Genomic DNA, 72,089 nt, shown 5'->3' on the forward strand with positions numbered 1-72,089 from the left:
TTATGTACTCTTCCCACCCATTTTTCCCCATAGATCCATGATGCTGAGTGCCTGTCCAGCAGACCAATACTGCTCTTGAGTAAACCTCCTTTTATTCTGTCTTCTACAGGCTGTCAAGGGAATATCTATGCCTGACATAAAAGGCATTGTCAGACCCCACTCTGATGGTCCTCCTTCATATCCACAAAACAAACAGCAGAGTTACCCTTTCTAAAGACTTAAACTTTTCCTGTGATATAAATAGGACCTGCTGGACAGACAAGTATGTATCCAAGAGACTAGCCCTTCTTGGGAACAGGCTCCCCATCCATGTGAAGCAGAGTTCCTCCCTAACTCAATTCAAGTGTAACTTGTACAATTGGATGGGGAACAAGAAATGCATCCCTGGTTTGACACTTATGTCTCTAATGGACACATGCAACTTGTAAATGGTTCAACTTCCAGGCCCCTGCTTATAAATGTTACACCTCCCAAGGCCCTTTTTACACTTATCACAGGTACCAGAATTTGTCAGAGATTTGGGATGCATGGCTAGGCTTAAAAAGGACCTTGTGGTCATTAGCCTTGTAAACACCTATGAACCTTTGAACAGAAATGCTTGGATGAAAACATGTAATACTGAGCATTATTATTTGGGAAATAAGTAATGCATGTGAGCAATCAATGACATACTTAACATTTACATCTTGTCAGACTCAAACACATGCTTGGACAAATATCAGAAAGCTGTGCATTAACCTTTGCCTCCACAGAAACAGGCATACTGTCTGAGTCATGAAGAATGTGCTTGAAGGGATTACAACACTTTCCTATTGAAATAGGTAAAGCTCCCCTACCCTGGAGGGTGATGCCTTAAAAATGTGACCTTCTGAATATGCCATAAATACTTTCTTTGCCTAAAATACTCCTGTCTGGCACACTTATCTGACAGACAGATGTTACCAGATTCAAACTCCTGCCCATCATACTACACATTCTACAGAGTTGTGTATTGGCAGCATCTGCCACACAACATAGCAATGGAGCTTATCACAAATAACTGAAATCAATATGTGAAGTAAGAGAAGACATTTGATGGCACAATATTAAGTTGTCTGAATGATGCAAAGGAGGTAATTGTGTTAATGTTCACATAACTGTGAACAGTGCAGTGTCAATGTTTCTTGGAAAATAAGCTGCTTCTGTTGTTTTATATACATACTGTCCCAGAATTAAACTACACTATCTGTGTAGACATGCCAAAAAAGTCATTACTCAAAGTATATACCACAGAAGCACTCATACCATAACATTTGCAGAGCAACTGTTTCACTACCAGGAAATTACAAAATTGGTTTATCTTTCTTTGTCCAAAGTAAAAACTGAAAATAATAGCTTGGTGCATTGTTGGCTGTGTATTATTGGTACATTCATATAATGCTGACCTTTGCTGGAACTGAACAGCAAGCTATGTAAGTGCACCAACTAACAATATGTTCATGAATCACATGTGACACAACGGATGTCTTAATATAGCTGTAAGACTCCTCCTATGTGATGTCATTTATTCATATGATTGTGTTGCAAACATTTTGTATGAGATAAAATGGAGGAGGCATTTCTCGCTGTAATTGTACACATTATAACAGTGGTGGATGTTATTCATGCATAAAAGCATAAGAATACACAATGCCTATAGGCAGTCAATGTGGGTTTTTAACACCTGACTATGTGATGACAGAAAATACTTCATATTGTGAAGAATGAATGTACCATAGTGCAATTGTTGCTAAAATTCTGAGATATTTTTGATATCTGAAGACATGACATCATGTTATTGCTGCAAGAAGTATGTCTGCCTGTAATTTCCTTAAAAGATGAATGCTATATATATCTGTTTGTCACACAACTTTGCCTGATGCTAGATATACCCAAACATGCATGATGTGTAATACAGTTGTCATTGTGATGGCAGAATGGCAGTCATGTACAATGTGTGGATACATGCCTTACTAAGGCTACAATGCACAGAACATTGTCTCATTTCTTCGTGCCATAGGTAGAACCTTAGTAGTTCTCTTAAGAAAGTCAAATGTCATCAAATGATATTATCAGTATCAAATAAAGCATTTCTCTGTGAAAAATTAGAAGAAATTCTTGTAATAGGAATTCCCAACTATACATGTCACAGCAGATAGCTGGGTGACAACATTGTGACCTACATGCACATTCACAGACATACTGACACAAATGAATCAAAGTAAGTAATGACTGGATTAGAACTGACTACCTAAGATCACAAGGTCCAGAACATTGCCCGAATTCCAAGCACCACATGAAATGTTGGTTTTCAAATGTGACAGTGAACCTTTGAAAGGGTGGCATCACCATTATTTAATAAGGTGCTGTTTCTGCTAAAAAGTAAAGAAGTCGGTTGAAGAGCACAGTAAAATTGCACAGCTACACACATCCTGCATGCATTAGAAGCCTTCTCTAAAAAGCTCAACAGACAAATACATAATCACAGTACTCAGCCATTGCTGGATTCAAACCATCTGTCTATTTAGTTCCGTAGTCTAGAGACCATACGTAATATCAACAGCCAGCGCCACAAGATAAGTCATACTACAACTCATAATATCAACAGCCAGCACCACAAGATAAGTCATACTACAACTGTAATGCAATTAATTTTTGAAGGCATGATGCAATCATTGTCTTTCCAAAACTAGATATTGCGTGAGGATAATAGAAATTTATAGGGTAGCCTCTGCCAGTGAAAATACATCTCCTAAATCAAAGTTTACATCAGGGGTGTTGTCACAGAACCAATTGCACATGACAGTACATGCAGTCTCACACTACTTAAGCAATGATGTTAAGTTGTCAATCTCACCTTCATTTTTGCTGGATGGGTTCAGAGCCGAACCTCGGCTCCGACTCGGCCGAATACTAAAGCTAGAGAGCTATTTTTACCGGCTCAAGGCTATCCTATATCCCATAATGCTAGGCGAAATATACCCAGATCTCATTTGCCGCTTCAGCTACGAGGTTGCGTTTTCAGCGGCTCCAGGTCGTATATTATTATTAATAACTTTTGAGATAGTTTTTTAGTCAGTTTTTTTCCCTCTTTTGTCCCTTTCGTATTAGTGAAGTTAGCGACTAGTCTTTCCTCCCCTTTTTAGTTGTTAATCTCCCTTTTTCTCCACCCTTAAGGTGGTTGGGCCTCTGACCCTCCCCTTAGTAGTACAGATTTCCTGTAGTTGTTCTGTGTGTGTGTGGAATTCTGTCCCTCTGTTTAGCGGTAGTTCCCCCTCTTTTCTGCTTATTGTAATTGTTTTTACAAATTAGTGTATTGTGTATTTTTTTTTTTTTTACATTAGTATGTCTAAGGATACTAAGGTATCGGGTTTCAAGAAGTGTGACTCGTGCTGTCAGAAGATGTCTCTGACAGACGGTCACACTTCTTGTGTGTATTGTTTGGGCTCTCTGCACCTGCAGGACTCTTGTTCCATCTGCCATGCTTTTAGCCCTAGAGTCCTGCAGGAGCGCAGAAACAAACTCATTCTTAGAGGCTTGTTAAAGCCTGAAGGTTCCCCGGCTAAGACCATGACTGGGAAACCTTCAAAGCCTGCCAAATCGTTGGCTCCATGTTTGGAGCCGGCGCTGAGTGGTGCTCTTGCTGCCTCGTCGGGTCTGGCCGGAACCGAGGCATCTAGACCTCAGTCGGCTCCGACTTTAGTGTCGGAGCCATCCCCGAGCAGAAAGCGCTCCAGGTCTCTGTCTCTCGAGTCGGTTAGATCGGCTCCAAAGTCTCCACTCTTGTTGGAGCGGAGCCATAGATCTCATTCCTCTAGGTCTTCCAGGCTTTCGGACATGACCTCGAGAGGATAGTCAGCCGGCTTTTGAAGTCACAGGCATTGGCCCAGTTGCTACATAGCCCATCTCAACAGACAGGGGCTACCCCTACACCCGCTCAAGTTCCTCCTCCAACTACTCTGCTGAGTTTGGAGCTGGAGGTCTTCGAGGTAAGTACTGTGGGGGCATCGGAACTGATCCCCCTGTTGTCGGTTCCTTCGTCGGCTCCGATCCCATCCTTGACTCCGTCCTTGGAGGGATCTGGGCACCGAGACTCCCTCGTCAGCTCCGAGGGGGCGAGTGGCATCGGACCCTTGTCTGACCGCGCTCTCCCTCTCGGAGCCTCGGTGCGGGTGAGTTCGGCCCCGACATCAGCCTCGGAGCCATCCCTCTTGGTGCCGGGGGGAGCTCTCATCTCCTCGGAGTTGGGTCCTTCTTCCCCTGCCTGACAGGGGCACCTTTGAGGTGATGAGGAATGTGCTGGCTCCAATACCGGCACCACGGTCGGCCTCCTCGGCCCCTCCCTCTACGGTGCCTGCTTCGGCCCCTGCCTAACCTCCCGACCCCAAGCGAGGAGAACCGACACTCCAGGCTGCCCCATTGGGCCTTTCTTCCTCTTCCAAGGCTTCCCCTGACCCTGCGGTAGAGCCCCCTCGGAAGTGGACATGTAAGAGGAAACATGTTGACTCTCCTGAGTCAGTGACATCTGACACCAACCTGAATGATTCGGAGGGGTCCCCAAGGTCCCCCTCTGAGGATGTCTCCTTTTCTGGCATCTTAGAGATCCTCAAACAGAGGGGGAAACTGGTCTGCCCTTAACCTATCCGAGGATGAGTCGGTGTACCTGGATGCCTTCGGTTCTCACCCTTTCACCTCTTGGATGCCCCCGCCTTTCGACCCACTTATGGAGGTGGTGGCTCGGAAGGCGTGGACGGCTCCAGTACTATGGAACCAACTCCCTGGAGGCCCACTAAATTTATTACTGCTCCCACAGATAAGCAGTTTCTCTCCAAGGGTGTCCCCGTGGATGCCATGGTAGTGGCGGCAGCCACTAAGAAGGAGTTGGCTGACCCTTCAGCACCTATCCATCCTCCTAATAAGGAATCTAGGACTATGGATAGGTACGGCAAGCAGATGTTTTCCTCAGCGACCTTTGCTATGCGGTTGCTGAATTATTTATGCCATTTCACCCGACTTCAGAGGGACCTTCTCAAGGAACTGGGTGAAACATTGCAGGACTCAGCAGCTGTGGGGTCTCAGGAAAAGATCAACTCCCAGCTAGGGACCCTGAACTCCATCGTTAACTCTTCCATGTGGCTCATCTCTTATGCAGCCGATGGAGTGAGTCGAGCCGCAGGTAAGGGTGTTGCTCTAAGGATACATGCCTGGATGCGGCTCTGCAATTTTGCTGGCCCCTTCAAGGCATCATTCACTAACACCCCTTTTGATGGTTCTGCTCTTTTTGGACCTCAAGTGAAGGATACCTTAACCAGGTGTGAACAAGAAGGCAAGACTCTCTCTGCCGTGGGAGTCAATTTTTCTGCCCCTTCTAGACCGTATCCTAAGGGTCAAAAGGGCGGGAAAATGTGGTTCCGCAAACCTCAGGGAGTTCTGCCAGACGCACGTGGTGAGCTTCCCTCTAGAGGCAGAGGAGGGAACAACAGACGCCGCCCTAGGGGCAGGGGGGGTCCGCAGAATCAGGGTAGCAGAGAATCTTTCTCTGACAAACCCTTTCAGCACCCCTGAGGAGCTGCCCGACTGTCCACCTTCGGAGGCAGTCGGGGGAAGACTTTCGCTGTACCCAGAAGCCTGGTGTTCTCTTACGCAGGACAGATGGGTACGGTCAATCATATCCGAGGGCTACAAAATCCCCTTTATCCACACCCCACATCAACCAAAAGGGCCTCTTCCAGACGTTCCACCCAGTCAGAGACCAAGCAGCACTAGAAATTTCAAAGCTGCTTTTAAAATGAGCCATCCAACCAGTCCCGGCAGACCAACAAGTTTTGGAATCTACTCCGAATTCTTTTTGGTACCAAAAAAGACTGGAGACCTATTTTGGATCTCAGCAGACTGAACAAATCGGTTCAAAGAGCAAAATTCCAGATGGTCACCCTACAGTCCATTCTTCCCTTTTTGGATCAGGACAATAGGATGTGCTCTATAGACCTTCAGGATGCGTACTACCATATAAAAATGAACAGGCACTACAGGAGGTTTCTCCGCGCTTCCGGCTGGGAGCTAGTCACTACCAATTCAGAGCCCTGTCCTTTGGCCTCACCACAGCCCCCAGGGTGTTTACCAAATGCATGGCAATGGTTGCGGCTCACTTAAGACGTCGAGGATTCCAGGTGTTTCCATATTTGGATGACTGGCTCCTTACTGCCACCACCAGGCACCAGGTACTTCAAGCCAGGGATTACACTGTACAAACCTGCAAAGCACTAGGCATCTCTATAAATTTTGAAAAATCTGCCTTGTCAGCATATTACCTTCATAGGCGCCATGTTAAACACGGTAGATTTGTCAGCAAAACTACCTACGCAAAGAGTATATGACATCCGCAGTCATGTTCAGGTCCTGCTACAGGAGGACAGGGTCCAAGCCAGGCTTGTACTGAAAACACTTGCTCCCCCTAGCTCGTTTTCATATGCAGATACTACAGTGGATGCTTTTTTCCCAATGGTCCTTTCAGCAGCTTCCCATGTCACACAATATTCTCATCACTCAGTCTTGCAAACGACACCTATCTTGGTGGATGAGATCACCTCAGGTGCCTCAAGGCAGACCGGTTGTTCTCCCCTCCGGTTGCCATCATGACAACGGACGCCTCCCTGATCGGGTGGGGGGGGGCATTTTCAGGGCAGGACAGTCCAGGGCACATGGCAACCCTTCGAGTACCACTTGCACATCAATGTCCTGGAGATGAGAGCGGTACTGTTGGCATTGCAGGCTCTCCAGAACTCTCTTCCCACTGGGACGATTGCAATACAGACAGACAATATGTCTGTAGTATGGTACATCAACAAACAGGGCGGAACCAGGACCTACCCTCTTTGTCGGGAAGTGCTCAGACTCTGGCAATGGGCGATCTCTTCTCAGCAGTTTCTGGTAGCAAAACACATTCCCGGGAAATCCAGTGTCATAGCAGACAGGCTGAGCAGGGACATTCTCATGCCCTACGAGTGGTCTCTCAACCAACTAGTAGTGGACCAAATCTTCAGAAGGTGGAGTCAGCCTTGCTGTGACCTTTTCGCAACCCCTCAAAACAGCAAGTGTCAAGACATCTTCACCCTCTTCCCTCTTCCGGGCCTCTCTCCCAGAGATGCTCTAGTCCACGATTGGCCCAGGGGTCTCCTTCATGCTTTCCCCCCCTTTCTCTTAATCACTCAGTTAGTCCAGAAAGCAACTGCCTTGAGATCCAGGATGATCCTCATTGCCCCTTACTGGTCCCAACAAGTCTGGTTCCTGTTCCTACAATGTCATCTACTGGAACAGCCCTGGCATCTGGACCCTGTGCCAGACCTTCTGACCCATCAATCAGGCAGACTGCACCAATCCCTTTCATCTCTCAACCTCACAGCTTGGTTGCTCCACTTCCAACCCTAGCCAGACTTCCCTTAATTTCTCCGTCAGTACGTCAGATTATCCTTGCCTCTCACAAGTCTAACACCAGAAGGACGTACGCAAGTAAATGGAAACATTTCTCTATTTGGGCAGAAAAGAACCAAGTTGATCCCTTTACTGCTCCTGTCCAAACAGTTCTAGATTTCTTGGCGGAACTCTTTCAAAAAGGTTCTTCTTCAGCCACTATCAAAGTCCATTGGCGGCTATTGCAAATTTCCATGTTGGCTTGTCAGAGTCTAGTATTATGTCCCACAAGCACTGCAAAGCCTTTCTGAAGGGTACCGTATTACTTAGGCCCCCAGTCAAAGAACCTCCTCCACCATGGGATCTAAATTTGGTACTGTCATCATTAATTTTGCCTCCTTTTGAGCCTGCTGCCTCCAGCTCGTTAAAACTGCTCTCGTGGAAAATACTTTTCTTAGTAGCTATTACCTCAGCGAGAAAGGTTTCGGAAATACAAGCGCTATCTGTGCGCCCCCCTTATCTTGTTTTTTCACAAAGATAGAGTGGCTCTCAGGACAAATCCATCCTTTTTACCTAATGTACTCTCTGAAAAAAAATCTCAATCAGACCATTGATCTCCCAGTTTTCTTTCCAAATTACACTGATAGAGCTGAGAGAAGATTACACTGTTTGGATGTTCATAGGCAACTATGTTTCTATCTGGATAGAACCAAGCTAACGAGAAAATCGGAGCAACTCTTATCTTACGCCGAAGGGAAGCAGGGCCTTCCAGTTTCTAAAGTGACCTTGTCCAGATGGTTGACCTCTCATCTCTTTAACCTATCAATTGAGGCATAAGGAGCTCCCTACCAAGCCTAGAGCTCATTCAACTAGAGCATTAGCTTCCTCAGTTGCTTTTCAAGCGAGATTACCTATGGATTCTATTTCAGCCACATGGGCCTCTCCTCATCCCTTCATCTGCCATTACAAACTGGATATTGCCTCCAGAAATAGGGCTGATTTTGGTTCCATGGTACTCAAGAGTCTGTTCCACTGAGCCACCCAGGACTAAGGTGCTAGGGACACGGTCCCATCTAGCAAGAATGAAGGCGAGATTGGCAACTTAACATTAAGAAGTTATGTACTTACCATAACGTTCCATGTTAGTTGTCTTCTTCTCGCCTTCTTTCTTGCGTCCCACCCTCCATCCCCCTAGCCTGGAAAGACCTAGAGTATTGGGTGATACCTTCCTTGTCACCAGGATTATACCTTAAACTAGAACTCTTGTTCCCCTTTGGTAGCCCTGGTGAAAGACAGGCTGTAGGGTTTATAGTTCTACATAGCTCATAGTTTTATCTTTTATAGTGGTGGGACATGTCTGTCCATAGTGTTAGCTATCAAACGAGATCTGGGTATATTTCGCCTAGCATTATGAGACACAGGATAGCCTCGCGCCGGTAAAAATAGCTCTAGAGCTTTAGTATTCGGCCGAGTCGGAGCAGAGGTTCGGCTCCGAACCCATCCAGCAAGAAAGAAGGCGAAAAGAATACAACTAACATGGAACATTATGGCAAGTACATAATTTCTTATTGTATTAAATCCCCCTACCTATCCAGTTACATAATCTAGAAAACACAATATTAACCACAAGAAGTCTGACTTTTATAGTGAAGAGACTGTACTTATGAAAAGACATCCGTCAGTGTGTTGCAGAGAATGTGTCTGTGGAAAAAGTGGGATAAATAGATGGGGGAGTCATCTCCTAATTTAAATTCTTCCCGAATGTAATTAGATATAGTACATCCGTTGAGGAAGCTATATGTATCTGACATTTAACTCATTCACTCCAGAGCAGCTCAGACAATGCTGCCTGCTTACTTCCACCATAGAAACAACAGTGCAGCCTGAGCTCATTTTCAGATAATCCATTTGTAATAAAATGTTCATAACTCTTTAACCTTAAGAGCTAGACTAAAAATCTAAATGTGAAAGTTGCTCAGCAGATGCTGACCTTTCCAACAGTGTAAATGTTGATAGTTTGTGTTCAAGTCATTATTAAATATTTTCCAAGGAATGCTGATATTATGCATATGTTTTACCTTTTTAGTAAATCAAATCACAATATCTTGGTGAAAGTACCATGAAGACCCATACAATTTGTAATTAACTTGTTTGTACAAATGTCGGCTTTAAAATGGTACCTTAACCATTACTGTGTGATGCTTCTTTACGGAGATATTCACAGAAATACGATTAATATGATATTTTTCAGAATTGAAAAATAAACAAAGCATAATATTTCATCACCTGTAACAGACAGAGACTACATATCAGTATACAAGTTGTGTGGCTCAATGTCAGCTTCAAAATGATGCATCATGTGTGTCGTCACCATGCTCCCTTGCAAAGATATGGGCATAATAAAGAATATGGCAAATGTATAATTTTCATGTTCCTATTCCTACAAGACTAAAACTGTGATATCTGTAGATCTGTACAGCCTACAGATGCAGTTCTTGTACCATGGTGTAAGGAGTAATACGGTCTTCAAAATGAGGTATTACTTAGCACATCGAGATGTTCCCTCACATATTTACCAAAATATGAAAAAGTCATAATTCCATAACCTAAGCCCTAAACAAACTGTGATATCTGTACATGTGCACAGCACACTGGCACAGTTATTTTACTATGTTGTAAGTAGTAATACTGTCTTCAAAATGAGGTATTAATTAGCATATTGACATGCTCCCTCACAAAGTTATTTACCAAAATATGAAAAAAGTTCATAATTTCCAAAACCTAAGTCCTAAACAAACTGATATCCATACATGCATACAGCATACAGGCATTGTTCTTTTACCATGTTGTAGCTATTAATATTGTCTTCAAAATGAGGCATTACTTGGCACAATGACATGCTCGCTCACAAAGTTATTTTCCAAAATATGAAAAAAATCATAATTTCCATAACCTACACCCTAAACAAACTGTGATATCTGTACATGTGTACAGCCCATGGGCACAGTTCTTTCACCATGTTGTAAGTAGTAATACTTTCTTCATAATGAGGTATTACTTAGCACATTGACATGCTCCCTCACAAAATTATTCACCAAAATATGAAAACATCATAATTTCCATAATGTACGCCCAAAACAAACTGTATTATATGTACATGTGTATAACACAGGAGCACAGTTCTTTTACCATGTTGTAAATAGTAATACTGTCTTCAAAATGAGGTATTACTTAATACATTGACATCTTTCCTTAGCAAAATCATTTACTAAAATATGAAAAAGTATAATGTTCTTAACCTTAGTCCTAAAAGAATTGTGATATCAGTACATATGTACAGCATACAGACAGTTCTTTTACCATGTTGTAGCTATTAATATTGTCTTCAAAATGAGGCATTACTTGGCACATTGACATGCTCGCTCACAAAGTTATTTTCCAAAATATGAAAAGAATCATAATTTCCATAACCTACACCCTAAACAAACTGTGATATCTGTACATGTGTACAGCCCATGGGCACAGTTCTTTCACCATGTTGTAAGTAGTAATACTTTCTTCATAATGAGGTATTACTTAGCACATTGACATGCTCCCTCACAAAATTATTCACCAAAATATGAAAACATCATAATTTCCATAATGTACGCCCAAAACAAACTGTATTATATGTACATGTGTATAACACAGGAGCACAGTTCTTTTACCATGTTGTAAATAGTAATACTGTCTTCAAAATGAGGTATTACTTAATACATTGACATCTTTCCTTAGCAAAATCATTTACTAAAATATGAAAAAGTATAATGTTCTTAACCTTAGTCCTAAAAGAATTGTGATATCAGTACATATGTACAGCATACAGACAGTTCTTTTACCATGTTGTAAGGACTACTATCGTCTTCAAATTGAGGACTTGCTTAGCATGCTGACATCTTCCCTAGCAAAGTTATTTAGCAAAATATGAAAATATCTTAATGTTCTTAGCCTAAGTCCTAAACAAACTGTGATATATGTGCATTTGTAGAGTGTATTGATAAGTTATTTTACCATGTTGTAAGTACTAATACTTTTTTCAAGATGAGGTATTACTTAGTATGTTAACATGTTTCCTAGCAAAGTTATTTTCTAAAATATAGAAAACAATCATAAATTTCAGAACCCAAGTCCTAAGCAAAATGTGATATCTGTACATATGTACACCATGCAGATAGCTCCATTTACTCATTTAAAATGAGGTTTTACTAAGGATTTTGACAAGTTCCCTAACAGACTTATACAAGATATGAAAATTATCTCTGTACATATGAGTATTTGAAATCACAGCAGTATAGAACAATATGATGTTATTTACCTGCACAGAGGCAGTGAAAAGCAACACTGCAGAACACTATATATTGAGTGTAATACAGTAAACTATTATGTGATACGATATTCAGTTGCAGTATTTCACAAAAATATGAACCATATAGCTACAATGGATATCTTCATCTGTATCTTACAATAGAACCAATGATAAAAATGATAGAAAGAAAAGGGGGGACTTCAGCATGACTCCACCACATTGACAGAAACCAAAATTTGGCATGTGCATTCATCCATGTGATAACAACTCTTAGTAATGTGAATAACATTGGGAGCTGCTGAGAGTTTTACCTGTCAAGTGATGACTAGGTGTTCTACTGTAACTACACACATTGCAAATTAATAATGCGATAATGAGTTGCATTTCATTACTGCAAGGTTCTGCATGCTCACACACAGGTGTTAATGTCTACTCAACAGGTTATGTCAACAATTATTTACATTCTTGGTGCAGGTGTAATGTAAGACTGAGTCATTATCATCTGTTAGGAAAACACCAGAGTAAGTCAGTATACTATAACACATTTATATTACTGAGCCCTTCCTCACAGCTAAATTCCACACAACTGACAAACAGACTTTTGATACCTGAACACCCAAACAAAAGATGTTCTGCAGTCTCACCAATCTCTTCCCTAGCACAACCTCTCATCTGTGCATTTGTATTTATGACTTCTTTCCCCTAATTTGTCATGGTCAAAAGTCTGCAGTATATACTACAAACATGCACTTATTCTCATAAGTAAACCCAGACATACAAGAGATAAGTATACTGAGATGCACCATATAGAATGCAAAATTGTCCAAGATCAAACCAGAAAAGATTACGTGCAGGCATTGTTGCACCCCCCACACCAAGCGTCCACTTGCAGGTTTACAGAACAAATGTACTGAGATGTACCAGGTGCTTTATACAGTTGTCCAAGCACCAGATAATAAACTTGGTAGTCCATCAATGGTACACCGATGGATGCATGACCAGAGTTCAGTGGACTTGAGAAAGGTCAAACAGACAGCTGGTATAACAAAGCAGGCAGCAGAACACATCTGTAAGATGTACACAGCTGGAACACTAGCATGTAAACCTAGGTCAGATGTAAAATGATCAAACATATACATCACTGCCACAACAAATGATGGCTGCACAGATACAGCAGTATAGCACAGAGCACAAGGTAGCAACAGGTTCCAACAGCAAGAAACTCAAGCTAGGTATTAGCAAGCACTCCTTTCATAGTAGGCATCAAAGATATACCTGTTTACATTATGAATGTAGTTAGTTAGCCAATTATGAAATTAGAGATAAATATCTCTTAAACAGATAGGCTAAAAGCCCTATCCCTCTCCCTCTACTCAGTTTCATACAGACCCCTCATGGGTGACCTCTGTTTGGCATAAAAAGTAATCTCAGACCCCATCTTGATGGGACTACTGCATATCCACAAGCCAAGCTCCACTCGAGCAACCCATATGTGTGACACCAACCTGGTCTGTGATATCAAAAGGACTGGTTGGAGGGACAGAGTTGTGCCCCAGAGACTACCCCATGTGTGAAACAGACTCCCTCTCCACATCCAGCAGAGTACTTCATTATCACTTTTTAAGTGCAACCTGGATAACTGGATGGAAAACAGAAAATACACCCCTGGGATTCCAAGTGTGCCCCTGCTGGACAGGGGCTGTGGGTGCTGACTTGTCTAAACATGGGCTAAACTCTTGGCTAGGTTTATAAGGGCCTCAGGGCCAATAGTCTAGTAATCTCCTATGAACCTCCTATGATCCTATGAAGATGTGTCACTATTAGGAGAGAGACATTACACAGGCAAGGACATAATGCTCTCCAGATGCACTTGTCTGTGACTGCCATAAACACAAATGCTGAAAGCAGCAAAGAAAAGAAAAGTAATATGCATAGTAGGAAGTGCACCACATTTAAAAATGTTAACTAAGCCACACACTAAAGTCCCAACATAGTACATGCTTGTGGCTAATCCATTAGGAATCATTTTCATTCTCCATGAAGGAAATCCCAGATAGTAAAAATATAAATCTTCTTCACAAATGTGTAGGGTTATTGTGTTATATGCTGCCTTCATAAAAATACAATAATAAAGCTGTTATGGTTGCCAGGGCAAAAGGATGCATTACATATAAAAAAATGGAGAGAACACATGGGTCTACATCCCTGCACTGAGAACAGCAACAAAAAAAGAATAGGAAGCAAATCACACAAAGCATGAAGACATGACATGTTCATAATCGGAACACAAGCATCATTTAAAGGTATTGCTGATTTGTGAGTTTTGATCATAGGTAGTTACTAAGCATTAGTTCTACAAAACCACTGAGGAGACTAGTCGAACTTCCTAAATGCCCCATAGCACTATCTGGGACTTGCTTAGGAGTAACACAGTAGCTGAGGGAACTGAACCCCAAAATATAGGAAGTAGCTTGTTAGGAGCTCACCATCTTAACCCACTGTGCTAACTGACATCCCAAAGAAATCAACTTTAATTTTTATGCTATCAGGAAGTGAACTCAGAAAACTAAGCAGAACCACTAAACCACATGAGCAGCAGTTAATACTGATTATATTGCAGGTATGCTAATATACTTACTTCATCTGGCAATTAGTTCTCAGGACTGAGGTTCGGAGTTCTTCGGAGATGCTTTTCCATGGCAAAGGAGCAAGTTTTTACTCCTTCAACATCCATTTGCCTGTGTGATTCTAAGAAAGTTAGTTAACTAGACAGTGCCTATGAGTCATCCCTGAAGAGGGACAGTCATGCCCAATTTTTTTCTCATATCTACTAACTGAATATTGCTTTTTCAGTGCCTCCATTTACACAACTATAACTGCATCCATTATCACATTTGCTTAATGGAGGAGCTGCCTCATTGTCTAGGGCTATACCTCTGTTATGCTTGCTGTTAATGTGTGCAGACTCCACACCTGTATGTTGGTTGTTTGATCTGTATACAATATTAATGCTAATTATACAATGACTCCCCCATTAATATTCCAAAACATGCACGCTGATTGGCCAGCATGCCCATTGCAAATCCCACAATATACCAACGGAAAAAGGTCCAGTTGTCCAGACTTTTTCCATTGGTATAAAGTCCTCAAAACATTTTTTTTAAACAAATAAAAAGAAAAAAGAAAAAACAGAGCAACGGAGACTATCTTTTCTCTGTTGCTTCCGTTTCAAAGCATTGATGTACTGGGTATGCATGGGACACAAGTCCCATAAGCATGCTCAGTACATCAAAATAAGGAATCAGTGTACCACAACCAGTGGAAGAATAGTAATGCACCATTATACAAAGCCATTATTTAAGAAAAGTACTTTTGTACTGTATAATAGCAATAACCGACTCTGTGGTTGTGATATATTGAAATTTACCTATGGTTGGCTTTATTTAATCACTTAGGCTTCACCCTCATGATTAAACACACCAACCATGGGTAAATCTTTAATATACCACACCATGTCATCAGTTATTGCTTTATTAATCTGCTAGTGTTCACTTCTCAATCAATAAATGTGAAGATCTTAAGTTTCTGATTATGGCAATATTTTTCTGATCATTTAACTGCTGAGTCTCTGTACCTCAGATGTTTACATTATCTAAAATTGTGAAAAGCTGCTTCCTACTAATCTACAAAGTATTTACTGTAGTTAAATTACTAGGCACATTAGCGCTTCAACCATGACCACATATATCGGCATTCATTTATGAAACCGTTTCTACACTGCCACACCATCACACATTTTCTTTAGCAATGAGTAGTATTAAAAAAGATAGATAATGTAGTGAATTACACTTAATGCTTAGTATCATAATTTATTTACTTATTTTACTTCCAAAAATCTGTGTTAACTCACATTCTCTCTTATTTTGTCTGCAAATTGAGTTAACAGTTCTAATATTTTAAAAAAGGTGCCTGGTAATCTGTATCTGGTTTCAGAGATAAGAGATTGCAAGTTTGCACCTGATGTCAGAGACAAACTAGCACCCCTGCAATACCAGGCTACAATTCTTACCACACTTTTCGGCCACAAAACCAAGACCGAAACACTAAAGGTGGAGGAGTGTCCATATTCACCAAGGATATTCACACCTCCAGGCTAGTTGCCCAACACAATGCATCTGAAACTCTCCAGGTGCACCTAACACTAGGTAAGACTGCAATCCAAATTGTAGCTTGCTACAGATCCCCCACCATACCCCAAGATTCTCACTACACCTTTCTAAACATACTGGAAAATATTAAGATACAACCAAACACCCTAATACTGGGTGATTTCAACTACCCTGCCATTAATTGGGAAAACTACTCTGGTACCAACTCCCTTTCCCAACGGTTATTGGAATTTATAAATTCCAATGCACTGGATCAACTAATCCATTGTCCCACAAGAGGAGCCAATATCCTAGACCTGGTCATTACCAACATGGGAAATAGATGATCCACACCAGTGGTCACCCCCTCACTGGTCAGGTCTGACCATAAGCAAATCACCTTTGTCATCCGCATCCCACCCCCAAGTAAGGAAACCTCCTTAAAAAACTTCTCCAAAACCAACTTCATGCTACTGAAGTCAGAAGTGACAAACTTCACAACACCCACGCAGACGGGATCTGGAAGTTCAACTGCAGAATCCTACACTAAGGCACTGTATGAGCACATCCACTCGTGCATGAATCGTGCCATCCCAAATAGAAGCAAGATGCTCTTCTCCAAAAAAAAGGAAGCCAATCTGGTGGTCCCCTGCTGTAAACAAACTATACAACAGAAGGAAGAAACTGTTGCAGAAAAGAGGAAAATCCCAGAATGCAGAAAACTCCCTTACCAGCCTCAGTAAGAAGCTGAGATCTCTCATAAAATCCTCAAAAGCTAGTTACGAAAATAAAATTGCCAAAGATTCCAAAGGCAACCACAAGGCATTCTATAGTTATGTCAAGAATCTAAATGGCAATGCTCAAATATGCTCTGAGCTACAACAGAATGGCATTAAATATACTGATCCCAAGAATATTGCCAATATCCTGGCAGATCGATTTAGTGCCAACTTCACCCCCCCTCACCCTCTAAAAGGCCCATCTCAATACCAAAAGATTGCCAAATTCAGAAAATCACGGCCACACAGGTAGAAACCGTACTCTCCAAAGCTAAGAATACAGCATCCATGGGACTAGATGACATCCCAGGCCGTGTACTACATGAACTACAAAATGAACTGGCACCTCACCTAAGTGTCATGTTTAATCATAGCCTCACCTCAGACTTCATGCCCACTGAGTGGCACACAGCTACAGTTATCCCGCTCCACAAGGGAGGATCCACCTTGGATCCCAGGAATTAATGTCCCATCAGTCTGACAAGCCTGATCTGCAAGGGAATGGAACGCATTATCATGGAAATTATAAACAAAGACATTGGCAACCTTCAGACACTGGATCCCACCCAGTTTGGGTTTGTGAAGGGCCGATCTTGTCTCCTAAATCTGATTGACTTCTTCGAATCAGTCTTCAGAGCTGTGGATGAGGGTAAAGTGGTCCACACAGCCTATCTGGAACTTGCCAAGGCCTTTGACACCATCCCCCACTCTGGAATCATAGATAAACCTACTAAGCTGGGCATAAATCACTACATCACTCGATGGGTTGCCAACTGGCTTACTGACAGAACCCAGACTGTAAAAGTAGCCGACTCCAAATCCAGCTCCAGACAAGTGACAAGTGGAGTACCTCAGGGTTCAGTCCTAGGACCACTCTTGTTTGGCATCTACTTCTCTGAAGTACAGGCCAACACTAAAGGACTCTGGCTAACAAAGTTTGCAGATGACTGCAAACTGGGAGCCATTATTGAATCCCCAAATGATGTGGATATTCTACAAAAAGGCCTTACAGAAACAGATGTCTGGTGCCTGAGCCATGGGCTCAAGCTTAATGCCAAGAAATGTATAGTTATCCCTTTTGGAAAAAAACATGTACCCATGAATTACCACGTAGGTGGCAGGACGCTAAACAAAGTGTGATGAGAGACTTAGGGACACAATTGGACAGTGGTCTTACTTTCAATAACCAAATCACCACAACAGTCAGAAAATCCTTCTATGTGGCACACCTCATCACTAAGGGCTTTTCATCCAGAAAAAAGGAGGTCATTGTCCCACTGTACTCATCCCTCATTAAACCCATTATAGAGTATAATTCCCCATTTGGTATGTACCTCACAAGACATCCACAACAGCTGGAAAGGCCACAGAAATATCTCACTAAAAGAATCACAGGCCTAAAGCAGATGCCATATGCTGACCGTCTAAAAAAACTCCAGCTATACTCTGTGGCATATCGTCTACTCAGAGGCAATCTCTGCTTAACATACAAGGCCATGTCAAACCCTGAGCTGTTGGACATGCTCCACTTGAAGAAATCCCAATCCCTCAGAGCCACATGCTCCAGGGATCTAAACCTTGTTATCACAATGAACAAAACATGCTGGAGGGATAGGTTCCTGACCCAGAGACTCTCCATACTCTGGAATAGACTGTCCATACATGTCAAGCAGAGTGCCTCATTGGCCCTCTTCAAAAGGAACCTTGATGATTGGATGGAAGATAGGAAATTCACCCCGGGGATCATGTCCATCACCCTGCTAGACAGGGGCCCAGAGAAGTAAATATTGTGGGAAGAAATATCCAGGGAACTGTTATGGCTAGGCTTGCATAGGTCCTAGGGCCGATAGCCTAGTACCACCCTATGAACCTATGAACCTATTTATCAAGCTCTGCAAACACATTCCTTGCACCTTCAATGACATTTTCTAGAATCTAAAGATGAAAAGAATCCTCAATTCTGAAAAAAAAAGCACTAAGTAGCACCTGCACTAGGGGCTTTGTAATATACTTTAGCTAACTTCATTCTGGTATGAACATAAAAAACATGCTAAGTGTAACCTGGAGAAGTAGTTGTAACCTACCTAGCTGAAATGTTTCAGATGCAAGCGGACTTGAAATTTCATGAAACAAGCAAGGAGTGTAATGCATTTTTTTTACACACTTGGAAAATGACCCACATGTACTTTTACTGATTCTTGAACAGAGAGCTCTGAATGAAGCTATTGATACAGATCTTTACATATTCTACCGATACTGCAGGAAACAATCAGTATGGAACACTACAGTGCTGATATTGCAGTTACTGCTGTACTTAATTCTCTCTCTTTTTTTAACATTAAAACCTATGCATTTAAACAGCCACTGCTTTCCTTTTTATATTTCAGAAAGATAGGCTAAGTAATGGAGTTCAAAAATATCAAAATGAAATCCATATTGCATCTGTTGTTCCTAGGAAGTGGGCTTCACATATTTCTTTATGTAAGGGTAGAGTACTATGTAGGATGAGTCTCAGAGCAGTTATATGACAAAGTATGTACATTTTAAGTAGTGCTTATAAATTAACCAGAATAATGCATATAATTAAAAAGTGAATATATATACTTACAGTCTTATCAGATTTTCTCAAAATCTTCAAATATGAACACCTGGCAAATGCACCGTGAAAAATAAGTTGAGAAAGTAACTGAAAAAGTTTGGGTAATTTTTCAACTTATTTTATAACAGTGGAGCTAAAATGTGAGTATAAAGTAACTAGCAGTTGTGAAAGGAACTCAGGTTTAACAGCATACAATTTGTAGCACTTCAAAGAGCACTCGGGTATAAGTACAAAGGTGCCATGTGATGGCACTTGGGGTTAATAAGTTAAGCCTCACACACATGATTTCACCACTGTGAGATATAAACTTCCTACCTATCTGCACTATCTAGAGAACCCAATATTAACCACAAGCACCACAGGAAAAGTCTGACTCTAAATGGGAGAGAGTGCACTTTAGACAAAATGGCCTCATGAGAGTGTTGTAGAAATGATTACTGTGTTAAAAGTGGGATAAAGTACAGATAGAGCTGTGTCCAAAGCTAAAATTTTCTCCTGAGTGGAATGGAACTTCGCACATCTGTTGTTGAATCTTTTACTTATCTGACACTAGAACCACACACACACACACACACACAAACACACACACACACACACACACACACACACACACACACACATGTTCACTATTGGTGGATGTGAACCACCAACCTAACTAGTTATACAATCTAAACAACACAGTACGCATCATAGGCCCCACAGGAGAAGTCTTTCTTTTAGGATGTGAAAATGTGCATTTTTGAGCATTACAGCTTCATGGTTTTGAACATCAGCTACTGTGCATCACAGCTTTTGGGAAAAATGTAGGTGTCTGTAGAGGTCAACTGAACAGTGCTGTGTTTGTACAATGTAAATTCATACTTCTCTGATAACATCTAAATGATGTAATTGATGTACATTTTACTACTGTTAGTGACATCTACCTGTTTCACAGTATGGGGTGTCAAAGACAATCATAATTGTAAAACAGTGTGTTATCAAGCAAGCAGTCATAACAGTTCATACTGGGATGATTGCATGCAAATAGTATGCCATTTATTGTGTTAATGCCAGTTGCCTTGGCTCATGCTTGCACAATGTGCATTGACAGTACATCCAAACACTTCCTGAATATGACAGTGCATTTCTGAATAACAGTGATGGGTTATGTGTGAAAACGTTACACAACATTGTAACAAAATTTAGAGTGTAACCACTGGGAGTGCAGACATACATTAACAGACTGAATTAACTGAATCAGCAAACAGGTATATCTGACTTAAAACACTGGGTATTAAAGGTAGAGTAACAACCACAAGGCCTTCTATAGTTATGTAGAGAGTCTCCACGGCAATACCCAGATTTGCTCGGAGCTGTTTCAGAATAGCACCTTCTATACCAAGCCAACAGATATTGCAAATATACTGGCAGACAGATTCAGTGCCAACTTTATCTCCCTCTCCCCAAAAGGACCAATCACAATACCAGTAGATTACCAGGCACACAGTATTACTGATGCACAGGTTAAAACAGCACTGTCCATGGCCAAGAATACAACATCTATGGGACCCGACAATATCCCTGGCTGTGTTCTACATGAACTACACCTCATCTGTGTGCCCTGTTCAATCACAGCCTCACCTCAGGCTTTGTCCCTACCGAATGGCGCAATGCTACAGTCATCCCTCTCCACAAAGGAGGAGTGACTATAGACCTTGGGAACCATTGCCCCATTAGCCTGACAAGTCTGATATGCAAAGCTATGGAACACATCATCATGGACCTAATAAACAAGGATATAGGGAATATCCAAACTCTGGATACCACACAGTTTGGTTTTGTGAAGGGTAGATCATGCTTCCTCAACCTGGTCGACTTCTTTGAGTCAGTCACCAGAGTTGTGGATGAAGGCAAGGTGGCTCATGCAGCCTACCTTGATCTGGCCAAGGCCTTTGATACCATTCCCCACTCAAGAATTGTAGAAAAACTCACTATGCTAGGCATCAACCCCTATATCACTAGGTGGGTTGCAAATTGGCTCACAGATAAAACCCACAGTGTGAAAGTAGTTGACTCCAAGTCAGACTGCCGACCAGTCATGAGTGGTGTCTCACAGGGTTCAGTCCTGGGTCCTCTCCTGTTTGGTATCTACTTCTCTGAAGTCCAAGCCAATGTGAATGGACTCTGGCTGACAAAGGTTGCAGATGATTGCAAGTTGGGAGCCATAATTAACTCTCCAAGTGATGCTGACATCCTACACAAAGGCTTCACTGAGACCAACGACTGGTGTCAGAACCATGGCCTTAAGCTCAATGCCAAAAAATGTGTCATCATCCCCTTTGGGAAAAACCTGGTTCCCATGAATTACCACATCGATGATAGTCCACTGAACACAGAAGGCATCATAAAAGATCTGGGAACACAGGTTGACAGCAGCCTCTCTTTTGACCACCACATTGCCACGGTGGCCTTAAAGTCACTCTATGTGGCACATCTCATTACTAAGGGTTTTGCTTCCAGGAAGAAAGAGGTCAGTGTCTCTCTCTACTCTTCCGTCATTAGGCCACTCATTGAGTACAATGCCCCATTTGGCATGTACCTCACTAGACACCTGCAACAACTGGAGATGCCACAATAGTACCAACCAAAGATGATCCTCGGCCTTAAACTCCAACTATTCTCTGTCTCATATCGTCTACTTAGAGGCGATCTCTGCTTGACTTACAAAGCCATGTCTGACCCAGCTCTGTTAGAAATGCTACAGCTAAAGAAATCCCAGTCCCTCCACACTACATGTTCCAGAGACCTCAACCTCATTACCACAATCAACAGAACAAGCTGGAGGGACAGGTTCATAACCCAGAGACTGCCCATGCTATGGAATAGACTTCTCATACATGTCAAGCATGTCCTCTTCAAGAAAATCTTGATGAGTGGATGGGAAATAGAAAATTCACCCCATGGATCACTCCAGTGGCCCTACTCAACAGAGGCACTGGGAACTAAGTTCGGGTGGCATGATGCCAGGGTATTCCTATGGGCTAGGCTTGCAAAGGCTCCAGGGTCATTACCCTAGTACACAACTATGAACCTATGAACCATTACTGTGAAATGCAGATATCTTTGTTTCAAAAATCCATTAACACTTAACAGAAGTTTTGCAATCTACTATTACTGCATAAGTAATCATATCTTGTGGTGTAGAACATAGAATGGGAAATAACAGTAGTCTATGGTGCTCCATGCTGGCCTTTTTGCAAATAAGCTGTATACACATACAACCATGTCTGAATTTGAAGGAATACAGAAAAGATATGTGTTATGGTCATGGTACCTGTATCATAATTTATGCATTTGTCATGACAGTTGCAGTCCTTCACTGCTCATTTTTATGATACAAGTGTATCATGAAACACAAGAAGGACCAAGCATGTTATTACTGGTGGAAACATAACTTTTGGGAACAGTATTCAGTCAAGGAGGTTTGTCTGATGACACAGAAGGGGTAGGAAGAGGGGGACATTTGTAGACAGAACTATACATACAGACATACTAACAGAGTAGGTTATGATTCATTTCTGCATGCATTTGTGTTGGGTTGTGTTATTATGCAGTTTCTGACCTATATTAATTTGCAAAATCAAATATATGGCTTTTCCTAATGCCTCCAAATACCAATGATTCTTAAGATATTCTCAAAGATAGGGATGACAACAACAGCAAACCTTACTTTGCATAAATGGGTATGTCCTTTGAAACTCTGTACACTTCAGATGTTTGTTGTACATTTAACTGTTTCCAATATGGATGACAATGGTGTAGAACAGTGGAAATATGATGAGAACATAAGGAGGATACTGCTGTTTGACAGTATGTGCAGTACACTTGCATACATATGTGAAAACATTACATAAATGTATGACATACATATGGATTCAAACCCTTGTCAGTATAAAATGAAAGTTTACAGAAAAAAATATGACTACTCCAGCTCAACACATAGAAACTCAATATTTGTTAAGTATAACTAACATTTGAAGAGTCACTGACAAAAGATTCAAGCAACAGAAAATGTTGGCATCTGCCTCCATCACTGTAAGGAGAGATATGACATCCTATAAGGTGTATATGGCATCAGTCAGCCTAAACATATGTTACACAAACTGTCTCATATAGCACAGTGGGAATAAACATATCTGTGTGATGGTAACCATGCTAGTGCAGTTTGAAATTAAAATCTTCAGCTTTTGCCATAAGATGTGAAACATCATACACTCATCATTATGCGCAATGCTGATTATAACAATAGAATGTCTAATATGTTGGAAGACAATGATACATACCAAAAAGTTAGTAGAAATGAGATTAATCAAGCTTACACTAGGATCGATTGGTTGTTTTATGAATTTTTAATGGATGGGAGAATAGATCAACAAACTTATAATTTCATCTCAGTTGAATTTCCAATTACCCCATCCATATTTGGAATTCCTAAGATTCATAAAAACACGAACCACCCCCCTTTTAGACCGATAGTGTCAGCTAAGGGATCGAAGACAGAACCATTAGCTGCCTATATTGATTTCAAGTGTAAGCCTATTATGAATTCTATTCCATATATCTTAAAAGATTCTTGGCATTGTCTTGACATCATCAGGCAATTCATGACCACCTTTGATTTTAAAACAGAATTTCTAATGGCGATTGTAGATATTGTTAATTTATTCACGGTAATTCCTCATGAGCAAGGATTGGAGATGTTTGAAGCATGTTTAAACAAATACAATCAAGACAATATTTCTGAAAACAGGATACTTACTGAAATGTTAGAATTAGTCCTAGAAAACAATTTTCTCTCTTTTAATAAAGAACTTTTTAGACAAATCAAGGGGGTTGCCATGGGGGCTAGATGCGCCCCCATTTATGCTAACTTGGTCCTTGCTCATTGGGAGTCAGAACATGTATTTACAAGCATTTATTGGAAAAAAGTTCTATTATATTTACGCTTTCTAGATGATATCTTAATTTTTTGGAAAGGAACTGAAGATGAATTCAATGCATTTATTATTTTTTTGGGTAAAACAACTGATTTTTTAAGATTTACTAGTCATGTCTTTGTTAACAATGTGAACTTCTTAGACATTACGCTATGTTTGGATGATAACAAGTTTCAGTCAGGGATTTATAGAAAGAAAACCTACTCGAATTCTTTCTTACATTTTGAGAGTTGCCATCCTATGCATCAAAAAAAGAATTTAGTTAAAGGACAAATGGTGCGTTTGTCTAGAATAGTGAGTGACGAACTAAAATTTGAAAATGAATTGGAGACACTTACAAATATGTTTTTGGCTAGAGGATACCCGAAGAATTTTGTTCAAGAGATGGGTAGGGAAATTATAATTAAAAGGAACACATTATACAAACCTATCATTTCCCTGGCTACTAAGATTACTATAAATAAGAACCAATCTACCTCAAGACATGACACTTTCATTTTACCTTTTAACAATTGTTCTCAACAAATAGTTACTGCTATGCAAGAAACCTGGACTAGTATTTTAGATTTAAGTCAAGACTTAAGAGATATAATAGGTAACTCAGTTAAAATAACTTTTAGTAGAGGTAAAAATTTAAAGAATCTATTTGAACAGCATAAGAATTATGAAATGTTTAAAAATTCTAAAATGAACAAATGTGGAACATGCCACGTTTGTAGATTCATCATTGATGGCCCTTATTTGTATATTCATAATTATGTAAAGACAATTACATGTCCAGGACTGTGCAATTGCAACACAAAATGGTGGTTTATGTTGCATCTTGCACAGCCTGTCATGCATTCTATGTAGGTAAAACTATTAGAAAACTCAAGCAAAGAATTAGTGAACATTTACGAGATATAAAAAAGCATAAAATAACTAGTGCTTTGTACAACCATAGTACTAATTGTTCCAATTTCAAAAAATTCATATTTTTATTATTGATAGAATTTTTTATCAAGAAAGTAGTGGTGGTGATGAAAAGATGATCTTAGAAGCAAAGGAATGCTTGTGGCAACTAAGATTAAATGCCACAGCATTGCCTGGAATTAATGAACAAATCTCGATATCTAGTATATTAAAGCTTAGATCTCAAATCATATAAAAATTGTTTTATGTATAAATTATTATTATATTAAATTATACCAAATAAATATGTATATATATGTTTTTTTAAAAATGATTTTTTAGAATAATTTTGACAATTTTTGATATTGTGAAAGTATATCAACATTTCAACAAGATTATTGTTTAAGAATATTTATTTCATTATACTTTATTATACGCACAATATATATATATACAATTTTTCTACCTCGTATATATGTCACAGTTAAATGAGTTTACTATTTATATTTTCCATGCAACATGATTACAATTTACAATTCTTGACTTTTAAGATACACTATGCTGCTATATTAATATATACATATATATGTAAAAAATTTTTAATGTTTATTAATTATTAAATTCATTATTATTATTATTACATGTTTTACATATAATGAATCAGTTTTTTTAAAAAAATTTTTATATACAATTTTTAACTGACTTGTATAAAAACATTCATATACTTTTTTATATTTATATTTATATTTATATTTTTTTATTTATATATAAATATAAATAGTTGTATTGAGCAGATGCATTTGGTTTTACATCTATATATTCAAAGTCAGTGTTAATGGTAATCTGACTGCTTTTTTGATTTTACGTTTCTTTCACTTTAATTCTGGTTGTCTGTTAATTAACCAATGAAGTATTTTTCTATAACAATTATTGTTAATGAGGTGCAATTTAGGTTCCTATTTTACTATATAATGAAGTAAGTAGTGCATATTTAGTACTCTGAAGATGCCCTGTTTTTCAGGGTGAAAGCGCTTAGTCCTTGCTGTTTGTTTCAACTACTGTGTGCGGAATTGTTGGTGCTTTTTAATAAAGGATTGTTCTTTACCGGGATCCAAGGTTCGTTGGTTTACTTGTTACTAGTTTTGTGCGTGAGGAGAACTCTCCAAGTGATGCTGACATCCTACACAAAGGCTTCACTGAGACCAACGACTGGTGTCAGAACCATGGCCTTAAGCTCAATGCCAAAAAAATGTGTCATCATCCCCTTTGGGAAAAACCTGGTTCCCATGAATTACCACATCGATGATAGTCCACTGAACACAGAAGGCATCATAAGAGATCTGGGAACACAGGTTGACAGCAGCCTCTCTTTTGACCACCACATTGCCACTGTGGCCAGAAAGTCACTCTATGTGGCACATCTCATTACTAAGGGTTTTGCTTCCAGGAAGAAAGAGGTCAGTGTCTCTCTCTACTCTTCCCTCATTATGCCACTCATTGAGTACAATGCCCCATTTGGCATGTACCTCACTAGACACCTGCAACAACTGGAGATGCCACAATAGTACCAAACAAAGATGATCCTCGGCCTTAAACTCCAACTATTCTCTGTCTCATATCGTCTACTTAGAGGCGATCTCTGCTTGACTTACAAAGCCATGTCTGACCCAGCTCTGTTAGAAATGCTACAGCTAAAGAAATCCCAGTCCCTCCACACTACATGTTCCAGAGACCTCAACCTCATTACCACAATCAACAGAACAAGCTGGAGGGACAGGTTCATAACCCAGAGACTGCCCATGCTATGGAATAGACTTCTCATACATGTCAAGCATGTCCTCTTCAAGAAAATCTTGATGAGTGGATGGGAAATAGAAAATTCACCCCATGGATCACTCCAGTGGCCCTACTCAACAGAGGCACTGGGAACTAAGGTCGGGTGGCATGATGCCAGGGTATTCCTATGGGCTAGGCTTGCAAAGGCTCCAGGGTCATTACCCTAGTACACAACTATGAACCCATGAACCATTACTGTGAAATGCAGATATCTTTGTTTCAAAAATCCATTAACACAAGAAGTTTTGCAATCTACTATTACTGCATAAGTAATCATATCTTGTGGTGTAGAACTCAGAATGGAAAATAACAGTAGTCTATGGTGCTCCATGCTGGCCTTTTTGCAAATAAGCTGTATACACATACAACCATGTCTGAATTTGAAGGAATACAGAAAAGATATGTGTTATGGTCATGGTACCTGTATCATAATTTATGCATTTGTCATGACAGTTGCAGTCCTTCACTGCTCATTTTTATGATACAAGTGTATCATGAAACACAAGAAGGACCAAGCATGTTATTACTGGTGGAAACATAACTTTTGGGAACAGTATTCAGTCAAGGAGGTTTGTCTGATGACACAGAAGGGGTAGGAAGAGGGGGACATTTGTAGACAGAACTATACATACAGACATACTAACAGAGTAGGTTATGATTCATTTCTGCATGCATTTGTGTTGGGTTGTGTTATTATGCAGTTTCTGACATATATTAATTTGCAAAATCAAATATATGGCTTTTCCTAATGCCTCCAAATACCAATGATTCTTAAGATATTCTCAAAGATAGGGATGACAACAACAGCAAACAGCAAACCTTACTTTGCATAAATGTGTATGTCCTTTGAAACTCTGTACACTTCAGATGTTTGTTGTACATTTAACTGTTTCCAATATGGATGACAATGGTGTAGAACAGTGGAAATATGATGAGAACATAAGGAGGATACTGCTGTTTGACAGTATGTGCAGTACACTTGCATACATATGTGAAAACATTACATAAATGTATGACATACATATGGATTCAAACCCTTGTCAGTATAAAATGAAAGTTTACAGAAAAAAATATGACTACTCCAGCTCAACACATAGAAACTCAATATTTGTTAAGTATAACTAACATTTGAAGAGTCACTGACAAAAGATTCAAGCAACAGAAAATGTTGGCATCTGCCTCCATCACTGTAAGGAGAGATATGACATCCTATAAGGTGTATATGGCATCAGTCAGCCTAAACATATGTTACACAAACTGTCTCATATAGCACAGTGGGAATAAACATATCTGTGTGATGGTAACCATGCTAGTGCAGTTTGAAATTAAAATCTTCAGCTTTTGCCATAAGATGTGAAACATCATACACTCATCATTGGTGTGCAATACCAAGCTCAGCACGAAAGCTAAGGACACTAAATGGACAAGAGCTATAGGGTGACAGGAATAGAGACATAGGAACAGATTTGCTTGTTGTCTCTTTCTGTACAACATTGTGTGTTACTTTTCAATTTGTCATCATAATTAGTTGGTCATGATCTGTACAAGACAGAGTTCCCAATAGGGAGCAAGGAAATTAATACAACAGCAGGTAATGGTGCATTAATAAAATGTGTAGCTAAGAAGTCATACAAAAAACTCAATAACACTTTGACATACATCTGGATTCAGACCTTGACAGTATTCCAAAACAAATCTATACACCTGTGTATTATCTAACCATATCATATAGAAACTCTTACTTCTCAATCTTTAAATCTGACAAAGAGATTGAAGCAAAGGAGAATGTTATGTATTAGCCTTCACTGCACTCTTGACAATTGTAAACTCCCATTTATTTAATTATTTATTTTATGTTTGTTAACTGGCAAAGTCCATCTGGACATGTGTCCTTTTTCAATGGAGGCCTGGGGAGAAAAGCTCCAAGATACATACATACGAGATACATACATCACAACATAGACAGTACAGTATATAGTTTCACACATATGAGTAAAAACATCATTATATACATTTCAACTACATAAAACATATTTGCTGCATTTGTAATACATAAAAGCATTATTAGTTTTTTAAGTCATAAATAGTCATACATTAGACTGAGTAGGTAGTTTTTGTAAGTCGGTTACAACAAATATGATTAGTATGAGTGAACAAAACATCTTGAGAAGATGTACTTGTGTTCATAACAATGTGTTTTCAAGTAAGAAAGCATAGATAAGATGAAACATAAGTAGTAGAGCAAAAGGAGGTTTGATGTAAGAATCAATGTTGAGAGGTGAGGTAGGTAAGGAGGATGGTAAGGGCTTTAACCTGGGCTGTGGCAGGTGCATAGCCAGGAGTTTGAGAGGTGGGTTTTTAGTAATTTTTTAAACTGTTTAGGTGAAGAGGAAGTCATAAGTGGGTTATATAGATTGTTCCAGAGTTTAGAAATATAGTAGGAGAATAGGGCTTCACCTGCTGAGTTTTTTACTTTGGTGACTTGGAGGAGTAGAATGTTGTTTGAACGGAGGGATGTGGATACGAGGTATGGTTGGACTAGGTTTTTAAGGGCTGGGTTTTTCCTGGATGGTGGAGAAGTTTGTGGGTTAAGGTTAGTTTATTAAATTGAAGTAAGAGAGGGAGTTCTATAAAGGAAGCCAAGTTTTTGTGTACTGCTTTGATAGATTGGTATATGTGGATACCAAATTTCAAGTTATCGTTGATAGTAACACCTAGAAGTTTGGTATGGGGGGGGTGGGAGTAATTATGGTTTTGCTCTTAGAGAAGATCTGAAAGTTTGTGGGGGGGGTTCTGGTGGGGCAGAAAAGCATAAGTTTATTTTTATTGGAATTTAAGAAAAGCTGGGAGTTTGTTAGCCATGTCTCTACAGATAGGAAGGTGTCCTGGGTGATAGATCGCAGGTCATTAAGGAAAGAAGCAGTGCAGATCAGAGTGGAGTTGTCAGCATACTGTATAATCTTGGCTTTGAGGTGGCAGAGTAGAGGTGATTAGTGAATAGGGAAAAAAGAAGAGGTCCAAGAATGGAGTCTTGGGATACCCCTAAGGTGATTGTTAGGAGGGGTGAGAGGGACTCTTGCCAAAGGACATTTGTTGTTGATTTGTTAAATAACTTTGGAACCATGCTATAGCTGTGTCGCAGAGGTTATGGGAGGAGAGGACATTTATGAGTTTGGGGTACCCCTAAGGTGATTGTTAGGAGGGGTGAGAGGGACTCTTGCCAAAGGACATTTGTTGTTGATTTGTTAAATAACTTTGGAACCATGCTATAGCTGTGTCGCAGAGGTTATGGGAGGAGAGGACATTTATGAGTTTGGGGTGATTGTCTATGTCAAATGCTTTTGACAGGTCCAGGAATATTGCTGACACGATCTGAGAGTTGTTTTTGAGGTGATTAATAGTATTTGTGAAGGATAGAAGGGCTGTTGTGCTATGGGCAGGATGAAAGCCATTTTGAGTGTGTGACAGGAGGCTGTGTGATAATAGGTAATCCATAAATTGTAAGTGAATGACTCTTTCCAGGATTTTAGACAGAGGGGAGAGGATGGCAATGGAGTGATAATTAGTTAGTTCACAGGAGCTACCTCCTTTGTGCAGGAGTATGATGTGTGATATTTTCCAGACAATGGGAACATATGACTCAGTGATGAGCTAACCGTGGGTATTAAGAATTTTGAGGAAGGTGCTATTGAAGGATAGTACTACCTCATCTAATGGCAGTTGTTTGAGATGTTCCCAGTTACAGTTTTCCAGATCAGAGATGAACTTGTCCGGGTTAAATTGCATTTTGCTTCTGATTGTGTGGAAAGTGGTTGGGTGAGATACTTGGTTTTGATTTCTTAAGAGAACAGTTGGACAGTGGTCGCTTAGATTATCAGGGACGCTACCTGAGTGGGTTGATAGGGGGGGGAGAGTTAACTAGTATCCAGTCTTGTATGGATTCATGTTTAGTGGTTTCATCGGTCCTGGTAGGGGCTGAGATGATTTGGGTATAAACATAAAGGTTGATGTGCATAGTGGGGTTTGGGGAGGAACATAGAAGCCAGTCTATGTTGAAGTCTCCCATTAAGATAGTTTCCTGAGGGACGGATATAGTACACCATTGTAATAGGTTTTCCAGGGTGGGGATGTTGTTACCTGGTGGTATGTATCCACCCATTATGTTAAGGTGTTTTTTGGAGTTGATGGCTAGTTTGGCTATAATTAGTTCAGTATTTGCTAGGTCTGGGGGGAGGGCATGCAGGAGCTCTACTGTTAGGTGGTCTTTATAAAGGATGGCTACACCACCTCCTTTTTTGTCTATTCTGTCTTAGGATATTGTAAGTTGGGAGACTGATTTCAGTGTTGCTGATGTGTGGTTTTAGCTATGTTTTTGTTAAAATAACTATATCTGGGAAGTAGTGGGATAATAGAGCATGTAAGTTGTGGGTTTTGTTAACTATACTATGTACATTAATGCTGAGGAGGAGGAGAGATGATTTTTTCCTATGGTGAATTAGGGTAAAGTTGTTTTTTGGAGGGTTGGGTTGTGTCATATTTGAATTTGTGGGGCCTGGGTTTGGGTGGATGTCTCCTGCTAATATTAATTGTTTGTGTGTGTGTTGAAGCAGCTTGGTGAATTTATTAAGGATTTTAGAGAGACTAAGAAAGGTGGTGGATTGTGTTAGTTGTGGAAGGAGTTTGTATGTGTGATATTCAGTATTAGTTGCGTGAAAGAGAGCTGGGGTAATAGGCCAGTGGTGACTGTATAGTAATGTTGGTGCAGTTGAGATTTTGTGTATTGGTGGAAATATGTGTATGAGAGTGGGCTCATATGAGGATAGGATGCATAGTAGGAGTAGAGTAGAGTTTAAAGTGAGGAAGAGTAGTGTGTGTTTAGGAGGCAACATAGCACCTAATGTGTACATTGCGTCCAGTAGCATAATAAATATGTAGCACTAAAAAGTGATGATGCAGAAGTGGGAACACAAACAGTCATGAACACAGAAATAGACACACAAAGAATGTTATATTTTTCAGGGCCATTTTTTTACATCTTTGTGGTATGTTAATGTAATGTTTTTCCTGATAAGTAATTTATCATGCTATGTAAAACCAAGCGTTTCCAATAGGAAGCAAGCAGGGGTTCAGAGAGTAGAAAAATTATTGAGACATAAGCAGGCTAATAGTGGGTTACTAAGATATGTAGACAACAGTTACACACAAAATAGTTATAAAAATAAAACATTAAATATGGCTTCCACATATTGCTGGATTTGAACCATTGACAGTATGCCAAAAGCATTTTAATGACAAGTGCCAGTACTTCACAAAGGAAATGTTACTTTACAACCTTAATTTTCTTTGTTTGAAGCAATAGTTACAAAACAATGGGGAAGGGATATATATATATATATACATATATATATACATATATATATATATATATATATATATATATATATATATATATATATATATATATATATATATATATATATATATATATACACACACACACACACACACATACATCATATACATATACACACACACACACATACATCATATATATATATATATATATATATATATATATATATATATATAGATATAGATATATATATAGATATATACATATATATATATATATATATATATATATATATATATATATATATATATATATATATACATTTTTTTTAAGCCAGAGAGATAGGGTGGGAGGAGACAAAAAGACATAATTTAATATATAAACCAGTATGAGAAATAAATAAGTACACATCCAGATATGGTGGGAAGACATTAATGTGCCATAAAATAATGAATCACAATAATATGATATGACAAATAGAATTATGTATTTCACTAATCCACATAAGATATATGCTTTTAAATTTAATAACTGCATTAGCAAAACATTTTAGTGTTTATATCATGCAGTATTGCATTTAATATCTTATAAATACTATCCTGTAAAAAAAATCTAATGTATTTTTGGGTATTGAGCATAAACAAAATTAAGCTGATGCACTCACTACCTAGTACAATAACTCAGAGCTATTGGAGCAGGCATGTCTGCTTGATATCAAAGTTAAGGTATGCCTGCTCAATATGATATACAGTGATGGACTGAAATTCTCTCTCTCTCCTTTGCATTCTGACCTGATGCATACTTACCACCCCTGCCTCTCTGAGGTGATTTAGTCTCTCTTGATGCACCTCATGGTTTTCTATCTTTTCTGCAACTGTACAGTAGAGAAAAAACATATATGAAAGGATAATGAATAACTGTGTTGCCTGGCTAATCAATGCTATATCATAGACAGGTGGTGGGTCAGTATGCGTATACATCTGAGGTGTGTTTGGAGTCTTACATTCATCCTCCCATCAGCTCAGGAGGTCTCAATTGTGCCTTTTCATGTCACTGTAGTGGTGATGACATTGCTCCCCAGTTTGTGGGATATCAGTTGCACTGGAGACAGCCTTAATCGGGCTATTACAAGCCTCAGCCTTCATTCTGAGACCCAGTATAATCCACCTGCAGCAGCCTCTGGTTGTAGCACTTGAGGAGTGCCACAAAATTCCTGGACTCCTCAAAACCCCAACTTTGTGCTCTAAATGGAAAACCATACCTATCTTTACCAGCCATGTTTGCAGAAGTCAAGTTAGAAATGCATATTTGAATTGGTGCATGATTCAGATCTCACGTCACAGCTTGTGCACAAAAAAGCATAGCCTTGTCAACTGCATTCACACAATTGAAAGCAAAGCAATGACTTGGCAGACACGCTGGCCCTGATTACATAAACAAACATGGAAGGTATAAAATATAGTAGTGAAGTTTGGCCATATGTGATGCTCAAAATACTGACACATGTTCCAATGTTAAATACTGAAATGCTTTATGGTGGTTGTAATAATCATGATTGGTTGGAAGAAAAATTATATGATTTGTGGCATATTGGGCTGTTTGGAGTTGCACACTATTAAGATTGAGTAGTACCACCTGAAAATCGAATCAATGAGAAAAAAAAGGTAAAATGTTAAACTACACTTTTTAACTGTCAGTGCCAGAGGAGAACTTACTTTTTAGCATGTTACTTACAGATATACAAATTTAAGAATGAATGGAGATATACTTAAGAGATGCCAATATGTTTGTGCTTTAAATAGTCATGGCAATGCATTTTTATTTAAAAGGCTGTATTTGTGTTTGCAAATACATTACAGATGCATGGAGTCACATGATCTGGGCAATACATGGTGGGTTATGTTGCATATATATTTCACAAGACATACTATCATAAACACAGACTTCTGCTAAGTGCTAACTTTATTATCTTGGTATTTGCCCTGGCTGCTGTCCGTTTCGCGGTCCCAGCATCTCTGACCTCGTACCCTGCTCTCCAATTTGCTGAACCTGCTCTACTCTCCAGAATCTACCCACCTGTTGAGGAAGGACCCCTTCCAAACACCAGCAGTCTCATCATACTGCCTTCTTTTCTCTGTCTCCTCACACCAAAGGAAGCAAGAAATACCCTGCTCTCCAATTTGCTGAACCTGCTCTACTCTCCAGAATCTACCCACCTGTTGAGGAAGGACCCTTCCAAACACCAGCAGTCTCATCATACTGCCTTCTTTTCTCTGTCTCCTCACACCAAAGGAAGCAAGAAATACCCTGCTCTCCAATTTGCTGAACCTGCTCTACTCTCCAGAATCTACCCACCTGTTGAGGAAGGACCCCTTCCAAACACCAGCAGTCTCATCATACTGCCTTCTTTTCTCTGTCTCCTCACACCAAAGGAAGCAAGAAAGTACGTGGTGTCCTGAAACCTATTAGTTAAGATCATAATTGTAATTACTGCTTCTGAGGTTATAGAGCATGCCCCAAACCTAAACAGCCAGCAGCCTTTACCCACTATCTATCCTTGAAGACCACCTCCTATTCTTTTTTTTCCCCTCCATCATTGTAACCCCCCTTATTTTTACCTTTAGTATTTCCTTCCTTAGTCCTGGACCAACTAGCTCCCATATAAATTGCCTTACATAGACTCCCTCTCAAATACTTCACCCTGGAGTTTTAAATGTCAGCACCTACCTATCCTCCCACACTTCACTACCATTGAAGTTCTTATCTCTGTACTTACCCTCACCCAACTTACCTTCAGTAGCCAGCGCTTGGCTGATTGTTTTTTCTTGGACTACTCCTTCACTTGTCTCTGACTCTCGTATCTTTGCTAATAACCGCCTCCACCCCCCTTAAACTCTCATCCTTATTCCTGCCCTACTGCTCCCTGTCTCTAAGCTCCTATCTGTCTCTACTACTTCTCTTCTATCTGCCTTTCCCTATAACTTTTTTCTAATTCCTAGCTCCTCTATCTTCATTTGCATCCACCAGCCTTTACTTTCTACTCAGCCCCTCCCTGCTATACCTGCCTTCACCTTCTCTCCACCCCTCCCTGCCTTATATCCTCTCGTATCCCATAAATACCCTTGGTCCTTTGGGACGCCATCTTTATTATCTTGGTATTTGCCCTGGCTGCTGTCCGTTTCCGGTCCCAGCATCTCTGACCTCGGTAAGCAGTAACCTGTAGCATTTTCTTAATTTAACCTGATGTATAGCTGCAAAACAATATACTGTGCTTAAACTGTTATTTAGGTGGTCTGTGTCGCTAGCTTTGTATGTACGGGTTCATTCGCTATTGTGTAACGCCTATTTGTAATAAGCGCTTCCCGTGGAACTGCGGAGGCCTCCAAATTTCGTCTAGCAAGTTCACAATGGCCAAACGCTGATATCTAACAGTTCCTTAATCAGAGACACGGTAAGCAAGCCTAGCAGCTCCGTTAATCCACCGTTGCCTAGGTACTCAACGGCTAAATCCTAGAGCACAACAGCGTATGGTCATTTAAATTGCAAACAAGCCTAGTGGTTCTGTACATGTTTTACTTTATAGGTCATGCTGAACCCAGCTAATTTTATCTGACTATGGAAGGCTGTTAATTTAAGACCCTTTGTAGTCGATAGCATTTTTAAGAAACTCTATATCAGCAGCATATTCACCAATGCGTGTGGCCAGCTAAAAGTGAACTGCTATAGATTTTAAATTCTGCTAATATCAACTGTGTTATTCACTACAGTCCGCTAGAAGGCAAGCGTACTCCTTTTATTAAGTAAACTAGAAATGGGCACAAAAGCAAGTAGCCGACCCAGTTGAATGTATTAAGCTGTGAAGTTTGAATGCTCTTTTAGTGTGTCAGCATTGGATTTTTTTTTTTTCTCCTCCATTATATAGTACCTATTTGTACTAATGAGTTAGTGACTATTCAGTACTATTGATAAATACTGTATAAATCTGTGAAGTTAAATGCTTATTCAGTGTGTTAGTATTGCTGTTTAGTGTAGGGTTTAGTTCCTATTTATGCTAATAAGGTAGAGATTATCCCTTTGCAAATGTAAATTATTATGAGGCAGATATTTACTGTTGTATCTTGGTGTGACTGCCATCTGCCCTACATCATACATCATATATCTGTTCTTGTTATTAGTGAGGTTGCTATTGATACCTGCTCTGATAACTGACATTTTCCAGTAGTACTAATGCATTACTTACCATGTACTCTGCCTACTGTTGGCTAGTGCTTGCAGTCCTCCTGAGTCTTCAGGCAGGGCCTTAATTAATAATAGGCACCTACACATTTTCTTTTAATGCAATAGCAGTTGTTAGCTGTTTCTATAGTCTCTAGCTACCATATTGCTGAAAGAATTAATAAATGTTTGCACTGTTTTTTTTTTTTTAATTTTTAAACTCTTAAATATTGCTAGATGTATATAATGTATATCTAACTGCATTTTATTTCTGTCTCTCCCCACTCTGTTCATCTCTCCCTAAAGTACCCTGCTCTCCAATTTGCTGAACCTGCTCTACTCTCCAGAATCTACCCACCTGTTGAGGAAGGACCCCTTCCAAACACCAGCAGTCTCATCATACTGCCTTCTTTTCTCTGTCTCCTCACACCAAAGGAAGCAAGAAAGTATGTGGTGTCCTGAAACCTATTAGTTAAGATCATAATTGTAATTACTGCTTCTGAGGTTATAGAGCATGCCCCAAACCTAAACAGCCAGCAGCCTTTACCCACTATCTATCCTTGAAGACCACCTCCTATTCTTTTTTCCTCCATCATTGTAACCCCCTTATTTTTACCTTTAGTATTTCCTTCCTTAGTCCTGGACCAACTAGCTCCCATATAAATTGCCTTACATAGACTCCTCTCAAATACTTCACCCTGGAGTTTTAAATGTCAGCACCTACCTATCCTCCCACACTTCACTACCATTGAAGTTCTTATCTCTGTACTTACCCTCACCCAACTTACCTTCAGTAGCCAGCGCTTGGCTGATTGTTTTTTCTTGGACTACTCCTTCACTTGTCTCTGACTCTCGTATCTTTGCTAATAACCGCCTCCACCCCCCTTAAACTCTCATCCTTATTCCTGCCCTACTGCTCCCTGTCTCTAAGCTCCTATCTGTCTCTACTACTTCTCTTCTATCTGCCTTTCCCTATAACTTTTTTCTAATTCCTAGCTCCTCTATCTTCATTTGCATCCACCAGCCTTTACTTTCTACTCAGCCCTCCCTGCTATACCTGCCTTCACCTTCTCTCCACCCCTCCCTGCCTTATATCCTCTCGTATCCCATAAATACCCTTGGTCCTTTGGGACGCCATCTTTATTATCTTGGTATTTGCCCTGGCTGCTGTCCGTTTCGTGGTCCCAGCATCTCTGACCTCGGTAAGCAGTAACCTGTAGCATTTTCTTAATTTAACCTGATGTATAGCTGCAAAACAATATACTGTGCTTAAACTGTTATTTAGGTGGTCTGTGTCGCTAGCTTTGTATGTACGGGTTCATTCGCTATTGTGTAACGCCTATTTGTAATAAGCGCTTCCCACGTGGAACTGCGGAGGCCTCCAAATTTCGTCTAGCAAGTTCACAATGGCCAAACGCTGATATCTAACAGTTCCTTAATCAGAGACACGGTAAGCAAGCCTAGCAGCTCCGTTAATCCACCGTTGCCTAGGTACTCAACGGCTAAATCCTAGAGCACAACAGCGTATGGTCATTTAAATTGCAAACAAGCCTAGTGGTTCTGTACATGTTTTTACTTTATAGGTCATGCTGAACCCAGCTAATTTTATCTGACTATGGAAGGCTGTTAATTTAAGACCCTTTGTAGTCGATAGCATTTTTAAGAAACTCTATATCAGCAGCATATTCACCAATGCGTGTGGCCAGCTAAAAGTGAACTGCTATAGATTTTTTAATTCTGCTAATATCAACTGTGTTATTCACTACAGTCCCCTAGAAGGCAAGCGTACTCCTTTTATTAAGTAAACTAGAAATGGGCACAAAAGCAAGTAGCCGACCCAGTTGAATGTATTAAGCTGTGAAGTTTGAATGCTCTTTTAGTGTGTCAGCATTGGATTTTTTTTTTTTTCTCCTCCATTATATAGTACCTATTTGTACTAATGAGTTAGTGACTATTCAGTACTATTGATAAATACTGTATAAATCTGTGAAGTTAAATGCTTATTCAGTGTGTTAGTATTGCTGTTTAGTGTAGGGTTTAGTTCCTATTTATGCTAATAAGGTAGAGATTATCCCTTTGCAAATGTAAATTATTATGAGGCAGATATTTACTGTTGTATCTTGGTGTGACTGCCATCTGCCCTACATCATACATCATATATCTGTTCTTGTTACTAGTGAGGTTGCTATTGATACCTGCTCTGATAACTGACATTTTCCAGTAGTACTAATGCATTACTTACCATGTACTCTGCCTACTGTTGGCTAGTGCTTGCAGTCCTCCTGAGTCTTCAGGCAGGGCCTTAATTAATAATAGGCACCTACACATTTTCTTTTAATGCAATAGCAGTTGTTAGCTGTTTCTATAGTTTCTAGCTACCATATTGCTGAAAGAATTAATAAATGTTTGCACTGTTTTTTTTTTTTTTAATTTTTAAACTCTTAAATATTGCTAGATGTATATAATGTATATCTAACTGCATTTTATTTCTGTCTCTCCCCACTCTGTTCATCTCTCCCTAAAGTACCCTGCTCTCCAATTTGCTGAACCTGCTCTACTCTCCAGAATCTACCCACCTGTTGAGGAAGGACCCCTTCCAAACACCAGCAGTCTCATCATACTGCCTTCTTTTCTCTGTCTCCTCACACCAAAGGAAGCAAGAAAGTACGTGGTGTCCTGAAACCTATTAGTTAAGATCATAATTGTAATTACTGCTTCTGAGGTTATAGAGCATGCCCCAAACCTAAACAGCCAGCAGCCTTTACCCACTATCTATCCTTGAAGACCACCTCCTATTCTTTTTTTTCCTTCCATCATTGTAACCCCCTTATTTTTACCTTTAGTATTTCCTTCCTTAGTCCTGGACCAACTAGCTCCCATATAAATTGCCTTACATAGACTCCTCTCAAATACTTCACCCTGGAGTTTTAAATGTCAGCACCTACCTATCCTCCCACACTTCACTACCATTGAAGTTCTTATCTCTGTACTTACCCTCACCCAACTTACCTTCAGTAGCCAGCGCTTGGCTGATTGTTTTTTCTTGGACTACTCCTTCACTTGTCTCTGACTCTCGTATCTTTGCTAATAACCGCCTCCACCCCTTAAACTCTCATCCTTATTCCTGCCCTACTGCTCCCTGTCTCTAAGCTCCTATCTGTCTCTACTACTTCTCTTCTATCTGCCTTTCCTATAACTTTTTTCTAATTCCTAGCTCCTCTATCTTCATTTGCATCCACCAGCCTTTACTTTCTACTCAGCCCCTCCCTGCTATACCTGCCTTCACCTTCTCTCCACCCCTCCCTGCCTTATATCCTCTCGTATCCCATAAATACCCTTGGTCCTTTGGGACGCCATCTTTATTATCTTGGTATTTGCCCTGGCTGCTGTCCGTTTATGTCCCAGCATCTCTGACCTTGGTAAGCAGTAACCTGTAGCATTTTCTTAATTTAACCTGATGTATAGCTGCAAAACAATATACTGTGCTTAAACTGTTATTTAGGTGGTCTGTGTCGCTAGCTTTGTATGTACGGGTTCATTCGCTATTGTGTAACGCCTATTTGTAATAAGCGCTTCCCACGTGGAACTGCGGAGGCCTCCAAATTTCGTCTAGCAAGTTCACAATGGCCAAACGCTGATATCTAACAGTTCCTTAATCAGAGACACGGTAAGCAAGCCTAGCAGCTCCGTTAATCCACCGTTGCCTAGGTACTCAACGGCTAAATCCTAGAGCACAACAGCGTATGGTCATTTAAATTGCAAACAAGCCTAGTGGTTCTGTACATGTTTTTACTTTATAGGTCATGCTGAACCCAGCTAATTTTATCTGACTATGGAAGGCTGTTAATTTAAGACCCTTTGTAGTCGATAGCATTTTTAAGAAACTCTATATCAGCAGCATATTCACCAATGCGTGTGGCCAGCTAAAAGTGAACTGCTATAGATTTTTTAATTCTGCTAATATCAACTGTGTTATTCACTACAGTCCCCTAGAAGGCAAGCGTACTCCTTTTATTAAGTAAACTAGAAATGGGCACAAAAGCAAGTAGCCGACCCAGTTGAATGTATTAAGCTGTGAAGTTTGAATGCTCTTTTAGTGTGTCAGCATTGGATTTTTTTTTCTCCTCCATTATATAGTACCTATTTGTACTAATGAGTTAGTGACTATTCAGTACTATTGATAAATACTGTATAAATCTGTGAAGTTAAATGCTTATTCAGTGTGTTAGTATTGCTGTTTAGTGTAGGGTTTAGTTCCTATTTATGCTAATAAGGTAGAGATTATCCCTTTGCAAATGTAAATTATTATGAGGCAGATATTTACTGTTGTATCTTGGTGTGACTGCCATCTGCCCTACATCATACATCATATATCTGTTCTTGTTACTAGTGAGGTTGCTATTGATACCTGCTCTGATAACTGACATTTTCCAGTAGTACTAATGCATTACTTACCATGTACTCTGCCTACTGTTGGCTAGTGCTTGCAGTCCTCCTGAGTCTTCAGGCAGGGCCTTAATTAATAATAGGCACCTACACATTTTCTTTTAATGCAATAGCAGTTGTTAGCTGTTTCTATAGTTTCTAGCTACCATATTGCTGAAAGAATTAATAAATGTTTGCACTGTTTTTTTTTTTTAATTTTTAAACTCTTAAATATTGCTAGATGTATATAATGTATATCTAACTGCATTTTATTTCTGTCTCTCCCCACTCTGTTCATCTCTCCCTAAAGTACCCTGCTCTCCAATTTGCTGAACCTGCTCTACTCTCCAGAATCTACCCACCTGTTGAGGAAGGACCCTTCCAAACACCAGCAGTCTCATCATACTGCCTTCTTTTCTCTGTCTCCTCACACCAAAGGAAGCAAGAAAGTACGTGGTGTCCTGAAACCTATTAGTTAAGATCATAATTGTAATTACTGCTTCTGAGGTTATAGAGCATGCCCCAAACCTAAACAGCCAGCAGCCTTTACCCACTATCTATCCTTGAAGACCACCTCCTATTCTTTTTTTTCCCCTCCATCATTGTAACCCCCCTTATTTTTACCTTTAGTATTTCCTTCCTTAGTCCTGGACCAACTAGCTCCCATAGAAATTGCCTTACATAGACTCCCTCTCAAATACTTCACCCTGGAGTTTTAAATGTCAGCACCTACCTATCCTCCCACACTTCACTACCATTGAAGTTCTTATCTCTGTACTTACCCTCACCCAACTTACCTTCAGTAGCCAGCGCTTGGCTGATTGTTTTTTCTTGGACTACTCCTTCACTTGTCTCTGACTCTCGTATCTTTGCTAATAACCGCCTCCACCCCCCTTAAACTCTCATCCTTATTCCTGCCCTACTGCTCCCTGTCTCTAAGCTCCTATCTGTCTCTACTACTTCTCTTCTATCTGCCTTTCCCTATAACTTTTTTCTAATTCCTAGCTCCTCTATCTTCATTTGCATCCACCAGCCTTTACTTTCTACTCAGCCCCTCCTGCTATACCTGCCTTCACCTTCTCTCCACCCTCCCTGCCTTATATCCTCTCGTATCCCATAAATACCCTTGGTCCTTTGGGACGCCATCTTTATTATCTTGGTATTTGCCCTGGCTGCTGTCCGTTCATGTCCCAGCATCTCTGACCTCGTAAGCAGTAACCTGTAGCATTTTCTTAATTTAACCTGATGTATAGCTGCAAAACAATATACTGTGCTTAAACTGTTATTTAGGTGGTCTGTGTCGCTAGCTTTGTATGTACGGGTTCATTCGCTATTGTGTAACGCCTATTTGTAATAAGCGCTTCCCACGTGGAACTGCGGAGGCCTCCAAATTTCGTCTAGCAAGTTCACAATGGCCAAACGCTGATATCTAACAGTTCCTTAATCAGAGACACGGTAAGCAAGCCTAGCAGCTCCGTTAATCCACCGTTGCCTAGGTACTCAACGGCTAAATCCTAGAGCACAACAGCGTATGGTCATTTAAATTGCAAACAAGCCTAGTGGTTCTGTACATGTTTTTACTTTATAGGTCATGCTGAACCCAGCTAATTTTATCTGACTATGGAAGGCTGTTAATTTAAGACCCTTTGTAGTCGATAGCATTTTTAAGAAACTCTATATCAGCAGCATATTCACCAATGCGTGTGGCCAGCTAAAAGTGAACTGCTATAGATTTTTAAATTCTGCTAATATCAACTGTGTTATTCACTACAGTCCCCTAGAAGGCAAGCGTACTCCTTTTATTAAGTAAACTAGAAATGGGCACAAAAGCAAGTAGCCGACCCAGTTGAATGTATTAAGCTGTGAAGTTTGAATGCTCTTTTAGTGTGTCAGCATTGGATTTTTTTTTTTTTCTCCTCCATTATATAGTACCTATTTGTACTAATGAGTTAGTGACTATTCAGTACTATTGATAAATACTGTATAAATCTGTGAAGTTAAATGCTTATTCAGTGTGTTAGTATTGCTGTTTAGTGTAGGGTTTAGTTCCTATTTATGCTAATAAGGTAGAGATTATCCCTTTGCAAATGTAAATTATTATGAGGCAGATATTTACTGTTGTATCTTGGTGTGACTGCCATCTGCCCTACATCATACATCATATATCTGTTCTTGTTACTAGTGAGGTTGCTATTGATACCTGCTCTGATAACTGACATTTTCCAGTAGTACTAATGCATTACTTACCATGTACTCTGCCTACTGTTGGCTAGTGCTTGCAGTCCTCCTGAGTCTTCAGGCAGGGCCTTAATTAATAATAGGCACCTACACATTTTCTTTTAATGCAATAGCAGTTGTTAGCTGTTTCTATAGTTTCTAGCTACCATATTGCTGAAAGAATTAATAAATGTTTGCACTGTTTTTTTTTTTTTTTTTTTTAATTTTAAACTCTTAAATATTGCTAGATGTATATAATGTATATCTAACTGCATTTTATTTCTGTCTCTGCCCACTCTGTTCATCTCTCCCTAAAGTACCCTGCTCTCCAATTTGCTGAACCTGCTCTACTCTCCAGAATCTACCCACCTGTTGAGGAAGGACCCCTTCCAAACACCAGCAGTCTCATCATACTGCCTTCTTTTCTCTGTCTCCTCACACCAAAGGAAGCAAGAAAGTACGTGGTGTCCTGAAACCTATTAGTTAAGATCATAATTGTAATTACTGCTTCTGAGGTTATAGAGCATGCCCCAAACCTAAACAGCCAGCAGCCTTTACCTACTATCTATCCTTGAAGACCACCTCCTATTCTTTTTTTTTAACCTCCATCATTGTAACCCCCCTTATTTTTACCTTTAGTATTTCCTTCCTTAGTCCTGGACCAACTAGCTCCCATATAAATTGCCTTACATAGACTCCCTCTCAAATACTTCACCCTGGAGTTTTAAATGTCAGCACCTACCTATCCTCCCACACTTCACTACCATTGAAGTTCTTATCTCTGTACTTACCCTCACCCAACTTACCTTCAGTAGCCAGCGCTTGGCTGATTGTTTTTTCTTGGACTACTCCTTCACTTGTCTCTGACTCTCGTATCTTTGCTAATAACCGCCTCCACCCCCCTTAAACTCTCATCCTTATTCCTGCCCTACTGCTCCCTGTCTCTAAGCTCCTATCTGTCTCTACTACTTCTCTTCTATCTGCCTTTCCCTATAACTTTTTTCTAATTCCTAGCTCCTCTATCTTCATTTGCATCCACCAGCCTTTACTTTCTACTCAGCCCCTCCCTGCTATACCTGCCTTCACCTTCTCTCCACCCCTCCCTGCCTTATATCCTCTCGTATCCCATAAATACCCTTGGTCCTTTGGGACGCCATCTTTATTATCTTGGTATTTGCCCTGGCTGCTGTCCGTTTCGCGGTCCCAGCATCTCTGACCTCGGTAAGCAGTAACCTGTAGCATTTTCTTAATTTAACCTGATGTATAGCTGCAAAACAATATACTGTGCTTAAACTGTTATTTAGGTGGTCTGTGTCGCTAGCTTTGTATGTACGGGTTCATTCGCTATTGTGTAACGCCTATTTGTAATAAGCGCTTCCCACGTGGAACTGCGGAGGCCTCCAAATTTCGTCTAGCAAGTTCACAATGGCCAAACGCTGATATCTAACAGTTCCTTAATCAGAGACACGGTAAGCAAGCCTAGCAGCTCCGTTAATCCACCGTTGCCTAGGTACTCAACGGCTAAATCCTAGAGCACAACAGCGTATGGTCATTTAAATTGCAAACAAGCCTAGTGGTTCTGTACATGTTTTTACTTTATAGGTCATGCTGAACCCAGCTAATTTTATCTGACTATGGAAGGCTGTTAATTTAAGACCCTTTGTAGTCGATAGCATTTTTAAGAAACTCTATATCAGCAGCATATTCACCAATGCGTGTGGCCAGCTAAAAGTGAACTGCTATAGATTTTTTAATTCTGCTAATATCAACTGTGTTATTCACTACAGTCCCCTAGAAGGCAAGCGTACTCCTTTTATTAAGTAAACTAGAAATGGGCACAAAAGCAAGTAGCCGACCCAGTTGAATGTATTAAGCTGTGAAGTTTGAATGCTCTTTTAGTGTGTCAGCATTGGATTTTTTTTTTTTTCTCCTCCATTATATAGTACCTATTTGTACTAATGAGTTAGTGACTATTCAGTACTATTGATAAATACTGTATAAATCTGTGAAGTTAAATGCTTATTCAGTGTGTTAGTATTGCTGTTTAGTGTAGGGTTTAGTTCCTATTTATGCTAATAAGGTAGAGATTATCCCTTTGCAAATGTAAATTATTATGAGGCAGATATTTACTGTTGTATCTTGGTGTGACTGCCATCTGCCCTACATCATACATCATATATCTGTTCTTGTTACTAGTGAGGTTGCTATTGATACCTGCTCTGATAACTGACATTTTCCAGTAGTACTAATGCATTACTTACCATGTACTCTGCCTACTGTTGGCTAGTGCTTGCAGTCCTCCTGAGTCTTCAGGCAGGGCCTTAATTAATAATAGGCACCTACACATTTTCTTTTAATGCAATAGCAGTTGTTAGCTGTTTCTATAGTTTCTAGCTACCATATTGCTGAAAGAATTAATAAATGTTTGCACTGTTTTTTTTTTTTAATTTTTAAACTCTTAAATATTGCTAGATGTATATAATGTATATCTAACTGCATTTTATTTCTGTCTCTCCCCACTCTGTTCATCTCTCCCTAAAGTACCCTGCTCTCCAATTTGCTGAACCTGCTCTACTCTCCAGAATCTACCCACCTGTTGAGGAAGGACCCCTTCCAAACACCAGCAGTCTCATCATACTGCCTTCTTTTCTCTGTCTCCTCACACCAAAGGAAGCAAGAAAGTACGTGGTGTCCTGAAACCTATTAGTTAAGATCATAATTGTAATTACTGCTTCTGAGGTTATAGAGCATGCCCCAAACCTAAACAGCCAGCAGCCTTTACCCACTATCTATCCTTGAAGACCACCTCCTATTCTTTTTTCCCCTCCATCATTGTAACCCCCCTTATTTTTACCTTTAGTATTTCCTTCCTTAGTCCTGGACCAACTAGCTCCCATATAAATTGCCTTACATAGACTCCCTCTCAAATACTTCACCCTGGAGTTTTAAATGTCAGCACCTACCTATCCTCCCACACTTCACTACCATTGAAGTTCTTATCTCTGTACTTACCCTCACCCAACTTACCTTCAGTAGCCAGCGCTTGGCTGATTGTTTTTTCTTGGACTACTCCTTCACTTGTCTCTACCCGCTCCGTTAAGCCCTGCGGGCTCACTCCGCTCCCCTACCCTACCCCCAATTCCCACCCACCCCCAGCACATCTAGATTTATAATAACCCCATATCACCTGACCACTCCACACAGCCAATCATCTTCACTCCTCTCACCTCCCATATCACCTGACCACTCCCGAAATCCAATTATCTTCTTTCCTCCCAAACACAACACCTATCCTTCTCTCATCCAATTACAATTATCAACCAAACACAATGACACATACCATGCTCTCCTTTCTTATATGCCTGCTATGTACCCTCACTGCCCTAACCTACACAACGTCCCCACACACATACATTTCATTACCCCAAACTTCCTACCATACAACACAACCCTTCACACCAACAAAAGTCCACAAGAGCTTCCCCATATCCCCCTTTCTACTTGAAATTAACAAAATAGTACTCATACTCAACAAGTGCTGTTTAACATCTTTCACTAAAAGATACCAAACAAACTTTACATAGATATGCTACAAGCAATCAGACGTCATATACTACTAAAGAAATACCTCCTTACCTCTGGTGACATTCACCCAAATCCAGGACCAATCAACATCATACCCCCAAATAAACACATAACAGACCTACTCATCATAAACCTTAACACTCGCAGTATATCTAACAAAATTACTCATGTACACGCATTCATAACCCACTACTCCCCTGATATACTAACCATAACAGAGACCTGGCTAAATCCAGCACTAAGAATGAAGAACTTCTCCTCCAGGATATAACATCATGAGACTAGATAGAATAGGTAAGAAGGAGGGAGTTGCAATTATATACAAAATACACTTACTATACAACCTCTGCCAACCCCACCACCAAAATTTGACAATGCTGAAATCTTAGGAATTATGCTACAACAACAATAAAAAACTATCAATATTCTCTGTACTTACATCCCTCCAGGCAATAACATTATTAAAATTGAAGAAATTCTACAATGGACAAAAGACAACCTACCACAAGAGACTATTTTGTTAGGAGACCTAAACACTGATTGGCTAGCCTGCAACTCTAAAATCCCCACTTGCCACATCAACCTGTATGGATTCTCTCAACTTATTCTAGAACCTACAAGAATAGATAAGAAGTCCCAAAAGAAATCCATATTAGACTGGACATTAGTGAACTACCCAGAACAAAACTACCACACAGGTTGTCTACCAGACAGCCTCAGTGACCATCTCCCAACATTCCTCCTCATTAGGCGTGTACTAACATACACAAACCTACTGTCTTTAGACAAGTTAGAAATGATCGCAAGGTTAATCCTTTACATCTTAACACTGCATTAAATAACTGTAACTGGGAACCTCTACATATCCTGAACTTAGACCTAGCAGTTGACTACTTTAATAATACTTTCATTAAGGTCCTTGACCATATAGCACCCATAAGAACTATTAGAACTAAAGTCCACTCTGCTCCTTGGCTTTGAACACCACTAGAGCCTTATTAAAATCTAGAGATAAGGCATGGAAAACCTGGAAGAAAAACAACACTAGTCTTTCTAGACAAAACTATCAACATCTTAGAAACCAGGCTAAACAGCAAACTAAGTTAGACAAACAAAACTACTACCTAAACATCCAAAACAAATACTCCAACAGCCCACAAAAATTCTGGCATGCAATTAACTCCCTACTAAAACCAGGAAAAACACACACCCTCTCCCACCACAACCTCCACAGATACAACTACCGAAATAGCCTCAAAATTCAACCAACATTTTACAAAATCCATTAACTCATTATCCACTCAACTAGCCAAAAATAACTACACACCCATACCTACAGCACCTAACAACTCTGCTCCTCTTACCTTCTCACCTATCCCAACCTCTACAATAAAGAAACATCTCTTAAAACTAAAACCCACCACCCTCGCAGCAGATGGCCTACCAGCACATTTCCTAAAAATGGCAGCCAACTCCATAGCCTACCCAGTCTCAATCCTTATCAACCGCTCTATACAGGAGTCATATATCCCTCATCTGTGGAAAGTCTCCTATATCATTCCCCTTCATAAGGGAGGCACCTCCTACGATTTCTCAAATTATTGACCCATTGCTATTCTGTCACCTTTATCAAAGATACTAGAAAAATGCATACACTCACAAGTCATGCACTACCTAAACGTAAACAATATCCTGTCTCCCACACAACATGGCTTTCGCCCTCACCACAGTACAACCACTGCCCTACTCTCCTTCACAGACCTAGTTAACCAACACAGGAATAACAAAAGATTCGTATCAGCCATATTCCTTGACCTTTCCAAAGCTTTTGATATGGTCTCTCACTCCATACTAATAAATACCCTCACCTCCCTAGCCTTCACCCCAAACACTATTGCTTGGTTTAAAAGCTACCTATCAGAACGACAACAAGCTGTCCAGTGGCAAGGAGCTTTATCATCTCTGCTCCCAACCACCATTGGTGTACCCCAAGGCTCCATACTAGGACCTCTTCTCTTCTCAATATTTACCAATAACCTATACAAAAGTAGCCTGCATGCCTCACTAATCCAGTATGCAGATGATTCCACCCTTATATGCTCAGCTCCATCCCTGACCTCCCTACAGCACCTCACCCAAGAGTCCTTCACCTCAGTAGAAAGATGGATAACTAACATACAACTTATCCTAAATCCTAATAAAACCAAACTACTAATTTTACCCCAAACAAATCAAAAACAACTCCTGTCTTCTCCATCTCCTCCGCCAATGGTACTATCATCTCTCCCCCCCTCACACCAAGCTCCTTGGCATTGAAATAGACAACAACCTCCACTTCAACATCCACATCTCTCAAACTATAAACAAGGTGCACAAAAAAATGGGTTCCTTATACAGGCAAAAGAACTTTCTAACTAATCAAGCTAAAGTCACCCTAGCTCAAACCCATCTCCTATCTACACTACTGTATGCAGCCCCAATTCTCACTCACATTAGGAAATCTGACCTAGACAAACTTGAGTCCTGTTATAACAGAATTGCCAAGTTTGCCAAAAACACCCCATTTAGAACCCATCACTGCATACCTCTCAGACAACTTCAATGGCTAGAACTGCCACAGTTGCTACTATATCACCAACTTGTTCTATCATATAACATCCTAAAACAACCCGATAAAATTCCTGCATTAAGGCATCTACTGACCCACCACACTCCAAATCGTCCACTCCGCTCAGCCAACAAGTCACTCCTCACTATTACCTCAGCAAATAATACAGCAGGAAAATCTCTCTTTTCACACACTATAGCCAAAACTTGGAATAATCTCCCCCCATCTGTGACTTCTGCAGCTAGCACCACTCTATTCAAAAACTCACTTAAGGCCCATCTCACAAGTTCTTGGCTCTGTCCATGTATCACATAGACCACAATCTATTACCTTTACATCCAACTTCTATCTGTCTTTTCATGCCCAATAAATATATTTCCTCAAAATATTTTACATGAAAAACATGTACCTAATAAAATCTGACAGTGCTCTTTGCTAACTATATATATATATATATATATACGTAAATTGCTTTTCTTTATTATTGCAAATGTCTACTCTTTTTCACTTCCGTCTAGAAATTTCTTGTTCAATAGATAACATTGCCTACATATTGTATTAGATGCTTATTTTCTGTAATGTGTTATCCTAATGTAACTGGAGCTTTTCTCCCCGGGCCTCCGCTGTAAATGGACCTTGTCCAGTCGGACCTTCCCGGTAAACAAAATTAAAATAAATAAAAATAAAATAAATAAATAATTATTATAACAAAATTTTGTGCAAATCATACCCATGCAAGTGCATTGCAAATTAATTTTCGTCATGTTTAACTTGATTTATACACATTATATTGGGCTTCTATAGCAAGCATTACTGACACATTCATTGCAATAAATATAGTTATGATACTCATTTGTATTTAGTATTACATGCCTAATCACATGTTGTGACAAATGGCATTCTGACCCCCTCTGTAAAAATATTATAAATTTGGATTTGACCCCCCCCCCCATCACTTGTCTTCTTTCGTAAACTTTACACTTACTACTTATGCTACAGCAAAAGTTACCTGATAGGTGCATTTTCTTGACTCAGTATTTTCCAGAGTACTAACAATCATGCACCAGTGCAAGGCACATCTGCACTATAGAAGGCAAAATAACAATTGAAAGGAAAATTAAAAAAATCAAAGGGTGTATCTCGTAATGACCACAGTAAGAAGTGCATTACAGTGACTCATTCATCCTTCTCACATCTGCTTGCCATGTCAGAAATTTAATGTCTGGCACATATAATCAGGTATCGGCATATAATGGGAAAGGGGATAGACAAAAGCTTGCATGTTGTTAGCAATACTAAGAATACTTGAGTTTCAGACAATAACACAATAAACTATCTATTGACACCCCTCCGTAAAATTATCTGTAAACTATAGTCCAACCCTGCATTATCTGTCCTCTTTTTTTAAGCTCACTGTACTTGCATCTTGTCTCACAGACAATGTTACCTGATAGGTGCATTGTCTTCACCAAGTACTATCCAGAGTGCTGACAGCTGCGCACCAATGTCAGGCTCATTTATGCTATGGAAGACAGCCCAAATTAAATTCCTCACTTTTTCCTTCAGCTATGAACCCTGTCTGTGTGCTGCCAAGAGGAGCCCAAATAGAAAAGGCATTTTAAAAAATGTCCTTGTATTGAAGGGTAACATATTTAATGGTTATATGTAGCAAGGAGCACAGCAGTTATAACATTACCATGACACATTCATCATTTTCACATCTGCTTGCCACATCACAACTAGCATTTAGGTTACACATCGTCAGGATTTTAGGTAATGGCAAATTTTCTGAAAGGAGACACATAGATAAACACAGGAGATCATTATTGCTACAGTACATACTACCATTCATGACATAAAAGTATGCAATACAATATATTAATGTCATGATGAGTACTTGTAAGGTATGAATAAGTTCTCCGGCATATATGATACATATGTCCACATTACTCATGTGACTGCTTTTGTGTTATCACACTTTACAAAATGTCATATGTGACAACATCTGTGGCACATAGTGTTCTTAATAATGAGAAGATGTGAGTTTACACAATAACACATTTGTAACATCAATCCACTGGGACTACAGGTAAGAATTTTATTATTTATCACAGACTTTAGCCTGTTCATTTCATATGCAGCATTGTATTTCGATATTTATTCCAAATTCAGTCATAAACAACTATTTGAAAAATTGATTTGAACCCTGCATTATGTAGCCTCTTTCTCTAAGCACATTTCACTTACACTTTGTGCAAGAGAACACGAAGTAGTCTGAAAACAGTCAACTCTGTAAATCAGTAAAGAAAAGCAGTTTCTTTCAGCACTGATACAAAAGAAGAATGTGCTAAACTGTTTGATGGTTTTGGAATTTCCTTCATGAGGTTTATCATGCAATGTAATGACAAAAAAATATGTGGGTTATTGGATGAGTTAGACAGGCTGAATGATGCTATTATAAATGATGTACTGTATGAAGAATATGAATATTGTTTAAATGCACAATTTAATTGGGTTCAAAAGGAAGTAGATAAACAATTTGATAGAAAGTGTAAGAAATATCAGAGAGATTTCGACCAGTGCAACAAAGGGCAAGCCTATAGGTGGGAAAAGGAAGTTTACAAGAAAGACAGGGTTGCTCACAGATACCCGAATAATAGAAGTAAAGGAAATATATATGGTAATATAGAGGGACAATATAGAGATAATGGACATCTAGATAGTTTAGACAATTTTGATCAGACTTCTGGTGGCAATGTTTTTTTAGACAGACAAAAGGAAAAAAGAAGGATAAACATTGGAACAAATCAAGGACACAGGGGGGAATATTATCAATATCATCAAAAAAGACCCATAGGGGAGGGACACACAAGATAAGAGCCACGGATAGAGTGGATATGATAGTGAAGATTAATAATATAACTAGTGAATGCAATCAGTTTTTTATACACAATTATACACAATTGGAATTAAGGGAAGAGCACTTTACTTTGTTTAGCAAAGGATTGAAATACGTGCCTGTGAAAAGGTTTAAGGTAGAGGATGTTATAATTGATTTCAAGAAATACTTAAGAAAAGTAAATTTGGCTGTTATTTATCAGAATGATAACAAAAAGATAAGAAATACTTGTGAATTCAAGAAAAAGAGCACCTTCACCCCACCCCTGAATGCCACACTTGGGATTTTTGAGAAAATGGTTATAGATGAAATATATGCATTTACCTCCAGGGTTAAGAAAAAGGAAATTAAATACAACTTAAACACAAAAGAGGTTATAGTTTTAAGGGAGTTGCAAGGTGATAAAAAAACAAGAATAATGAAACCTGATAAAGGGGGAGGGGTGGTACTATATGATCAGGATGAATATAAGAACAAAATTAATGAGATTTTGTTAAATTCAGGCAATTACAATGTGTCTTCCAGAAATGAAGTGAATATTGCCTATAATAAAATTAATTTATATCTGGAAGACTTATTGATTGAGGAAAGAATAAGTGGAGAATTATACAATTACTTGAAAATTGACTCTCCCATTATTAGTACCATGGTAGGGATCCCCAAAATCCAGAAAAATCTAGTGGATCCCCCATTTAGGCCCATTATATCGGGCAACAAATCGAAAACCTTCAACTTTGGAAAAGTCGTAGATGGATGGTTAAAACCCCTATATAAGTCCATTAAGCATATTGTTATAGACTCTTGGGACTTTTTGGGTAGGTTAAGGAATGACATGATAACCCCTGGAGCATTACTAGTGACCATAGATGTTGTAGACCTGTTTTCAAATATCCCTCAAGAGGAAGGGTTATTAAGGTTAGAGAACTCCATGAGGAAATTAAGCAATTTCTCATTCGAGAAGATGGAATTAATAGTGGAATTTATGGAATTGATCTTGAAACATAATTATATAATGTATGAAGGTGAATTTTATATTCAGACCAAAGGGGTGGCAATGGGGGCAGCTTGTGCCCCCATTTTTGCCAACTTGTACCTCTTTGATTGGGAAGTTGAGCATATACTCACCAGTAAGTGGTCAGATGAGATATCTTGTTATTATCGATTTCTGGACGATATCTTTATGATCTGGAAAAGTAACGGAGAAAACTTTGAATCATTTATGACTTATCTTAACTCTATAAGTAATGATTTGAAATTCACTTATAAAGTGGACCCTGATTCTATGCCCTATTTAGATACACATATAATGGTGGATGATGGAAAAATTAATACAAAAATATACAGGAAAGAGACTTTCAGCAATGGATATTTAGAATATACTAGTTTGCATCCTTTGAAACAAAAAAAGAGTATAATTAAGGGGCAATGTATCAGGGCCGCTAGGATGACCTCGAACCATACTGATCTAGTAAAGGAATTACAATTCATAGGGGACATGTTTATTCAAAGGGGATACCCCCGAAGGCTAGTTAGTGACATAACTAGTTATGTTGAGAATGAGTGGGGAAAAAAATATGTACCCCTATTAGGAAAAGGGTCGCTGGTTAAGGATAAGAATATTATGGGCACAGGGGCTGAGACCCAAATTGATTATACAAGGGCATGTATATTACAACATACGCCATGGACAACCAATATTAAGAATATTATTATTAATAATTGGAATATATTGAAAATGGATAGGAAAATCGTGGACATTGTAGGGGTAACACCTAGATTCGTTTCCAGGAATGGGAGTAATATGAAAATGGAACTGGAAAAGAAAAAATGTACCAAGGTTAGCATGGAAGAGGAAAAAGGCACCACAAGGTGCGGAACCTGCAACCAGTGTAGACACATTTTTTTAGAGAAAAGTCTTAAACTGGAAGACATCCTTGAGACTGAGATAAAGTTTAGGAAAGGCAACTGCAGAACTTTCCACTTAGTATATTTGGCTAAATGTTCCATGTGCCCAAGTTACTATGTAGGGAAGACAGATAGGAGTTTCAGAGAGAGAATATATGACCACTATTATTGTATAAAGAAAAAGGATACAAAAAATGCCTTATGGAGACATTTAGAAGAAAGTAAGAAATGTAACAGGTTTTATTTTGGCATTTTGGATACTGTTGTTGTGAATCCCAGGGGTGGGAATATTAGTAAAAAATTGGGGGAGCTAGAAACGAAGTGGCAAATTAGATTAAATGCCTAAACCCCACCTGGGTTGAATGACAATATATCAATCAAGCCAATTTTGGCAAATACAGAATAGACAGATTTATTGGGATGTAGGAAAAATAAACATATGCATGTGCATACAAATATATATTTTTTATGAATTATTTTAAAATGATATATTTATGTATGTTTAATTTTGATAATGAATATTGACACCCTGATTGGATGTATAGTAGAAGGATGAATTATTATAGGAAATGCAATAGGAATGTTTTTTAGAAATGTTTTTAGGAAACATATGGCACAGTGGCACTTTAAATTTTTAAGTTTTCAATATGTCTGCAATTAGCTAATTAATTAATGGAAGCTGAATGTATATAAACCCAAGTTTGTGAGGTAAGACTTTGTTCTGAGGAAGTCTAAGTGTTTTAGATGAAAGCGCTTAACTATTTGTTAAATAAAATAAAAAAAAATGTAATACTATTTGGAGTGCCAGCATTTTGAATCCTTTGTGCAAGAGAGATAGTTTTCTTATAGGTGGAATTTATTCATTCAGTACTGTCCAGAGTGCTGAGTAAAGTGTACCGGTGCCAGTCTCAATTGTGCTACTGATGCTATTTCTCATTTTTTTACCTTAGGAAGTGAACTCTTGCTCACTGATAGTATCTGCTGCTAGTCAACAGTGCAGAATAATAAATGGTGCACAAAGAGAGAAAAAATGAACAAAAAATGTAAGTGAAGGAAACATTATGCAACAGGTAGTTAAAATGTGCATTTGTGATGCTCAATCAATTTTGTTGTCTTGCAACATCAACATATGCTGCTTAAAAATCAGTACATTCACACAAGCAGCACAGTCACAACAGGACATTTATGATATGACATGAGATTATTATCAGTATTTGCCACAGACATATACTGTGAAGAACAAAAAGGGTATTATGTATAGGTTCATAGGTAGGTACTAGGCTATCGGCCCAAGGGACAAAGTAAGCCTAGCCAACAAAGTTCCCTGACTTTTGCCAACCCAAGAAAGTTAATTTCCTGTGCCCTTGTCGAGCAGAGCCACAGAAGTGATCTCCAGGGTGCATTCCTTATTTCCCATCCACTCATCAAGATTTTTCTTGAAGAGTGTTAATGAGGAACTTTGCTTGACATAGATGGGTAGCTTGTTCCAGAGTATGGGAAGTCTCTGGGACAGGAATCTATCCCTCCAGCATGTCCTGTTTATTGTGGTGACAAGGTTTAGGTTCCTAGAGCATGTAGCAAAGAGGGATTGGGATTTCATTAGGTGTAGCATGTCCAACAGCTCTGGGTTTGACATAACTTTATATGTTATGCGAGATCACCTCGGAGTAGGCGATATGCTAAGGAGTAAAGTTGGAGTTTTTTGAGACAGTCAGTCTAGGGCATCTGTTTGAGGCCAGTAATCCTCTTTGTGAGGTACTTTTATGGCCTTTCCAGCTGTTGCAGATGTCTTGTGAGGTACATTCCAAAAGGGGTATTTACTCGACATTCATTAAACCCATTATAGAGTACGAGGGGAACAATGACCTCTTTTTCCTGGATGAGAACCCTTCTGTGATGAGGTGTGCCACATAGAAAGATTTCCTGACTACTGTGGCAATGTGATTATCAAAGGAGAGACTACTGTCCAACTGGGTCCCAAAGTCTCTTATCACACATTTGGCATTAAGAAGACTGTCGCCTATGTGGTAGTTCATGGGTACAGAGTTTTTACCAAAGGGGATTAACAATGCACTTTTTGGCATTGAGCTTGAGGCCATGGTTCTGACACCAGGCATCTGTCTCAGTGAGGCCCTTCTGTAGGATGTCCACATCATTTTGGGACTCAACTATAGCTCCTAGTTCACAGTCATCTGCAAACCTTGTTAGCCAGAGGCCTTCGGTGTTAGCTTGTACTTCAGAGAAGTAGATACCAAACAGGCGAGGTCCCAGGACTGAACCCTGTGGTACTCCACATGTCACTGGTTTGAAGTTAGATTTGGAGTCTGCAACTTTCACAGTGTGGGTTCTGTCAGTGAGCAAGTTGGCAACCCATCTTGTGACATAAGGATGTATATACCTAGTTTGGTGAGTTTAGCTATAATTTCAATATGTGGAATTCTATCAATTCACATTACAGCTGAATCAGATCCAAGTTCTGAAAGTTGTTCTTTGTAATTTGCACTTGTATGTGTAGATGAATGGGATATTGGCAACAGATAAGCTCCTCACACAATATAAAATAAAAATTTACAACACTGCAGATCTTCTCATCTCTTTATTTCGTCAGCATTATTTCATTATCTATGCTTCTATGACAACACTGCTATGTGATTTTCATTGCTTTTGATATATCTTTCAGTGAGTATTGTTCTTTCTTAGAATTGCAAGCAAATTTTAGTCAGAGGCATAAAGTACGGTCATAAACAATTCATACACATTTTAGGAATGTTGTTATCCTAAGTGAAAGTACTTACAGACTTTCTTGTAAATTTCTTCTTCCTGATGCACCCTCGGTCAGTGTACATCAAAAAGGACTAACTGTGAAATGCTGATATTCCTACATTCAGACTAATCATTCACATTTGCAAGACCTTAGCAGGTAACACTTTTCAATGCTTGCCTTTGCACTGCTAGAGCATGTTCAGGCAATTGTGTAGGTCCTCACACCATCTTTACCTGTCCTGCACTTACTGCAGATTATGGAATTCAAGAATGATAATGAGGTCTCGCCTCATTTAATTATTTATAGTGGTCAGAGGGCAAAATCTGCACTATATAAAGGTATTCATGTAGGCAAGGAACTTATATTGCTTATACTGTAGTAGGGGAGACTGGATCTAGAGAGTTTGATACTGATATTTGTTTTCAAAATGTGTTTCTAGTTTACCAACATGTTGCTGTCTTTTTTTGCAAATTGCTTTATTTTATCCTTACTGATGGATTGTATTTCACAATACACCTTTTGGTTTATTTTCTGCATTTTTCTCCATAGGAGTGGGCATAACCATGTATATCAGTTATTTATTAACCATTAAAATGTTTGTAAAGAATGTTACCTGACATTTAATGAAAAGTTTTATCTTGGAAGCTAACCAGTTATTACAGAAGAGTTCCATCATACGTATTAGTATTAGCAAGGTCAAGGGCATTACATTATTCACCTTCAAAAGTATGTTAAGCCTGTGATTATATTTTATATATATATATATATATATATATATATATATATATATATATATATATATATTATACACACACACACACACACACACACACACACACACACACACACACACACACACACACACACACACATGGCTGCCCTCCATGGAAGTGGATATCCCACAAAAGTTTTATCCATTTTTCCTTGACAGGTGTACATTATTTTTGTTAAAAGTGCAGTTTATTACAGAATTATACAACTGTTGTCCATCTGACATACTTTTAGCAATTGTTTTTATTTCTTTATTTTTCTACAGGCGGATTCTGTATTAAGTTGTGTGTACTCATATGAAGCCTTAATTTTTCAAATATTTTGTGCATGATGGATTAATTCATTCATAGATATTTGTTCTGTTAACAATCAGTTGTGGCTTACTCATGTATTTATTTTTCCTGTTATGTTGTCTTCATACAGGTCTTTGGTTCCCAAGACATCTTTACCCTGTAAAGTGATCATTTAGGTACCACATCACCATGGGTCATTCCTCTTAGACAGAGGTAGATGTGACAAGTCCTCCCGTGACTGTATCTGGGAGCAGGTGGTCAATCACAACAATGTGATAAGGAGGTCATGGACATAAATACATACATATTCAAAAATAAGACACAGGGCCAGTGATATGATCACACAGGTGAGATGTAAAGCAGCTGCAATTGTCTGGGAACATACATGTACAGGGGGGTGGTCCTGCTAATTAATCACCACTGATTGGTGCAGAGGAGTTACTGTCCACTGTTAGAGGTACAGAAAAAACAGCACAGGGTTCATACAGAATTCTTGATCTTGGAGGCTAATGTGGAAGACAACCCAAGTGTGTCTACTGTAGAACGTGTGCGTGCGTGTGTGTGTGTGTGTGTGTGTGTGTGTGTGTGTGTGTGTGTGTGTGTGTGTGTGTGTGTGTGAGAGAGAGAGAGAGAGAGACCGTGAGAAGGGTGGGAGAGAAGAGACACTAAGGGAGGGAGTGGGAAGGGAGTTAACTGGACAGTGCACTTTTATATGAGATATTTCTTATTCTACAGCTGTCAAGAGGATTGTTTTTTTTTTTTCTTATGTCATTTGCATTGTGATGCTTAGCCATGTTTCATATCCCTTTCTTATGTACACCAATCTGGTTCTCACTTTGCATGACCATCTGCACATGGCAAGCACAACTTTTGAATTCTTATTAATGTACATAAGAAAGATTTATGTCTACATGAAAGTCATTTTTGATTGCATTAGCATCTAGTATTTTTAATATACATTTTTCATAACATAAGTTTGATCAGTTTGCATTCTGTTTCTCTGTCTGTTGTCTTAATTACTTGTTATCATAGGTGAGCCTGCCAGTGGTACTGTGGAATTCCTATTGCTTGAAGTCAGAGTATTGGTAGCCTCTGATGATAGTGATGGTGCTGATGGCAATGAAGATGCACAGTCTGGGGGATGCAGAGGGTCAGTCTTCAAATTTGTGTTAAGTCTGTAATATAATGCACCTGGCTACCCTTCACAGAAGTAGATATTCCATGGTGGCTGCCTCCAACATCGCCTACACCTACTTCAGGCACAGTCACTATGCCTGCATATACCCATGACATGGAGACTATAGACATAGGTCAGGTTGAGGGTGACACAGTTGATCAAGATTGTGTCTATTGCAGTTGCAGAACTGCTTGATACTCCCCATAGCTATAGTGAGGGTGAAGTTGCCTACAGGTGGGTTGGTAGAGGTATAAAGAGGAAGCCTGCTGTCCAACCTCCACCTGATGTTGGTGAGTAAGTAGGTACTATGTGATGTATGCGTTGAGCCATCACTGAGGTACAGGCATGTTCCACCAGAGCCTCTGAAGAGATGGTGCCAGTACTAAATACTTTGCATTCTTACATGTAGGACTGCTTGAACTGTGTGGGTGACTCCTTGGTCAGGATGACTGACATGCTAAATTGGGAAGTGTCTGTAATGGAATGTCTGCTGGTGGAGGGTCATCTTCCACATGACCAGAGAGTTCCTACATCATCCAGTGGTAGCTGACATGGCCATGCAAGATCCCACTCCCATAAAGGTACTACATCTACTGCTCTTTCAGTGATTATGGTGTCCACACCAGGCACAGTAAACCATGTGGTTGTGATTCTGGACATAGTTATGTTGAGAGCTCATCCAGCAGATATCGCTCACATTCGGTACCACCCTGACTTCTAGCCATTGCCATTGAACTGCAGTGCAACTCCTGGCAGAGGTTGGAAGTGGTGACTCTGAAACTGACTGTTTAGCTATGCACCCCTCACATGCGTCAAAGATGCCAGGGAAAAGTGCTAGCACAGTGCTTGTATGTATTCATGGAGACGCATACATTCATCAAAAATGTGTCCATGACACCACACACACACACACACACACACACACACACACACACACACACACACACACACACACACACACACACACATATATATACATACACACATTATCTAAAGAATACTGTTGACTGATATATGCATCTTGCTACTGACTCTGACAATTGGATACTTAGTTAATAAATAATTTGTTATAAGCACACATTCACTTCTTTGGTGTCAGGCTTGCCCTCATGTACCCTACCAGTACCACCACCCCCTTGTGCAAGTGATGATGACTGTGCCATGTCCTTTACACATTTGTTTGACTTAGAGTTGCATATATGTCTAATGCACAGAATGGATGGCTAATGCTTGCTTACTCAGAAACCTGTATTAATGTAAATGCATTGCAGAAGACATTTTTATTGATTGTGCTACTCATTTGTGAATGACTGGTTATGTAATTGTTGACCCTTGTTAGCATTCTTAGTAATACAGTCAAAGCAGATATTTATGTATTGCTTATTGGTATACATATGCAGATGATGCTACCACTGACCTGCTCTCTGGTTTATATTCAATGGTCTATTGAAATGCTTGATGGACAGTATTGAGTAAAGTCCATAGCTGTATATTGCAAACATCAGTCATAACCTACTACTGACAATACTATACCCCTGAGACATGTTCCAGCTTAGGGACATTTAAGTATTGTCATACGACAGTAGTCATATACCTCTTTTTTTCCATACAAGTTCTACACTTACCTTGTTAATACTACAGCTGCAAGACGTATCCTTGGGGGTTGTCTCTGTCTGTTGTTATCAGAACACAACCTTTAGTTGGTTAATTAAAATTTGTGGACTTTTGCAAACATCAGTTTTAATATTTGTATGTGCTTAGGATCTTAGGTTTTCGCTTATAGTCAGTGTGTTTGTGCTATCCTTTGTCTCTTAACCAGATGCATGGCATATTGTGCACACCTACATCTACCAGCACCATCTGCAGCTGGTGATTCACCCGCAGACTCCTAATCAGTATCTGCTGCAGCCACTGGCCCTGCCTGTGGTCCTGGGAACTTTGGTTTTGCCCCTTGTTGTTCTTAATGAAGCTGTTTTCTAAGAATTATATTGTGCAACAGAGCACAGACTGTGAGTATTTGGGCAGAGATTGTTGGGTCATATTGCAGGGCATCTCCTGATGTGTTGTGACACTAGAACCTTGATTTGAGCAAGCCAAATACATGTTCCATGATATTCCCAGTTTGAGCATGGGCATCATTGTATCCTTGCTCAGTGGAGTTGTGTGGGTTTCTCAGCGTGTCATGAACCAAGGTTCCAGTGCATATCCTGCATCATCCACTAGATAGTCTTGTGGAAAGTCACCCTTTGCATATAGCTGTACTATATGTATGTGTGAGTCATGAAAACTGCCTGGTTTACCTGCACAGACATTGTAGTTGATCCATTGGACATTGCAGATAACATGACAGTTTACAGAGTGGTATCCTTTCATGTTAATGTACCTCCTTCACTGTTCACCAAGTGGCACTTTTATTTTTATGTGTGTGCAATCTATGGCTCCCAAAACTTCAGGTAAGTGTGCTATTGCATATGATTCCCATGTTTCTTGCTGTCTTGTCTGGGGTGCATGGAAAGAGATATGCTATTGTATATTGTAGCATTGCATTTAGAAACTGATGTAATATTCTGGAACTGAGTCTTGTGACACCCTTAATATATCCCCATGTGGGTCTTTGGAAGGTATATGTAGTGAATATATGCAATGCTATGCATACCTTTGTTTTCACTGGGATGGGTTCTCCATGATTTCCCTGGGGCCTCAGGTGACGGCAACAGAGGTTGCATATTTCCTCTAGCGTTTCCCTGTCCACCTGGTTTTGCTCTACAGTTTTTGTGTCATGTAGTCCATAAGTTAAATGGGGTCTAAACAGCCTTCCTTTTCTTGACCCCAGTCTTGCAGCAGCACCTTGAATTAAATCCTGTTGCACATACAGGTTAATGATGGTAGTAGCAACTCCTAATATTTTTTTTATAAGTGTAATCATAGCTATAATCCAAAGAGATTGAGATTTCAGGGCAAATGGCTACACTTAGTGTAAACAATTACTTTATAGGTTCCTGAATAGCTCACCATGTTGGGGTGGTTAATTAGCATGTCATTCAGTTACTTATACTTTCATTAATGTATTCTGCCATTTACCCTTGTTTTGAGGCTCTGCACTAAATACAGAGGCATTTAATGCATACAAAATAGTGTGCTGCTGTATGTGTGAACCCTAATGCATACATGATAGCAGCACTTAGTGAAGGAGTGTACACATATGTGCATTTTATATATATATATATATATATATATATATATATATATATATATATATACATACAAATAAATGTACATGAATATGTATATGCTCATGTATGTAGTTACATATTAATAGATACACATTTGTGTGTGTGTGTGTATATATATATATATATATATATATATATATATATATATATATATATATATATATATATATATATGCAGTTTCAGCTGACTTGAGAAAAGTACATCTTTGCAATGTTAGTGAACTGTTTTAACTATTGAATGAATTAACTTTTGTGGGAATGCTGAACTGTGAGAGTTTTGCTTGATCAACAAAAGTAAGTGTTGGGGCAGGAAGTTTATGTGCTACTGTGTGTGTATTTTATGGCTAGGGTAAGGGTTAGCTAAGGGGATGTATTTAGTGTGTGTATGCATGTGAGTCTTTTAGGGTTTGGATAAAGGTTAGGTAAGGGGTAGATTTAGTGTGGTGGGGGTTGTGAATGTCCTCGTCTTGTGTAGTAGTAGTGGTGCTATGATAAGTGTTTTTTTAAGGTTAGATGCACATTAGGATTAGGGGCAGGGTTAGCAGATATTACTAAGGTGGAGTTTGGAGGATAAAGAAAATTACCTCTATATTCCTAGGTCAGCAAATAACTGATAATTGTGTATTTAGAATCCACAAACTGCACACAGTGGTAGCTTTTGGAACTTGCTTAATATATAAAGTTGGGTGATTGCACTTCACTATCTCATGAGACCCTCTTCAACCATAACCAATTATGGCACCTACAGTGGTTGTGGGAAGTCTAATTAGAACACGGAGAAATTATTTTGCATTACAGGGCCTGCATAGTCTGAAATGGCAGTGTCCTGCACTGGTACAGAATTGGGGATCACTATGGTAAAGTTCCCAGATTCTTCTGGAATGCAAATTAATTTGAGTTCACAAAATGAAAGTGATGGAAAGAGGGTTTACTTGCTAATACAGAATCATCCACATTGAGAAAAGTGCAAGCAGTTACACTTGCATATATGGTTATTAACTATCCAGATGCTATGGTTGAGAATTATTGCAGTAATTCATGCTATACCAGTTCTACTACAAACACTAGGGTTCTAGGCACTTAAGGATCACTGTATCAAAGCCAGGGACTCAAGCATCCTGTAGATTGCACAGGCTGGCATTCTCACACCAACTCATCTAAATATTCAGGCAAGTTGTGTCAGCCATGCAAAGAAAGTGAAGCAGACCCATCTCACTTGAATATGGAGTCAAATGCAATCAAGGTAAGTGCAGCAGCCATGATGACAGAGTTTTGGGTGTGGAGTGCAGCTTGGGGTTTCATGTAGCTGTCTAGCAGAGGATTTAGGTTTTGGAAGCAAGAAGTTTTAAGAGTTAGGGACAGGGAGTTAAGTTTTAGACTTCGGAAGAGATCTGAAAATTTAGGGTTAGGGAGAGGAAGTGTAGTTTTAGATTTAGGGACTGATCAGGGACTTCAGTGCTTGAGAATGTAGTAGTATTAGGCTGAGGGAGTAATGTGGAACTTAGTTTTAAAGAGAGGTGATGAGTTTTAGGTTTAGGCAGTGATCATGGACATTAAGCTTAGGGAGCAGGACTGATGTTTTAGGTTTAGGGAGCAATTGGGGAATTTAGGGACTAGGAAGGGAGTTTTACAGTTAGGGTTAAGAGCAAGGACTTAGGATATAGTCATGGACCAAGTGAGAGTTTTAGGGTTAGGAATAGGGTTTTGGTAGGGCTGTGCAGTTCAATATGGTCAGGTGATGGAAGGGCTAGACAATTAAGAAGGATTGGGATAGTGTAAGAGCACTTGCTATTTAGAGCAATGCACATTGAACACATGGGTCCCAAACTAACTGCATGTGAACACTTGTAGTAGACCTGCAATACCATCCACTGCACAAAAGGATGACAACAGAGAAGTACAATCAATGGTGCAGTAAGGAAATGTAGCATGCTAAGAAGGACACTGCAACTTGGAGCTGCATAAGAGAACGTGGAAGATGGAAACTGTGTGAAATATTCAGGGGAAAAGGAATGAATACTGAGGAGACCTAACAGCACTATGCTCCAAAAGAGATAACATACAAGCACTGATCAAATAGGATGTGGGGTTCTGGAGAGTGCATTTCTGTTAATCTTAGAGTAAGGGTTGTGTCAATGGAAAATGTGGCACAGGAAAAGGGGAATACATTTTCAGAAATTGTAAGGTGATTGGCAAAAGCTATCAAAACATTTTGATGAATGCCTGCAATGGCAAACAGATGTTAACATTGCTCATATAACAAAACATATCAAATGAGCCTAGAAGAGTTGCCAGCCAGAGATTTTATCTTACAAGTATGGCATTTGCTTTACTAACTTTTTTAAGTTAATAAATATTATGCTTTCATTTAAGGGCAAAGAATGACAAAATTTTAAAGATGGTTGAGAAAGTATACAAAGCCAACAAATGTCATCATCTTTTTGTTGCACATAGGCAGACAGACACACACACACACACATACACACACGTGTGCGTGCATCCATGAGCACAAACCTACACACCTAGAATAATGTGCAGTCTTGCATCTAAAACAGATACCTACTTTATTAGAAAACCTTACCTTCTTGTAGGTCACCTGTAAATTTAAATGATGGATAGCTTGCGGTACTGTACTGCAGCATGTACATTTATATTTGCTCACCAATTAAGTGGTTTTATTTTAATAGTCCCTTAACAGCTACACTCTGGGCAAATAACAAGGTATATCATGCAGTATCTTGAACAGAAATGTACATAGAGTTGAGAGATATTTTTAACATCACCCATATATATCCTATAGCAATGCTGTGGCATACAGAACTGTTTGATATAATTGCATGTTTAGAATACTAAGCAGTCTTACTCATTGCACTGAAAACAAATTCCTTGATACCAGCATTTTTGCCAAGATCTAAAAATGTCTGTCTACAATGTGAGTGATCCAACCTCAAGAACCAAGATCAATAAGCTGAAAAAAAAAACAAGAACTTTGAAATAAATTTGTTTCAAAGAAAAACTCTGTTTTTTGTAACTAGTCGGAAGGTTTTAATTGCTGTTGTAAAAAAGGAGCCCCACTGCAGAGGTAAATGATCAGACTTTACATAAAAGAGTATAGAAAGTGGAAGGTGGAAGAATTATGACACAGTTTAATGGACATCACAGAACTTACAATTCTGTTTCTGATGAAGGGCTCATGAAGCTAAGATACTCAAACATTCTCTATTTAAAGTCGATGCAAGCCATATACAAGGCTTTAATCACCTAAATGCCCAGTGTATTGTGCACAACTAATACATTGCTACTCACCATGGGCAGACATTGATCCTGAGAGGAAAGCTTATTTCTGCCCTTGACAGGCAGATGATGGCTACTGAGGGGAAATCCTTAATCACTAGGGGTACATGTTATGATCCCCTGAGAAAAATTATTAAATCTGTAGTGAAAGGACATATTTTCTGGCATGTTTTAGTATGCTAGAAGTGAAATTAAGATATTTTGTTTAGTTATTTAAAAGAAAAGGATTATTGCATCCTACCAAGTATTTACCTTCCCTGTTGAGATAATTGCTGTTTCATTACACTTACTACCAGATATAAGCATGTGAACTTCATTCTTCACCAGTAAGCACTGGAAATCATGCTGCATTGTTCATACAAATTTAAGCACTAACAACAGTTATTCACATATCTTGGTAAAGCTGGAGCTTAGATGTGTCTTGGTTGTCAGCATGTTCTTTCAAATGACTTGATACTACTAAATAACAGATAACACAGACCCGGACCAGTTCTGTTATCCATCCTACATGTGCAATTAACTGATGGATGCGTTTGAACATCAAGCATCACTTAAACATTTAAATCTTAGTCATCAGTTTCTTTCGGCTGTTCCCATTATGGGTTGTCTCAGTGGATCATCTGTTTCCATTTCTTCCTGTCCTCTGCATCTTGCTCTGACACACCAACCACCTGCATGTCCTCTCTCACCATATCCATAAACCTTATCTTAGGCCTTCTTCTTTTCTTGTTACCTGGTAGCTTCATCCTTAGCATCTTTTCCCGTATATACTCGGCATCCCTCCTCAGCACATATCCAAACCAACATAATCTTGCCTCTCTGGCTTTGTCTCCAAACCTTCCAACCTGGGCTGACCCTCTAATATACTTATTCCTAATCCTATCCACCCTTATCACACCCAGTGCAAATCTTAACATCTTTAACTCTGCCACATCCAGCTCAAACTCCTGCTTTTTTGTCAATGCCACTGTCTCCAACCCATATAACATTGCTGGTCTCACTACCCTCTTGAAGACCTTCCCTTTCACTCTTACTGGTACTCGTCTGTCACAAATCACTCCTGACACTCTTCTCCACTCACTCCATCCAGCCTGTACTCTCTTCCACACTCACCATTACTCTGAACTATTGATCCCAAGTATTTAAACTCATCCACCTTTGCCACCTCTACTCCTTGCATCCTCACCATTCCTCTATCCTCCCTCTCATTCACACACATATATTCTGTCTTAGTTCTGCTGACCTTCATTCCTCTTCTCCCTAGAGCATATCTCCATCTCTCCAGGGTCTTCTCCACCTGTTCCCTATTCTCACTACAGATCACAATGTCATCTGCAAACATCATAGTCCACGGGGACTCCTATCTGATCTCGTCTGTCAACCTGTCCATCACCATTGCAAATAAGAAAGGGCTCAGAGCTGATCCTTGATGTAACCCCACCTCCACCTTAAATGCATCAATCACTCCCACTGCAGACCTCACCACTGTCACACTACCCTTGTACATATCCTGTACCACTCTTACATACTTCTCTGACACTCCCGACATCCTCATACAATACCACAACTCCTCTCTAGGCACCTTGTCATATGCTTTCTCTAAGTCTACAAAAACACAATACAACTCCTTCTGACCTTCGCTGTACTTCTCCATCAACACTATCAGAGCAAACATTGCATCTGTAGTGCTCTTTCCTGGCATGAAACCATACTGCTGATCACTAATCATCACATCCCTTCTTAACCTAGCTTCCACTACTCTTTCCCATAACTTCATGCTGTGACTGATCAAGTTAATCCCTCTGTAGTTACTACAGCTCTGCACATCAACTTTATTCATAAAAATCAGTACCAAAACACTGTTTTTCCATTCCTCAGGCATCCTCTCACTTTCCAAGATTTCATTAAATAACCTGGTTAAAAACTCCACTGTCATTTCACCTAAACACCTCCATGTTTCCACAGGTATGTCATCTGGACCAACAGCCTTTCCATTTTTCATCTTCTTCATTGCTATCCTTACTTCCTCCTTGCTAATCCATTGTACTTCATGATTCACTATCCTCACATCATCCAACCTTCTCTCCCTCTCATTCTCTTCTTTCATCAACCCCTCAAAGTACTCTTTCCATCTGCTCAACACCCTCTCTTCACTTGTGAGTATGTTTCTCTCATTATCCTTTATCACCCTTACCTGCTGTACATCTTTCCTAGCTCAGTCTCTCTGTCTAGCCAGTCGGTACAGGTCTTTTTCTCCCTCCTTAGTGTCCAACCTTTCATACAACTCTTCATATGCCTTATCCTTAGCCTTCACTACCTCTCTCTTTGCCATGCACCTCATCTCCTTATACTCCTGTTTACTTTCTTCATCTCTCTGACAATCCCACTTCTTCTTTGCCAACCCCTTTCTCTGTATACTCTCCTGTACTTCCTCATTCCACCACCATGTCTCCTTGTTATCCTTCTTCTGTCCAGATGTCATACCAAGCACCTTTCTAGCCGTCTCCCTTACTAGCTCTGCTGTAGTTACCCAGCTATTTGGTAACTCTTCACTGCCATCCAGTGCCTGTCTTAACTCATCCCTGAACTCCACCTCACAATTACCCTTTTTCAATTTCCACCATTGGATTCTTGGTGCTGCCCTCACACTCCTCTTCTTCTTGATCACCATCCTATAAACCACCATCCTATAAACGACCATCCTACTGCCTAACTACACTTTACCCAGTCACCACTTTACAGTCTCCAATCTCCTTCAAACTGGCCCTCCTACATAAGATATAATCCACCTGTGTGCATCTTCATCCACTCTTGTATGTCAACCTATGCTCCTCTCTCTTGTTAAAATACGTATTCACCACAGCCATGTCCATCCTTTTCGCAAAATCCACTATCATCTGACCTTCTACATTCCTTTGTTTAACACCATACCTACCCATCACTTCTTCATCCTCTCTGTTCCCTTCACCAACATGCCCATTGAAATCTGCTCCAATCACCACTCTCTCAACCTTGGGTACAGTCATCACCACTTCATCCAACTCGCTCCAAAATTTTTATTTCTCATCCATTGCACACCCAACTTGTGGAGAATATGCACTAACAACATTTATCATTACACCATCAATTTTCAGCTTCATAAACATCACTCTATCCGACACTCTTTTCACCTCCAAAACACTCTTAGCATACTGTTCCTTCAGGATAACTCCTATGCCATTTCTCCTCCCATCCACACCATGATAAAACAATTTGAACCCACCTCCGATACACCTAGCCTTACTCTCCTTCCATCTGGTCTCTTGCACACACAATACCCCAACCTTTCTTCTGTCCATCATATCAGCTAGCTCTCTCCCTATACCAGTCATACTGCTAACATTCAAAGTTCCGACCCTCACTACCACAGTCCTAGACTTTCTCCTCTCTTCCTGCCTTCGGCCATGCTTTCCACCTCTTCTCCTCCTTCAGCCAACAGTAGCCCAATTTCCACCAGCACCCTGTTGGCTAACAGTACCGGTGGTGGTCGTTGTTAACCCGGGCCTCGACTGATCCGGTATGGAAATATTTACTGGTGTCCACATGAATTATTTGGTGAAGTTTTACGCCAGATGCCCTTCCTGATGCAACCCTCCCCATTTATCCGGGCTTGGGACCAGCACAAAGAAATTAACTGGGTTGTGCATCCCCAGTGGCTGGGTTATCTTTTTAAAAAAAAAAAAACAATATATACCATTCTCATATATAAAAATAAAATGCTTATTTTTAACAACTCATGTAAAAAACATTGTGGAGTGAGGGCATTGTTTACATTTTATGCATTTATTTATTTATTTGTTTGACATTTGCTAACCGGGTTGGTCCAACTGAGCCAAAATAGTCCATTTTCAGTGGAGACCTGAGAAAAAAAGCTCCAGTACATAAGCATAGTTATAATAACAGAAAATAAAACTCTGAAATAGCAATAAATAAAGCAGAAATCATAAAAAAATGTATATGACTGACATACTGAGAAATACAAGTAGATACAGTAATAAAACATATATGGTATATGGAGGTAAATACACTGTTAAAGATATAAATAGAAAAGTGTAATCTAGCATTTTTTTTTTTACTTCAAACAGGGGAGGTAGGAAAGAGATTAAAGTAGTATTAGTAGGGATGTATGAGAAAAAGAAGATAGTAAAGTGAGGTTTAGTATAGTGAAGTGAAGATAGTTAAATGAGGCATAGTATATGCATATTTACATGGGTTGTAGTAGCCTGATATGTGGAGTAGAGAAAATAGACACAGAGAGATAGCAGTAAATAAAGCATAGGAGTCAGACATACTGTGTAGGGTACTGTTGGCAAAAGGACGTGGAAGAGATTAGGTAAGGTTCATGGCAGTGACAGGACCTAGAGGGAAGTAAAAATTGTTTTAGCTTTTTTTTTTTTTTTAACTGTAGGGCATGGGGGGGGGGTTCTGTATACATTACAACATAATGTATACAGAACTGCCTATACAAAGTTATAACTAGTCCAGGCATCAATATATCATTACATAGCAAGAAACTCAAATCCAGAAGTGCTTTTTTTCAGTTCCACAGCTGTAGGACCAGGCATGACAATTTGTTGTACCTTGTATGGACTCGTCAGTCTTTGCTAGTGAACTGCATTAATCTTTTCTCATAATTAGAAGTTTTCTTTCGCTCCTTATTTTACTCCTTCTCAGGTAGACTTCCAAAGTATGAAGATCATTATCTTGAGGAGAATGACTTGCCTGAAACAATCAATGGCTGCTCTATCAGTCTTGTTACGGTAGGATGAGATGAACAGGAGCCTAATGCCTAGATCATAAACAGGGGACAGTTAGTACCCAAGTTCTGCACTACATGCAGAATTTAGATTTTCCCCAAAAAGAGTTGATTACTGGATGTTTAATAATCATGCGACGAGTATAAGCCAATTTGTTTCTCACCTCCCTGTAATTATCCATCCTAAGCAGATCTCTGACTTTGTCTTACACTGGTCTTTTTCCATTTATTTACTAAATCTGAGGGAATAGAGGAAGATGATGACACAATACTGTATGGGCACCAAGCAATTAGCACTTTAACACAAACTTAACCTGTCAAAATATGCCTATGGTCTCTACATAGAAATTATTCAGTGTACCAAATCGGGAATTTCACTTAGTTATAGGAAATTTGTAGAAGTAGGCATTGCTTGTTTCTTCTGGTTTGTAAACAAACAGCACTTGGCTGAGGTATGTATCTTCATTGCAGTCTAATAGTAATGAGAACAAGATTGATGGCATTTCCACAACTGTAACTCAGCAGTTGAAAATCATTCCTTAAAATTAACTAATTAACCAGTCTCCAATGTGGTTGGACTTAGAGGGTCTGCAAAAGTAACCATAACTTCAGTGAACCACTGTTTCCAGTAAATGGCTTTTGTAAGCTTTCTGACTTCTGAATTATGATAAATACTAATATAGAAGCTCACGATCTTGCCCCCATGGCATACATCTGCTAGCCTGAGACCAGACAGTTTTCATACAACTTGAAACACTGCACTGCACATTTTTTCTCTAACCTTTGTAGAACCCACTGACCCTCAATGTGGTCAGTCCCCTGATCTCAAAATAATTGGAGGGGTTTTACTGATTTAAGGGTTTTATTTAACATCCAGGGAACAACCACCCAAGGTAATACTTGGCACAAACTTCCTTTCTGTCTCCTTCTCAGAGCTTGTAACTTATTTCTGCTAATTCTGGGTTTCCTACCATTCTAAATGTATTGAAGCTTGTAGAACTTATCCACTGAATATGATCCCAGTGTCCGTGGGATGTGCTACTGATCTTTTTTTGTAATGCGAAGAATATTGTAACTGGGTAGTTGTTGACATGGATCTGATACATGCTGATATAAATTAAGCTGTTGTTTATTTTCATAGTAGAAAAGTTACATTGTGCTATAATGCTTCACTATTAAGTGATTATGATTTATGTTAACTGAGATTCAAACCCAAGACAATAGAAAACACATTGAATATTGGTCTAATTAATGGAAGAGGGCTAACCAGACCAGTTTTATATATTAACACTTCTAATAATGTCAGAAGGAAGACATAAATTTACTACCAACATCCCAATAACACTATGGATCTAAGATTCTATTCTAATTAACTTTCATTGCCAACAACATGGGTACAAGCTTCTCTGTCCTCTAATTTTAGTTAACTCGGGAATTATAGCAAATTGAAATAAACTGAATATTAGAGAATTTCACTAATATATATTAATTTTCTTTATCAGAACAAGAATGCAAGAAAATGACAACCCCTGCCCTGGATTAATTTAAGACTT

Source organism: Protopterus annectens, chromosome 2.part1 (assembly GCF_019279795.1).
Source record: "Protopterus annectens isolate FY-2018-M chromosome 2.part1, PAN1.0, whole genome shotgun sequence".
Taxonomy (NCBI): domain Eukaryota; kingdom Metazoa; phylum Chordata; order Ceratodontiformes; family Protopteridae; genus Protopterus; species Protopterus annectens.